We start from the raw sequence: 60,948 nt of genomic DNA, 5'->3' as shown, positions 1-60,948 counted from the left end.
GTTCCAGAATTTCCCATAAGTGTTCAGTTGGGTTGACATCTGGTGACTGAGATGGCCAGGGCATATGGTTTACATCATTTTCATGCTCATCAAATCATTCAGTGTCCACTTGTGCTCTGAAAATGGGGACATTGTCGTCCAGGAGGAGACAACTCCCATCAGGATAGAAATGCTTCACCGTAAGGATGAAGGTGAACACTCAGAATGGCTTTGCATTTATTGGAGTTTACCTTGCCCTCTAAGGGGTTGAGTGGACCTAAACCATTCCACAAGAATGCACCCCAGATCATAACAGAACCACCAGAACCGTTCACTGTGGGAAACAAGCACTCGGGGCTGTAGGTTTCTTTCGTGCGCCACACACACACTTGTTGAGAACACTTGGTGAGAACAATGTGAAAGATGACTCATCTGACCATATGCCTTTTTCCTCTGTTCAATGGACCACTGTTTGTGTTCATTGTACCACTTGCAAACACACATTTTTAGGCGTAATGAGAGATTTATGCACTGCAACCCAACCATGGCATCCCGCTCTGTGAAGATCTCAACAGACTTCTCTTGACGAAACTGCCTGCATACACCCTACATTAAGTAGTATACTTTGTATCGCTCATTTAATTAAGTGTTTCCTTTACTTTGGCATTTACCTGTGTATTTTAACAAATAGTAACAAATAGTAAAATAGTATATAGATTTTAATTTTGATCAAATTATTTTTGAAACATTTTATGAATATTCAAAATCTGATTGTCCCTCTAAAAACATACATATATATATATATATAATATCTTGTGATGATCATTATGTATAGTAAATGAAGTAAATAAGTAAATGAGTGATGGCTTTCATATCTATTGTACATGTTACTTTCAAAACCTGCATCACTGAGAGGTTTACCCAGCATGCAGCCTCCCACAAAGAAATGAAGAATCCGGCTTGCTTAATGTACATTAACTGAATATCCCTTAAGCTGCTCATATTTTATTAAATTATATTTTATATATGGGAAATTTGTTTGTCAGTGCAATGAAACTTGAGAATGTAGAATAACATAAGGAGATTTAATGTACTGTTGATTTATGGATTTTGTTCTGGACAAGTGCTCTTACATATGTACTTGATGTGCATATGTTACTTATTGTCACGTTTTGAACCATAGATCAAAATCACCAGAGGTATATTTCCAGACAGAAGCTTGTCATTGTCATTGGGTCCTGTATACAATTCACATCTTGTGGATAACAGCCTAATGGACTACCAGATTTACTTATGTAGTGAAAGAAAAAAATTACAAAAAATTCTTTACAAAATACAGAACATACTAAGATAGAAAATGCAGATAGCAGGCTTGAAACATTTGAGGCAAAGACAAATGAAGATATGATTAGATGCTTCATGAGGCTTAGAGCAGTGCTGTTTGATACAAGGGTGAAACAATTTTGCTCAAGATAAAATCCAAAGATTGCTGTAATGATCCTGTAAATGACAGGCTTCTGAGACAAAAGGAGCTCTCACGCCATTACCTCTGACAGTAACAGCACTCAAATCATGTAATGATGGAAATTAAAACATTGTAATAGTCCCAGACAATTACCATAGCTGTTTGATTACAAAAGCAAGGAATAAAATGCTACAGAGGTTAAAAAATATAAAATAACACTAAGTTTAAGCCCTGATTTATGGTGTTTTCGTTGGATTTAACCATCCCAGTAAGCTGTACTTAACTTTCAAAAAAGGTTTCGTGCCTTTCTGAGGAGTGATTACATCTAATATTAAACATTTGGAAGCCATTACCAGAGACTGGGTTAAGGAGCTGAAGTATTTATGACATAAGGCTATTTTTCCGTCTGATGTCTATCTACTTTATTTTCCCAAAGTAAAATGAAATTATTAAAATTGCAACCATGCACAACAAAAGTCATCTAGTTTTAATGAGTGGTAGATTGAGGACTACACAGTTTGCTTTGAAAAACATCTCCTGGGTTCTTTCTAGTTTTTCTGTCTTTTATGACCTGTAATGCTGTCTCAGTCACGAATACCATTTTACTCAAAATGACATGGGGTATGGTAGAATCTATGAAGTTTTTCCAAGGGCTGTTTTCTCAAATAAAGTCATCAGTTCGGTTACAATAGTTATCACTCACAATTAACAATTAACATGTATGTGATTTTGAAACTTGTAATAAATTTAAAATTTCAGGACCAGCAACAGCTAGTAACCAATGAAAAAAACAGCATATGTGTGATTATAGAGAGGCTGAATAATGTACTCCTGAAACTAAACTGAGTTAGCACAGATGGGTGAGGAAAAAACCGTAAGAGTACTTCATATGGCAACATGCACAAACAAGATGAAAGTAATGGGCCTCTTGTTCAGTGGAATCTGATTTTGACAGAGGTGTTTGTTTTGTGACCTTAAAAAGACTAATTCATAAATGTTTGCTGCGTCCAACCAAATACCTGCTTTAGTCCTCTGGTGTCAATGACAAGAATCTGGCCTTATACTCTTAATTAAAAACGCAGCATTACATTGCCTATTCAGTTCACGTGAGATTGGAATTATGGCAGATTTTTCTGCCAATGAATGCTGCAATGTTTTCCATTTGTGCCCTGGTTTGGATTGCCAGAATGACTTCACTGATGTAACACAAGATCCTTGGAGGCAAACTTACAACCTCATTTCCCACTTCACCATATTCATAAACAGAAGGGGACAAAGGACAAAGACTTCTTGTACGGCCCTGGTTGAATCAGACAGTGATAGTCAGCACCTCAGTGTATCTACAGGCAAAAGAGAAAATGGGTGGTTCACCTGATCCCTCCATGAGAAAAAGGGCAGGGCTTGTGAGACGTTGTGTGGTCCCTCAGTGGTGTTATGTGATCTGTTGGCCGCTGATGATGCGTGTTGTTTTTTTTGACTGACAGGTTAACACACCTGATCCTGTGAGTATGGAGCCAGATCAGCCAGCCTTTAGTGGTGCAAAGGTCATTAAGAAAATTGTAATGTTTGTTGCCAAATAGGGCCGGGGGAAATGAGAGACAGCGGGACTGTGGTGCCATGTTTGTTTTGCTTGGATTAGCCCATTTGCAGTGATATTCCTTGATTAAGTCAAATTAGTGTCGTGGCCACAGAGCTTGCGGACGACAGACAGGTTTTCTCAGGCATCCCATATCCCCTCGATCCCTCAACCAAATAAAGGAGTGGAGATCAGCATCATTTCCCTGAGCAAAACGAGCGCACAGCTGTTGAGTTTAGGACCTTGCAATGTGGTACCCATTCTCTGGAAACCCAGGAATTCAATGTAAACCTTAGATGCAGAAGATATACTGGAGTAACACAAATATAGCATTTTAGAAAATAAACACACTTCTGGGATCATTTGCCATGCATTGTGCAGTAAATAAACCGAAACCCTGGCTTGGCTTATTTTTTTTGGAATTACTCACAAGGTGGGCAACTATGGAGCAAATAAAGGCATTCTTCCCCTTCACTGGCATTCTCCTTTCAGGTTAAAGAGTATTTGTTTATGTCCCTCCCAAATCTTGTGTCTACACACAAACAGCAGAAATCCAACCCATGACATTGTTACATGGAGTCTACAGAAGGGTCGAGGCGGGAGGCTGAGGCAGGACCTGGCCCGTTCAACCATAACTGTTTACATCTCGCCGGTCGTGAGAAAGTGCAGCTGTTTAGATGAGGCGTCAAGTCATCCGTAGCTACATAAATGTCGGCGAGCAGGTCAGACGCTGCATGGGTACTGCTAAAAAAGCCTGGACCAGACCGCCAAAGCAGCGCAGATTTGCTTTGAGGGCGGGTGGACAAAAGGCTTGTTAAACGACGGTCTCTTGAGCGTCTCCTGAACACGGTGCCAGCAATGGAGAGGCGGAATCGGAGATGGGGGGGGTGTACTTCAGAACTGGGGTCTGCACACACAAATGCAACCTTTCGTCTCGAGCAACGGATTCAGGACCACCGGGTCACATTGTCATAATTCCCATTCCTCTTCAAACACAAGCGGGCTCGCTCTTCTCACAGCGGAGCCCTTGTGCCTTGGATCTTTGGGAGCCACTTTGTGATGCTAATGCCACATTATGGCTTGAGGGCCCTGCTTAGGACATCAAACACACTGGCTACTGTACCGATTCAGCACAGCACCCAGAGTGGGGGTCCTGGTTTAACACCATCCCCACTGCAACATACATATGGAAATATTTCTTCTTGTGTAACATCACCACATTTCCACTTAAAAGGAAGTTGAATCTTTACATATTATTCAAGTCTACAACTATTCCAGTAACTAGTGACAACCAGGAACAAATATGCACTCGTCGCTGTTATTATATATCATGAGGTTTATTGTTTTGGTTGCATGAATTCCTGCTACAGGACAGCATCTTTGGTGCTTCAATGGTAGCTGGGCTGCCACAAGATTCTAAAGATTCATTTTGTGAGGAGAAAATGTCCGTCCCTGACAGCGAAGTGCAACTAACACAACACTGAAGTGCAGATCCCACTGGGTCCTCTCTGTACCTCTGGGCCATCCAAGGTACACAGAGCGCCTGGTTTGCTTTGGGGGATGAGGGGCTGGATAGCAAGCTTCCTATTGATTCTGTCTCTCATTATTTTCAATTACAGCCATATGCAGGAAATGCGTGTTTTGGTACAGGAGGTGGAGAGAGAGAGGCCTTGTCTTAGACGAAGGCACGCTGGGCGTTTTGGCTGTCAGGCGCCAAGGCCTGAATGCAAACAGAGATCCTCTGTACGGCATCTGACTGGTGAGTCTCCGTAGTCTCACACACCTGATGAGGACATAGTGTGAGAACGATACTAACCATAGCAGACAGTCTCACTGAAACCAGTACAGTCTGTTTTATTTGATATTTTATGCTAGATTTGTGATTTCTGATTTTCTGATCACAAGTGTGCATAAAAGACTCTAATCTCAGCGGTGGGGACTCAGATCGAATGACATGTCACATGCCAATCACAAATGAATGAATAAATGAAACTGGACTGTATCTCCTTGTTTGCTCAGAGATTAATTCAAGCCGTGTGCCAGATTCCAGCAGAGGACAAAGTTAGGAGTAGGTGGAATGGGATTTCTTCTACATGCTGAAATATCCTCTCAGTCTGTTATTGTGCTGAGCGTCCAAATCTTTTCTACCTCCTTTTCAAGGGCTGTGCTTCTCCCATGATGTTTATGTAAAATGGAGAGGATCGAGACTTGGCACAGGCTAAATCAAAAATGTTAGCCAAATCGCCCGCTAATGAGTAACTGTATAGTTCTACAAGCGTTCCTGGTTTATCTCCCAAGGGAACCGAAAATCTCCACACTCGCTTTGTAATTTGTGTCTGATGGGTGGGTCGCATTTTTTATTTAATCCCCTCCTGTAGTTCATCTGGTTAACTACATTTTTTCCACCTTCACATGAAATGAAAACAGCACTTCCCGACACCAGAAAGCCCAACACTTTCTTTGTCATCTGTTATCTTTACGATCTTTCAACCTTATCTGGTTCACTTGCATTACATACTTGGAATGGGAATGTACATGTTACAGTTGTAGACCTTAGGATATTTTAATCCCTCCTTGAAAAGGGGAACATTTCAAGTACTAGATAACTAAATATCCAGTTTTGTTCTCTACATTATGAAGCATTAATGGAAACATCTTTTACATTATATCAACTGTCATTAAAACGTTTTGTTAGTTATTATGAAACAGTATATGCTTGTCTAAAGCAGGTTAGCTGATTTATGCCAGATGTAGAGATTGTTTCACTTGTCACTCATTATACGCTGTGCTTTTTTTCCAGTTATTTACTTTACTCATATTTACATCATTTGTATTTCTGTTTCAATATCTTATTTGTTTCTTCACGTCTTATTTGAAGCTTAAAAAAATGAACTTGACATTTGGACCGCTCTTGCTAGGTGCTGTCTCCATGCCGCTGTAAGATTACAGACACCTTGCCAGCCATCAAAAAATAATTTAAGAATCTAATAGCTCAGGACCAGCAGAGCTAAATGTAAGCGTTGCTACGATTACCTGACGTAATGACAGCCAATCAAAACAAAACCTGCAAACCATTAGAGGTTAAACAGTGGAGCGCATTATGTGTCGTGCCATCATGACTTGCGAAAGCAACATGAATCCCGGCCCCTCGGTCAGGGAGAGGGAAACGGCACCGCCCTATTGTTCTCCCCTATGCAAAGCGGAACCTGCTGCCAAGACCTGTTCCTCTGAAGGGCAACCAGGCTTAACCCCTTCTGCAGCAGAGAAGATGCTCCGCAAGTGGCGTTTCATTCCTCTGGAGCCATCAGCAGGTATGACAGATATTGGTGGAGGGAGAGCGTCAGTGTGCCAAGGTAATTATTTTAAACGCAGAGAGAAAAAGAGCGCTCTATACTTTGGCATACCTGACTTTCCAGCCTCTCCCCCCTATTAAGTAAATTGGAGGCAATTCAGGTCCAGGGGAAGGGATATTAAGTCAGGGATGTCAGTCCAGCGTAGGGGAAAATAAAATGTGATCTGGAGAGGTTTCTTTTCTTATTTTTACATTCTTGTCTGAGTCTTTTCATCCCCAGCTCGTAACGCTAGATCCCCTTCCCATCAGGTGAAGGGAGGGAGAAGGGTGATCTGTTGGCGTGGCCAGTCAAGCATCCAAAGCCTATCCGTCACCCTTCAGATTGCTATGGAGGCTGGATAACTAACATACAGCATCTCTCTAAGACACCCAAACCAGACCAACCCGGCCTTCACCTCCCCTTTTGCAGTTCAGGTTCAGAGCCTGAATATACATTCAGGTTTATAGGTTCACAGCACCCATTCTCTTTAAGCTAAAATCTAAAATACTACTCCAGGAATTTCTTTGGCCAGGGATGTTGGCAACATTGTTAGTGATTACTTCATGAAGAAATTTGCTTGTGGGTTGTAAGAAGATAGGCTAGCATGGAATATCCTGTCATAGTGGTCGTGCTCCAAATGTTGATCCTAATAGTTTTTCCCCCCTTCACTTCACGTCTCCCTCGGATGTGCCTGACAAAGAGCTGTCACTGAGACTCTGCAGGGAGGATCAGGGCCCAGACTGGTGTGGCGGCTGCATGGGTTAACTCTTCTCCTCCTGGACGTGGCGTTCCAGAGAGAAAAACAGAGAAAGAAGCTGCTTAATTATGCAGGTCTTGAGGCTGTTTATGCTCTCGCCACCATAACCACATCCTCACCCTCATTCCTGAGGCTGCTGGCTGAGCCGAGCATTCTCGGATCAGTGATTGATCGCACTCTCTTAAGCTGGGCTGTGTTTTCACTCAGGGAAATGCGGTACTGACCAGACACTGTAAAGTCAGCATACTGCTTAGCATTTACTCAAACTCCTGCGACATGCAAAGCCACCACAAACAAACAGACATAGCCGTTGCTGCTTGTGTGTTTGAACAGTAATGTTTAATTGATGTTGTATGTTTGCTTTATTTTCTCTTGCTGGATTTTATGTACAATGGTGCGGGGACTTTGGGGGAAATGACAACACCAGTGAAAAAAGGGATCTGGTGAGACTGTGATTGGGGCGTTTTGAGGACGTGGCCCAGCGCTGGAGGTAGGGCGGGGCGATCATGTGATCACAGTGGGGCCGGAACGGCCTGTCTTCTCGTGAAGCTGGGACACCTTCAGAGCAATCGTCACCAGAGGAGCCAACATGACCTGAATGAGGCACAACACAAACAAAACATCAGCTTTCCTCTCTAACTGACCTGAATTACAGGACTCATCAAAGTCTAAACTCTGTAGTAGTCACAGAATTATTTTCCATGGAGCATATTTTGTTAAAATAGCCTGGCTTTAAAATCCATCTAGAGACCGCTCAAGGCCAAACATTCACTAAGTACTGAAAAGCTGCTGGACTGAATGCTCTAAACAAAGGCCCCATTTCTGAGCCTTGCACCCTTGCGGCTCCATTGAGGGTGATCTTCTTAGACAATTTAATGAATCTTGGCCCACACTGAGCCCACAAAATATTTTACCCACAGAGTGCACAGCAGATCACCCACAATGTCTATCTCACATCCCTGACAGAGGGAATCACAGTGTAGCCGCAACTCAGCCTTCACCTGTGGGTCCTGGTATATTTTCTGGGGGTCCTTCTCGTAGCTGTCTATGTAGAGCCTGACAGTTGCCCCAGCGCTGCCTGTCCCACTGAGACGGAAAATGATGCGAGACCCATCTGAGAAAATGATTCTCAGTCCCTGGAAAAAAGAGAAAGGGGTATAAAAAATGAAATTCTGGGGAAAATTGAAAACTGCATATGAAAACCATGACACCCAAGATTTCAGAGGCATACTCGGTCTTTGGTTGATGCACATCCTATAACTCAGGAATTGGCAATTCACTAAAGGGGAGAGCTGTGATGAGATCACCATAACTGCTCTGCTCTGCAAAATGTGGTGTAACAACACAGTTTCTCAGCTCTTACCTGGTTCCTAGAGATGCTCCCATCCACTGGGTCACTGTACTCAAAGTTGTCAGCTTTCTCCACCTGGTAGGTCTTGTCTCCGACTGTGAACTTCTGCCCAATGAAGGCCTTATCAAACATCAGTGTCTCCAGATCCTTGATCATCTTGTTGGCGGCATCAGAGTCCACCTCCTCATAGTCGTACCTGTTAAGACATACAGAGGCCCGTCACAATGAAAAGTCTGATCACGGGCATTGCCTTGAATGTTCCCTGTTACACTGTTTCAGGCAGTTGCATGTTCACAAAAGCCCACTGCAGCATTAGTGTTTCTGTCCAATGGCATTCCTTTCACCCTAAATTAATCAACTTCTTTGCAGTTTTCAATTTGACCACAAGAGGGTGGAAGAGAGCTACACATTCACCTAGTGCCTAGAGCCAGGCACTCACCTAGTGAAGAAGTTCCTGCCATATTTCTGCCAGTGGTCTTTCATGATCTCCTCCACACTCTGCTTCCTTGTTGCAAGGATTGACAACCAGGCCAGGACTGCCCACAGCCCATCTTTCTCGCGGATGTGGTCGGAACCTAACAGACATATGGGAGGATAGCAGGTGAGGACAGCATTCACTCGTCAGCTGCTTTTCCTGACTGCAACCTGCAGGCAACACAATTTGCCTTTAAAATGTGTCTTTCTACACAAGCCTGATGTCCTATCTCAGCAACACTGGCCTCTATCAAAGTTGTCTATCGGCTACATTTCTGCTCTAAGGGTTAGTCTTTAAACACTGAAACACATGGTCAATCCCTGGGATTTTAAAAGTGCTCACATATTCTGGTCATGAGAGAGCACACTGTTTACAGTGTTAATGCTGTGTTACTGGACCACCATGCCATTTCTAATGACAACACACAGTGCTTGTGTGGCTTGCATCAGGAGGGCTGTTAAGATGTTCTTTCAGGGTTCCTGTGCTCCAGACTCCCTTACCAGTTCCGAAGCTCTCCTCTCCACACAGGGACAGCTTGCCTGCATCCATCAAGTTCCCGAAAAACTTCCACCCTGTTGGTGTCTCGTACAGCTGGATCTTGGTGGCTTTGGCCACACTGTGAGAAACAAACAAACCATAAAACTGACACGTTTGCAATGAAGATTGTAATTCTATTTACACACGTTTTTGAGAACAAACATACTGTACGTACTCTGTGTGCAACGTATGATATACAGTATGGAGATATCTTTTTATGATTTCTGAGTTAATATATCTTACGGTGTGCAAGTATTAGACCTTTTGCATTTTACACTCTGATGCACCTGTGCACATTTTAGCCTGTAGTTTTGCTCCTCTTTCGTAAAAGAGGTTTTCTTACTGCAATAGACTCGTCAAGTCCTGATTTCAAGAGTGACCTCTGCACTGCCAATAGATGGAAAATGACATTCGAGCCTTCTGACAGCTCTGTTGTAGATCCAAGGCTTGTTTTCCTTCTATTCCTTAAGGATATGATCTTACAGTATTGCTCATCCTTCGACAGCTTTTTGGATCTTCCAGTCCTGGGTTTGTCAGTTACAGATGTTTCCCTGTACTTGTTGATTACGCTTCAAATGCCACACCTCAAAAACTGAGCAACAAGAGCCTTTTCATTCCGCCCTCTTGCTGTATGTAACAGCTCAATTCTATAGTGATTTTCTTACACATGCAATATATACGTATCCTCGTATGAATTCCTGAATGTGTCTAGGGCTTTTGCCTAGTGCTCTGTGTGCTTGATATATTACCAACAAATCTGAAATTAAATAAGAATTAGAGAAGATGAAGATGACAACAGCCCCATTCTGAAACCACCACCAGACAAACAGCAATGGTTCCAAGTCTCCACGTTGTTCCATGTCTTTATAAAAGACTTTAATGACAGGGAGCAGATGAGTTTGAAAACACTATGTCCTCTTCTACTTCTACTGTCGTCACCAACAAAACCATAAAAGGAACACACAGCCCATTACTGCTAAATTGGTTTCTAAAGTATATGGTGGTGATAAAGTTGTGTTCCTCCTTTAACCATCCTCCACTGGGCAGTTTTTACAGTTTTCTACTACCTGTTTGACACGCATCATCTGGGTTGTCAGCTGCACTGAAACTGACACAGGCCTAGTCTATACGTTGTATTTACATGGGAACTAGACAGGATCACACAGGACCAGACAACTAATGATGTTTGTGACTAAGCAGTTTTTGCCTTTGTAACAGGTATGAAGTGGGTCAGCTAGCAAATTTCAAACCGATGCTCTCGCTACTCAGCTAAACCCTTACGGCCAGTGACATTAGTTGAGGTAAAGGACTTTTTCCCCCTCTTTCTATCAGAAACAACGCTAGCTAATCAAGTCTCAGGGAGTGACGTTACCACTGAAACTGCTCTGCTACCTGCTACCCTACTGGCTTTACACAGGACCCACACAAGCTACACTAATTTCAGCTCTGCTACACTCACCCCCTTTTGACTTCCTCTTACACTGCAGCAACCTCTGGCGGGCAAGCTGAGCTTTAGCCAGTGATCTGGGTCATGGCACCAATGTAATTAGTGTGTAGTAGACTGCGCTGTGTCTTTGAAAGGATGTTAAGTGGGTCAGCCTGTAAGCGGGTTTCAAACCGACGTTCTTGCTACGCACCTAAAGTGTTACGGCCAGCATCGTTACCAGTTGAGCTAAAGGCAATTTGCCGCTAGCTCTAACGGAAACAAGGCTAGCTAATCAAGTCTCAGGGAGTGACGTTACCACTGAAACTGCTCGGATACCTGCTACCCTACTGGCTTTACGCAGGACTCACACAAGCTACTAATTTCATCTCTGCTCCACATTGTTTGGTTGCTTCCATCCTGAATTTGCAGTTTAGTCTGTTTACTGAAGCAGCAAGGAAATATTGAAAGATACACACATGTTAAACTGACTTGTCCAGGGTGGTCCTGTACTTGTTTAGCTACCTACTTGATCCTGGAGTTACTATTTTCTGTCTTTAGATCTTGTCTTTTGCAAAGCTGTATCTGGCTATATTTCCAGAAATGTGTGGGGAAAAACGTTACCGTGTACCACCACAATGTAAAGATAATCTATGCTGCACGGGCCGTTACTCTCCGGAGTGTAGTGATGGGACAGAAAGGTGTTTTAGCTATTCATTTCTAAAGCAGGGGAGGGGAGGGCCCAACCATTGGACTTCTGGGAAGGTGCAATGTTGTCTTACCTGTCCAGGGCTCCACTTGTGGGCATGCTGCGGGCGAAGCCTTTGACCCCCGTCTGCTGGAAGTACGGGATGCTGAAGATGTTGGCTGCAATGACAGCGACGGAGTCCGAGGGGTTGACGAAGAAACCGTGCTTTCCCAGGACCATGTTACGATCCTGACAGGAGAGACACGGGAAACAAAACGCGTCTGTCACTCAGAGTCATCATGGCGGTCACAGACGGCTGTATCAAACGTTGATAGTCAACATGTCAATAATGGAGGTCTGTCTCAATCACTGACAATCACCATGTCAAACAGAGCGGTTTCCTTCTGTTACTGACAATCACTGTGTGATTTACAGTGGTCTGCTTCAATCACTGATAATCACCACGTCATAGTTCAGTCAACAGATCAGCACCACAAACAGTACTATCGTAAACCTTAAAACAACGGGTATAACCATACAAACTGACAAAGTAAATTTATAAAAAAATCAATTCATTAACTAATCATATTTTCAATAAGCATGAATTATGCAGAAATACTGCATATGGCCCTCCCTTCTGCACACATTTTAGATGATCTTTTGAGAAGAGTAACTGGAAAGCCGTGGGACACCTACGCCGTCACCATCAAAGGCAGCTCCGAAATCGTACTCGCCACCCTTCATGGTCTCCACCAGGTCAGCAGCGTAGGTCAGGTTGGGGTCGGGGTGGTGGCCCCCGAAGTCCTCCTTGGGAACGCAGTTCACGGCGGAGTTGGCGGGAGAGCCCAGCTCCTCACACAGGATCTTCTTCACATAGGGCCCCACCACTGTGGGAAAGCACAGAGGTGAACGGTCAGGGGTGGCAGCCCCAGACACAGAGGACGAGATCTATTACGCCCCGAGGTCAGAGTTCAGAGGTCAAATTCAGATTCTGAACTCACACGTTGTTCTATCACGCTTTCATTGTGTGGATGTGGATGTGTGTGAACTTGTGTGAAGTTGTGTGATATGTGCCAACTACGTGCCAATTGAGGAGGAAGAGCCTAGTTAAAATGCCCCTGCATTTTAATCTTACGGATCCCATTTCATATCACATTGTGGTCTCAAGGAGCTCCTGTTAGCCACGCCAAAAGCTTGACGTGAAAATGTTGATGCCTGATCATACACACATTACTGCAGGCAACACTTCAATTCCCGCCCCCAAACACTTGATACCTCTAGTATTCAATACTTATTTTACGTGTAGTATTGTGATGTATTTTGGATTCTGTGTTCCAGGGACTGCTGTATTATAGTATACTTGGCTATGGTCAGATTGCACAAGTTAACTTGTGGTCAGGCTCGAATAGTGTTATGCTCACACTCACTGGTCTGGCAGTGTTGTTAGCCTGGTCTGACACTGTTGCTCATTTAAATTGAATGGATACACTTATGTTTTATTATGCTGGAAGTTGCTCTGGATAAGAGTGTCTGCTAAATGCATGTAATGTAATGGGTCTGAAGCTACAGTAGATATCTGCAGAGGACCTTCTCTGCTCTCCCTTCACTCCTATTAAACACACATTCACCCCACAGCTGCTTCTGAGAGGCAGCCATGGAAATATTTACAGGCATGTAAATACAGTCTTGGCTTTTCCCTCCATCAAGTGTGTAAGATTCCAGGCGCCTCAAAACACTGGCTGTACTGTGAGATTGAGAGGGGGGCTGTGAAAATGGGCTGTGGAGCACTGCAATGGTTTGTGCTGATGCTACAGAAATGTAGCATGCAGAGACAGACAGATTCTTAAAGGCTGAGGAGCCCTGTATGAGTAAATCGCCGTGATGCCAATGAGCGTGAGCTTCTCCTTCACTGGCAACCAAATGGGAATGGAAGTCCTGTCCTTACCTCCATGCATGGCGTCTAAGCGGACCTTTATGTGGTTGGGACCAGACAGCAGCTCTTTCAGGGCAGCAAAGTCGAAGATGTTCCTCAGCATGTTGGCATACGATTCCACAGAATCCACAATCTCCACTGTGGAGGACAGACAGAGTATAACATTTTTTTACATTATTATTGTCTTTTGCAGAACAATTTACATATGTTACAAGTTTTACATGATATCCTTTTATACAGCTGGATATTTACTGAGGAAATCGTGGGTTAAGTACCTTGCCCAATAGTACAGCAGCAGTTCCGCAGCAGGGAATCTAACTGGCAACCTTTTGATTTCAAGCCCTGCATCTTACCTCTATGCAACACAGCCTTTGATAATACGCAGCAAGGGTCCACATCAAATCAGTGCACTCTGCACGTTGTCTGCCCAACTGACTGCTGCGTCCCCCACCCGCTGCGTTACCTGTGAAAGGCTTGAATTTGTTCTCCAGGTCAAAGGTCTGCTTGCCGATGGTGGACAGGTCCACTTTGAGGTCAGGGCAGATGGCGTACTCTTCGATACTTTTGCTGATCTGGAAGATTTTGTCTGTGATGGCTTCGGGGGCCGGACCTGCGGCAGATCACAGGGACAGAGAGGAACCTCCCATATCAACCGTCACCGGGCAGACCGAGTCACAGCATCACATCGATGCAAAGTCTATGAGCTGGTGGGTAAGAGCTCTACCCTGCAATCTGCAGCAGCAAGGATCCAAAGAGCTGGGCCTGTGTAGGCCTGTGGATGGCTGCCATCCTTCACATACGGTCCAGTTTAAATTTAGACCTGGCCGTTGCATTGATAAAGTGTTGTAGGGAATTCCAGCTGTGCGCCAGCCTCCGTATACAATGTTCCAGTCTAGAGTGCTGCATTATTGTTATGCTTACCGCTAGCACACAGAGACATTTCAAAAATGGGGCTTGTTTGACTTAATTCATTCAAACAGGCCATAAAAACTGTCAGGAATATTTTTATACCTGAACAAAATGGCAAAGAACATTGAAAAGTGCAGCAAACAATAAAACAGACACAGCTAACACAGATCTCAGCTCGCCTTCCCGTTAGAGGGCTCAATCAAAATGTCACATGCTTTAATTCCCCAGATGTCAAATATTTCAACCTGCTGCCAAGCTTAACCAATCAGATCACCATGTCAACAGCAAATGACTCACTGTGACATTTCCATGGTCACAGCAGTGACATTAGAGACCTTATGGAGCTGAGCTGACAATTGTATTTAATGCGCAAACTGCAATGCATAGTGTGAACACAGGTGTGTGTTAAAGTGGGGCTTTTAGGCAGTTTAATGGTAAAACTTTAATCGGGAAACAGACATAATTGATGAATCTGCATAAGAAAAAGATCGGAAGCTTGTCTTTCATTCTCAGGTGGAAAAGAGGTGAAAAAATGGCTGCTGCCGTTCCCTTAGCTGACCTCCGCTGGAAATGTTGAACTTGATTCCAAAGTCTCCACTGGGTCCACCCGGGTTGTGGCTGGCGGTGAGGATGATGCCCCCGATGGCTTTGATCTTCCTGATCACACAGGACACGGCAGGGGTGGACATGATCCCATTCTGACCAATCACCAGGCGGCCGATCTGCAGAGAAACACAGGGAAGGGGGTCAGCTCGAACACCGCGGAATGTAAGCAACCATCCTTTATCCGCCAAAATAAAGGCAGGAGACAACATTGTTTCTAACATATGAAAATGCACGTCTGATATTACAAATAACGGTGCTTTGCAATATATGCTACATAAAACGTCCACGCATTAGACACAAAACTGTTAATTATCCCTCCCTAAAATCTGAGCAGGCCCTAGGTCATGATGTGTCACTGACTCCTCATCCTGCTCAAATGGGATATAAAGCCTAGATAAGACATGAAAAGGCACCGTCAGCGGAGACCACCACCTGTTTGGCCCCAGCTCCAGTGGTTGAATGGATATGAAGCTGAGGGCGTTGGCGGACAGCTGCAGGACGAGCTACATTATCCAGGACCTAAATCCCAGCTGGGCGGGGAAGGGAGGACGCCAGACATATCTCTGCTGCTAAGTGTGTCAGGCCTTCCCAAGAGTGATCAGGATCTCTGTCTTGGACAGCAATAATGCCACTTCCTTGCTATGCAATGCATTTGGCATTCACAGCCACTGCTGTTGTTTCACACGCCCCTTCAGTTTCCAGGCAAATGCTGAAGAGAAACGCTTTTAACAAACTCGTTTCCACCTTTCCATCATCCTAAACAGTGCACTGGAAACTATATTCCCTCAAAAAACTCCATTCTAGGAGAGACAACAAGAATTGGCTGAACTCAGCCATGGTGGTTGCCTTGCTAGATCCGCAATCCTGATAAGCATTTCATTAATTGAGAACCATATTAGGTCATTTTAATGCCAGTGTCATCATGTACTACACCTCCATTTAATCCCCTAAAAATACACCCCAGGCTCAGAGAAGCAATGCAACTCTTATTTCAGATCAAATCATTGAGGGTGCTTATGTTAGTCTCTGCAGTGAGAACAGGACCGGGTAGACTAATTGTGTAAAATGAGCCTTTCTTGTTCTTGCAGTTAATGTAAACCTGAATCTTAACATTACAGGAATCCTTATGATTTTCTTCCCAAAAATAAATGCAGTAACACATTTTTCTACTTTTTCAACTTTTCTGTGGAACCATACAGAGAAACTAACTTGGATGCATTTGTGAGGCTGCTAAATCTACTTCAGATAATGAATTAGTGAAAGCCAGCATGCCCTCATATGTGAGCAGTCACACAGGTGATACTGACCCCATTTGCAGCTGCCATTTGCACAATAACTTCTATAGCGGCTTTATTGAAATAGCGGCCATCTCCTCCCACGACCAGAGTGGACCCCTGACGGTCTCTGAGATCAATGGAGGTGAATATACTCTGGACGAAGTTCTGCAGGTAGTCCTGCTTGGTCTCAAACACATGCACTTTCTTCCTGAGTCCACTCGTTCCTGGCTTCTGGTCAGGATAGGGAACGGTTGGCAGAGTCAAAAGCTGCAGAGGACTATCATCCATTGTTGTGTGAAAACCATGAAAAAAGGAAAGGTTTCTCAGAATCCCTGGACGAAGGAGGCTGAATACAGGAACGCTAATGGCTGATTTGGTATTCAGGGTTCATGTGAAGTAGTTTAGTGCCCAAAAATAACTCCCTGGACCTCTCGCGAAGGCAGTGCCTGTAACTGAAGACGCTTCCTTGCACTTGTCCAGGGGGATCACTGTCAGAGCCATCGGCTGAACTACGTCAAGCAGAAAACAGGAGGTCCTGTGCTCCTCTAAAACAATGTTCGCCCACGACAAAGGAGGAAAAGGAGCTCGGGTGCTTTTGGTGCCCTGTACTGGAGTTTGTGTGACGGGGGCTCCTTCTGGGGTTAGCTTCGCCCCCCTTGCTGCCTGCCAGGCTGTTGAAAAGGGCTGATTTATGGGGCAGCCGAAATGCCAACTGAGGCATGCCGGGGAATTGTGGGGCAAAGCCACAGCCCGCAAACCAGGACCGAGGAGAAAATGGTCACCGGTGACCAAGTCGGGATTGCCCACCCACTGCACCAGTGCTCTCACAAACAGAGGGGAGAGAACCACAGGCGTGTATGGATATAGTCCTGGCATCACCGAGATGGTGAGTTAGCTCCATGGGTCCACGTCTAAGGGACTGCACAACTTGGGATATTTCCAAGCATGTGGTTAATAGGGCTTCTAAAAGTAGCCTGCTGCTCAGCCCTGTCCTTTAAATCACAATTTTATTGTGTTTACACAAGAAATGTTATAATATGAAAACGCTGGAAGTACTGCACTTTATTTTGGTCTAGTAAGAAATTCCCGGTCTACATATTCACCTACACTACAGAGAACACGATTTTAAAAAAAACAAAACAAAAAAAAAACAACTTCAAGAGCATGCCTGAACTAATGACTTTTTGGGGGAAACATATTAAACCTGGTCATACAACTAAAATGCTACATGTCTGGAACAGTAACTTATGCATAACCGCCATTTGTCTTCCACAAATACCATGTCACACTGAAAAGTGAGCTGAAGTGTTACCACCACTGAGTGATGTGACGAAGCACCCCTCTCACACACACTCCTGCCCACACAGTTCTATTTGGCATACAAGATTACGCTTCAACAAAGACTATGATGCTAATGATAATATTTTATCTTTTCTTCATGGCATACAGTATCACGGTTTCCTAAATTAAATCCACACAGCTATTGAAAATACCCAATTTATTGATACTACATTATAATTATTCTTATTATTCTATTATTATAATTATTCTATACCCAATAGGTATAGAGTGTTAACACACAGCTGTTTTTGGATGTGTTTTTTGGATGTTTTTTACTTGTGTTGTAGAATGACAGTGCCGCTGTCATCTGTGTGCTTTGAGACCTTTGGATCAACATCATCACAAAAAAAGCAAGTCTTTATTAAATGAACTTTATTAGGATACTAATTGCCTGATATCCATGATTTATTTACAAGACACGTTTGGATGTAATGTAACGCATTATGTCACATCGCCACCTGGTGGCTACTACAGGAATCTCCACAAATTTCCCAGCCAGTGTCGCAAGCGTTCTGTATCGGCGCATTCTGCTAATGAATATTCAGTAGCCTTACCTCGATTGCATTTACTCATAATCATCTGCAAAAGTATGTCCTGTCACAAATATGATTTATAACTGAAAACAAAATTGATCAAAGTGATTATAAATATTTCATTGATTCAGATGCTAAGTTCATAAATGTTTTGTAGTGAATATCCTTTCAATGATGTAATCATTAAAACAGACCAACAATGCTCGGTGGACACGTTTTATAAAGACATGTATTTGCCTGTGAAAGCATGTACAATGTTAACCCTGTAGGCAAGGTAGTGGATTGCCAAGTATTGCTATTATTCATAAGGTGTTCAGACAGAAGTTACTGAACAGGTAGTCACAGGTGAGTACCACTGACAACCCAAAAATCCCAGTCTGACAGACGTTTGGAAAGAAGAGAAAACCATTCACGTTTAAATGGGTGATTTTTATTTCTGTATCATATTGCAATGCTTCTGCATCCCATGGCATACTAGTTACATACGCCTTTGTTGCACTCTGATAAAATTATGCAAATGTATATATTAAATGTACAAAATGTAACCCAGACTGGTTTGATCTATTTATTCTGGTTTGTACTTGTAAACAGCATCTGAGCCCTGGCATATTCGTACTTGACCCTCCTACCCACAAGCTGGAATGAACATCAAAATAGCATGGAGAAAAAGTCAGAGTTCATTGTTTTCAGGATGACAAGAGAAGTAGGCTTTGTAATATAGGATAAGAGGAGAAAACATGGCGAATCACTCTCCAGAAATAATAACAATGAAGGTCAAGAATGCACGATGTTCTCGTGTTTTTGCGGTAAAGTACTCCTTGCAAATAAGCAAAATTCATCGGTATCCATATTACACGATATGTCTGTCTACTCTTCCGTTCCTTTTAAAGCAATTTCCTTCTGTGTGTCAGCTTCCCTGCCTCGATGCGCGTCTTTGACCTTCATTCGAGACGTGCGTTGCAGTGAGCCAGCACACAGTTACGCCCCCTTCTCTGCTGTCACCGAGGCAACAGGGCCCAGTCATAGCTCCGCATAGGCTCACCCAATCAGCTGATCCCGGATCCGTTCGACCAGCCCAAATTTCAACTCCACCCATCTTGTGTAAAGGATTGATGGTGATCCCGGGTCAGCTCCAGCAACAATCTACACATTTCTTACTCAATCGCTATACTACCAGTCCTAAGAAACGTTTACACGTGGTCCTGTGTCTGCGTTGGAATGTATCTTTCCATGTGATTTTCTAAAGTTAGACAGTGCATTCTGTTGCATGTGAAAAAAATCACAAGGCAAAACACATACGGTAAACTGGAAACTATTTGGGGTGAAACATTGTTTTAAAAACAGCAAGTTATTATAGCTTGTTCGTATCGTCAGCGGTTAAGGAAATGCCAAAGGTTTTGGAACCTTCGCTCAACTTCACTTAAAGATCACACAGGTCATTTGGCAAGAACCAATGTCTAGGAACTCAATACCTGTCAAATTTGGACGCACGAACACTCACATCTCTCTCGCACCTTTAGAAACATTTCACAGATACATACTGCTGCCGGTCTTTCTGAAATCTGCAACCCTGGAGTACTCCAATAATTCTGTTCTATTTGACATCTCTAGGCTACATCCGAATCAGATGCGTGTTAGGAATCTGGTTTGTTAGGAATTGCTATGTTAAGAATCTGCTTTCCTGTATATTAAGCTTCTTATTGGCATCTACAACGAATCGAGACATAGCGAAAAGCTGATTTAAGAGTTACATTGAGTGTCACAGACCTACACCTAAATGTCATAATCGGGTAAAATGGTATGAAGCTAATGTTAAGGACCTTTGGAAAAAAAAAAAACCTTGCACGTCACTGCTACTGGATAGTATAGTACACGTTCCGTGGGACTCAAAAGAAAGTACTTACGAAAATAAACAAATACACTACTCACCCCGTTTGCAGCGGCAATTTGGATGATCAACTGAATAGCGTCTTTCATGAAAAACCTTCCATCTCCTCCGACTACGAGTGTACCTTCCTGTCTCTCGGAGGGGTCGATGGTTGATATAATGCTCTGGATGAAATTTTCAGCATAGTGCTGGCTGTTCTGAAATACAGTCACCCTTTTCCTCAGACCGCTGGTTCCAGGCTTCTGGTCGGTGTAAGCCTTGGTTTTAACAGTAATTATTTTCGTCATTTTCCCCCAATTTCGCCCGTGTGTTCCGCGTTTTCAGTGATGGGATCTGCACAGACAAACTGCCCCACGTACACACTCCACGACTGTTCCGTCCCACACGGTAACTCCCCCTTAAGTATTTAAAGGGACAGTGCACCAATTTCCCTTTTTGATACTGAATTCATGTTAGAAGACTGTGATGTTCAGATGACGAAATCCACGGGATCAAAGGTTTCTGTAAGCGTAGCCACTTTATTGGCACAATCATCGCCATTAGTACCACAAAATGAACGAACCAAAACCTGTCGCTTCCATTTTCATAGCCAAGTCATAACATTAAGTGGATCATCCTTTGTAAGCCATACAGAAAAACGTATCTAAAGTTTCTAAACAAATACTCAGTCCCAACAACTTTACTATCACGGACCATGTTTCACAACTATTTATTTAACTATTTACAGTTTTGACCTTAAAGAATACAGGTGTTAAATTAATTCAACTCTGTCAAATAACAAACAAAATATTATGACATGAGAAGTGACAATAAAAACTGATAATAATGTAATGAGAACGTTTGGTTCATTAATAGCAACAAAACCAAACAGGCCTTAGTTACTATAGGTGGGCTATGGTATATTTTTACTAAAAATATAGTGATTCAATGATGACACTAAAGTCAACGACATAAACTGTTTGGAGGCTGCTAAAGTGGTTCAACAGGATTCAAACAGAATCCAGAACTGGGTAGACACCTGGACATCAGGCATAAGACGAAATACTGTAGTATCACATTTCGTGAAATCAGAAAAAATATTTTGTGGCCCTAAGAACATAGCACCTGACTTAGATTAAAACTGTCTACAAGCTGTTATTCATATCCCCGAAAAATCGTGTCAGTGGAATTTTTACTTGCTACACTTGTTCTGTCCATTAGTCCTCTTGAATGTTGTCTTACTAATAACTTACTATTACCTGGATACTATTATCAGAATTATTTCTCACAGGAATATTGTTTTGTGCTAATTTTGTGGCGTGAGGTGGATGTATCGTTTCATGCCTACTGGAAATTAAATTTTGAATTTCCAAATGTGAAGGTCTACATGTAGGCAGGAACAATGTACTGCAGGGTTATTTTATGGGAAGTGGCAAATTAGAGTGTGAAGTATGTCAGACCACATTTATAATACTGTGTCCAGTTTTGGGCACCACGATATAAGAAGGACAGATGCTCATGAAACACAGAGGGAGAAGGGCAACAAGTCTGGTTGCAGGTATCAAACATATAAGCTATCAACAGACTCAAGACACTTAAGGACACCGAGTGGGACTGATGTTTTTAAATTTCTAAAAGGGATTAATACAGTAAACTACAGGAACTGCTTCAACCTGAGTTCTGCCAGGAGGACAAGGGACATGGGGAAAAATTAGTTACCAGGTGAATTTCATACTGAATCTCGGTAGTATTTTTTTACTCAGAGATGAATCAAAGCATTCAATAGCTCAAAAGGATTTGTAGTGAAAGTGGAGACCCTCATTTAAGAGACAGAGACAGGCGTGATACTGTGCAAGATACACTCAATAGGCAAAATGACAAGCCTTGTTCGACTGAATGGCTTGTTCTTGTCATTAAAATGGCCTTATGGCATATGTGCCAATTTACCCCTTACGTTACTGGTGCAGTTGTGTGATAGTGTCAGACTTTTATGATGGACTGCATTTAAAAAAAATAAAACAGGAGAAAGTACTCTCATGAAAAGCTAGTCACATAACATAATGTATGGCTCTCAAGGCCCAACTTTATACTGTTAAAAAACAAATAATATGTAGCTAAGAACAAAGTGAATTAAACTGGTAATTGTGCAAGCAGCATAAATTCTGCCTCATTCGACAGAAGAGGCTAATTTGTTTTACTCTCTCTTGCTGTGGTTGAAATGCTATCCTAATGCTATGCTATGCTTCTATTAAATGATTGTTCTGAAAACTGTAAAAACATTAACTTTATAACAAGCTGTCATGTTGTACCTAATTTGTATTTATTATTTTCTATAAATTCCCAAAGAAAGAGTTTGTGCTAAAAAGTATGTCAAAATAACACACCGCATCTGAAAAATGTCTGCTATTGTCCTTCAGCATGCAAGACAACCATGGAACTTACTCTCCATTTCAGAAATTAGTTAATATCTTTTTCAAGCTCCTGCACACAGGATGCACACAAAAAACAGGGCCTTTATTTTCTGTACACATTTTATTATTAGGCACTGAGACAAAATCAATACCCCCAGAATGCAAAGGTCCCAAAGCTGCCGCAAATCTGAGGAAATGTTTTACAATCAGACCAACAATGGAAGCATCTGGTAATTCTGTTGTGAAAGTTGAAGTATTTGGTCAAAGCTTTATTTGACTATTGCAGCATGAGTTGTTTGATCACTGTCCAAAGCAGCACAGAGTTGATCTATGGGATGTAGAGAAAAGGTTTGCTCATGCGTGAGATATTTAGAGTTTTAAAAACAGTGTTTAACAGGGAATATTGTAAGTTAGATTGTAACAACACTGTAAACTGGCCACTGAATATATTCACAGAACACTTGTGACCCAATGTGACCCAATAATACTATTGGGATGGTAGATATGCCATCTGCCAAGTTATGGGTTGGCAGGGCATACCCCTTTCCTATGTAGCACTGAGAGTTAGGTTTGCTACATAACTAACTTGCCAGGTAGGTTGTTTGGTCAGTTAACTGTTAGCTACCTAACATGTTTATTCAGCAGCTAAGTCATTGGCTAGCTGAGTAGGTTAGCTAGCAAAATCGGCAGGTCACTTGGTTGAGTACAATGTATGCTTTTAAATGGCAAATTAAGCTGTACCTATCACTCAAGGTAGTACTTAGTTGTCAAAGCATCTAGAGAAGGGGTTTAATAGAATACACTCATTTAAAACAATGTCCTTTGGTGCAGAAATTCTTTCCATTTTCAAGAGCCTCTTGGGATTTTGAGAGACAAAACCATTTCTCAAGTGTGTCTGAATTTATGAAAGCAAAGAGTTCTAAAGGTGGGAGGTGATCACAGTAAAAATAGCGACTTTAATTAATTCGTTTGGATTTTATTTCCGAATAATGACAGATTTCTGACCAACCCATAGAGACATCAGAATGAGACCTAGCAGGTTAACCCCTGAGGTCTTGCTCTCACTGGCTTTGGTTATAATTAACAGTACAAAAAGGGACAGATGAAAACCGTTACCACAAACACACTTGCTGTGAATCACATAAAAGTCAGCAACTTATTCATTGACAAAAATGCAAAAACATTTGATAGTATTATATTTTTGAAGCGCAGTAGCTAGTTATCTCATGATATTTTTTGTGTAACCTTGTCATGTTTTTTTCATCTTACCATCTGAAATGAATGAGGCCTTTAAAACTTTGTGTCATATACAAGTGTAAGGACTATATACCATATGTTCCACAATGGTCTTACTGTATTTATGTGCAATCAAAAGCTTGCAGTTTTGATATTTTGATTTCTTTTTAGTAATATAAGGGATACAACTGTTTGTTTTACGGTCTGGAAACTTAACCAATAATACAAAAACTGTGAGTTCACAGGTTGGTGTTAGAAAATGAAGTAACATTTGTGGTGAAAAAGAGAAAGAGGCACAGCAGAAGAGGAAGGGCTACTTCTCACTTACCATGTGACATTTAGAGGCCTGTTCTACAGTTACAGTAGAGAAAGTCAAAGTGCAAAATAATTGCCCGAATGATATAAATAGCAGGTCAAGCTTGCCCTCAGCATTAAAGGCCAAGGGTGTATAATCTTTGGACCTGCGTGTAATGCAGGAATGTGCTTTACTGCCAACAGCCCTGCTGTGGGACTAAGAATATGGAGCCAGTCAGCAGGGGTCAACAGGTATGGATGTGGGTCACTATGAGTATATTACATTTGCTTAGCAGCTTTCAATGAGCACATGCTAACTCAGATACGGAATAAATTACATCTAAATGCAGAGTCTTGTTTTGAGTAATGTACCAAACAGACATCATGCCGAATATTTCCGTATGGTTGATGCCCCTGTAAATGTAACCAGGAAAAAATGTGGAGAGGCCAGTACCATCACAAATACCATTTGGAAATGATCTTGATATTTTCCTGTCATAGCCCTGGCTAGGCTTTTGACAATGATGTGGAAAAAACCATGAATGTTTATCAGCAAGCAATCAGGATGTAAAAACTTTCCATTTAGCAAAGAGACTGAGAAACTAATGGAAAGATACTGTTAACGAGTCTGAACCTGTATGCAGAGGCCTGCCAGGCCAGAAACTATCAAGTCTGAATTCTACATTCCAACACAGAGTTTAATACATGAGCATGAAGGTGAGCTAAACATTTACACTCTTTTAAGACAGGTATTATACATAAATGTATTAAAATATCAAATTACCACAGTCCAAATTATATTAAATGAACAATTAAAAGGTTGCTAATAGCATGGTGACCAATTTTCATAGATATCAAAACAAGTAAGGCACTGTAACTGTTACACTTATTACATATTGCAGGACGACAAATTATGAAGTCTTCAGTGGATGTTTGGTGAACTACTTTTGATCTGGATATCTGAAAGTCTGTCGTATTTAGAAGAAACTATTAAACTGGTACACTGTCCCAGGCTAAATGTACCTTGTTTGTGTGAATGTTGTCAGTACAGTTTTTGTGGTTTATTACAGGATGCTTTCAACACAGTGGTATGTCCACTCCTGTCTGTCATTGATGGGCACAACATGTTGGCAAACCTAAAAGAGAAACAGATAATGCAATTAAATGCCACAATTTCATTTGCTATGGTTGCATTCAAACATACACTGAAGGAGGGAGAAAAGTAGATAAATACTGATAAAATAAATAAATAAAATAAATACTGATTTCTGCATATTTACTTTCAGTAAAAAAGCATACAAAAGGGAGAGAAAAGTTAAATATACCAGATAATGGGTAACTGTGCACTAACACATGAACCACTCTGGAGTTGTACACCACACACAATGTAAATACACTTCTCAGGCGTGAGGAGATTCTTAAGTGTGTGAGCCACATTCAACCTCCCAGTCACTTATGTCTTTTCTAAGAAGGAGGGATTAATAGTGAGAGGTGTGGTTTTTCTCCTTTCTTTCAGGGTTGGCACAAGAGTTCTCTCTCAGGGGAAACAGAGCATGAAATTCAGCTTCCAGCCTGGTTACCCCAACAAGCTGCCAAACCCAGCTGAAGCTCTCTGCTAATACAATAACACAACTTGTTCAGCTGCATTAGCATACGTTTGTCAGTGAAAACTGAGGAGAACTTTTTCATTGGTCTGAAACTGCACGTGCTAGACAAAATTCTCCAAAACCTTCAGATGAAATACTATGTGAAGTGAAGTGGCACATTAAAAAAAGAAAAATTATCCACTAAGCCAAAAAATGATGATGCATTAGCTGAGTAACAGCAACAAATCCAGTTTGGGGTGAGCCCAGCTGCCAGTATATTATTAGTCAAGGTACTGAAATGGCCTTACCCTGGGGTCACAGGACTGTTTGCTTCATAGCTTTGTGTATATATTCCAACAAAGTGATCTCACCTCAACACTATATTAATCTAGATTACATTACATCAAACAACAACCTCAAATATCGGAATTCCAACATTGTGACAACATTTAGCATACACATCACAATGGGCCATTAATTTAAATGACAGAAGTACCCCTGTGTTTGTCGCAAGCACTCTTGATGATTCACGTGCATTCATGAAGTTATTGATTATTTACTTCTATAAAATATTTGTTTGTAGGTTTGGCCTTTTCTGGTCACAGGAGTGGGTTACACATAGAAATCTGGAGAAAAGTTTAAGTTTGGGCTTGAAGAGTTCCGTTCATATACACATGGGGTGTTCTTACAAATGTAGAGCATTTTGCTTCCATGTTCCATCTGCAGAAATTACATAGAAGTATTTAATAATGGATTCCTATCCCAAGTCAATGTGATAGGTGTGGTAGGGACCTTACCATTTTGGTTCTAGCCGGGACTTCCACAGCAAACACACTCATGCCTCTGCTGCTAACGCAGTTCTTACTTAGTTCATTGTTGACATGGACTGTCACTTTGTGGTTGGACTGCAACAGGAAGGAGAGAAAATAGGAAACCTCAGTATGTCAAAACTTGTTAAGATGCCAAGAACAGTTGAAAAGGATTTCAATGTCCGATTGCAACATTGCACATTACAGTTCAGATTACATTACGGGTATGGTCCCTTTTTATCAGTATTAGCCTTTCACTACCGTGACTGGACAAAAGTGGCATTTTGCATTATTGGACTCTCTCTTCCCCTCTGTGTAAGCCAGTTTTGGAATACCCAGTTTTACACCAAGCCAAGTTGTACTAAGTTGTACATTTCAACAATCTCTGCACTCATGCAGCTGAGGCAAATGCAACCCTCCAATACACGTGAATGCAGCCAACACCTATTATTACGAAGACAAGTCACACACCGGAGTGGGCACTCATTGGAGATTAGGCACCACTCCTATGACATCATCAAAGCCTTTCATCTCAACCTCTCAATTTTTCGTCTACATTTGTCTTTATCCCTCCCTGCCAACTTCTCTGATTAACCGGAGTCACTTTTTCCCCCCTTCCTTTCTCTCAAAAAACCCTTAATACAACCTCCCCATCTTTCTCTCAGCGTAACGCGTCTTTGGTGCACGATTGCAGCATTTTTAAATGCAATACTTGAGAGCGGATTTTGCCCCCTCCTAACGTTTGTTTCAACACTCCTTGCCATGGCTTTGGTCATGACTAAACTTGATCACGGTTGTTTTCCGTTTGCTGGTCTTCAGTCTTATACTGCTCTGAAAATCACCATTGATTTTTTCACCTCTCTCATGCTACACAACCTCTCAGTTTATTAACTTCAGCTCCTCTTAACACCTGTTTTTCCATTCTACTCCTCTTGATCTTTTAGTATCTATTGTTTTCTATCTCAGCAGTTCAGCATATTGCTGTTACTTCCTGGGCTCCTCCTGATGAGACTACAATTATACCAAGTGTTTGGCTATACCCTGTCCCTCAGCCTTCAGTCTCCCGGTTTATGGAGAGACCGCTCTTGCGTAGTGTCTCCTTTTGTGTGATTAGCTTGGTAGGGATATGGTGCTTGGTTTTCAGTTTTGGTTTTCAGAACAATTTTCATTGAGCTATACCTACACCTATAACTACAATAACTGTCTGTTACTACTGGTGAACTACAGTATTTGCAAGTGCAATTTGCTTTCAATTCCTGCTGGTACAATGAACATGATTAAAGGCCCTGTGTTAAGCTATTTGTGGTGATTTTCTATAAAACTGGACCTGAATTGTTTTCGGAAAAGCAAAAATCAACATCTATCAATGTTGGTTGATCTATATAAGACTCAATATTTTCATTGGTCTGATGGCCCGATGGTGTTTTTTGTCCTTGTTGACCCACCACAGAGCTCCAAATCCTGTATTTTATTGGCCTGAATGGCTCTGGGCATGTTCCTCTAGTGTGTAACCTTCAGATTCTACATATTGCTGGACCACTGATTCAAATACATAATGATCAGTGACAGTTAGCACTATCAGCCAACAGAATTTGACCTAGAGCATACTACAGTACTCTGTTGGAGAATGATATTTAATTTTTCAATGATACATGAATGACCCATGATGCATTTTGCCTTGGAGGAATATTATCTTGCCAAGTAGTCTGACATGTAACTATTTTCAATGGAGGCACTACAGGAGAAATTCCACCATAAAAAGTGTTATACTAATCCACTGTCTTAATCTTAGCAACTTAACTCAGAACATGAGTTAAAGATGCAAAGTAAAAACGAGAATATATTTGACTGTCACATTGCCTCTGCCACCCTCTTAAACGCCTGTTTTTTGAATATTAATGGCAAAGCCAAAAATCTGGCTTATCTTCTCCTACATCAGTAATTGTACCAATTTTGTGCACCATTAATGCCCCTGTTTTATTCATTTTGGTATGATAAAGCCATTTTTCATTCTGCTTTAGTTTTTTATTTATTATATTTCCAACTTTGGCAAACATCTCCAGGCGTGAATCAGCAAGCAAGCATTTTAAACAGCACAGTACTTCTGCTTTTGCCATGCCCATTTCCGGCTGGCTGAGCAAGCTGTGTAAAATTATTAATATTACACCAACAAGAACAGATGACATTATGAATGTGAGCCAGAGCTCTTCTGCACACCGCTACCAATTCATTCTAACTGCACGTCCGTGTCACCTAATGTCATCATTTCTGGGTATTAATGAACTTACTGAATCATTTTCCACTTAGTGAGAGTCTGGATTGTTCTTTTAGGTGGGGCAGCAAGTGATTAGTGAGTACCTTGTTGGTGATGATGGAGGAGATTCTCGCCTCGCTTCTGTAGGTGTGGATAATGACGTTGTCATGGCCCTTGATTGCCTTGGCCTCCCCTTTAGCGATGACCGATCTGTGCAGGGCTGTGTTAAGGATCTTGCTGCTGGATTCCAGGTCCACTGGCTGGATGGAAGGCCTGAAATCCTCTGAGTAGACATCGATGATGAAAGGACAGGCCTGGCATAAAACACAGTTACACACACAACACACACCACAGTTACTGTACAGCTTCCACATCCTATGTTAAATATTCTGCTTTTGGACACTAGCACAAATGCATAGTGCTGCTTGCAGAAGTAACAGAATACCATTATAATGACCTTGTATAAAAAGCACTCAGCATTCATGATTACCTGACACAAGATTAGAGTGTTAACCCTGGATGCGTCCAGCGCTTTCTGTTTACTGTATAAGCAGAGCCGTGTTTTACCTACCTCCACCATCTCCAGGGCCCTGTTGTAGCCCATGGACTCCAGGGTGACCCACAGATCGCTGGGGTCCCCCTCGCGATCATTGGCCTCCATAAGGTTCAGCTCCATGAAGCCCCTTCTCGTCAGCTCATTCTTCTTGGTGTCAAAGTTTTCTGCAATACAACACATAAAGTTTGAGTGTAATATTCCATAGTAATAAATAATGTCCCCGGGACAAATCTCTCACATCCGCTTTCGGTCAGAAGGCTCTGTACCACTGCTGACAGGCCTCCATCCATCTCACTGGCAAACAATGGCTTTACAGTTAAATCAGCATGCAGGTAATGCGCGTGATGTAATAATGTAAACAGTAGTCTCAGTTAAAAACAACACTGCCCTAAAGTCAATAACAAAGAAAAGCAACACTGTCTGAAAGTTATGTCAGCGGTTCTTTCCATTCTGCCCTCACACACGCGCACGCTCACACAAACACACACACACACACACTGCTTGTCTGTCTGTATTTTGGCTGCTGTGACCGCAGCGCACATGGATGAGGACTTAGATGCACCTCTGCAGACGGCCCAGGCGTCCTCGTCACACTTCTCCCCGCTTGTCCTCTGCTCAAAGAAATTATACTCCTCCAGGCTGAGCAGCCCATTGCCGTCCAGGTCAATGATCTCAAATATGTCAGACAGCACTGCCCTGTGATGTAACAGAATAGCCGCAGCTCAAACCTCACAGCAGTGTCAAACATCTCGTACCAGCCACCTCCCTCCCGAACACATGCACGACAAACGCAAACTGATGAGAAAAAAGTCAGCGTCACTGTATTAGCTCACAGATGGTATTTTCTCTCCAGTGTAGATGGAGTCCTCTCAAGTGAGGGACACACCACGAGGCCCACCTGAACTCCTTGGTAAGAGCCAGCTCCCCTGTGTCTGTCCTGTAGACCAGCTGGGCGGCCTTCACCACTGGCTTTCTCTTCTTCTTCAGTCTACAGCCGGTGGTGAAGGGCATTAGATAGTATGTGCCAGCGCTCAGCTCCCCCTTCCAGCCAAACTTCTGTCAATCAAAAGGAGGGGTCAGCACTGGCCACCGGAGGGCAGCACTTGCATGAGAACCTCATGCAATGTGACAGTACAGTGCTAAATAAAGCCATAGATGCAGAGCGGCTTTGATGTGGTATTGCCTATGGGATTAGTCTAGACAGAGACATACACATTCCAGGAACCTAGCCTTGTTAGGTTTTCATACTGTTACTGACTGCATTACTCATTGTTGTCTTTAGTCCCTTACAAACATATCTGGTGGCATACTGCGTTCAATGAGTCAAGTGGATCTGACTGGCAGATTGCTTAGTAATGAATTGAGCCTGCACTGCAGTAATGAATTTTCTACTGCACCATTCACAGGCAACCTTCACCTCACATTTGATAACAGTGAACAACATTATTGCTAAATGAGTGGCTATTGTTGTTTGCAGAAATGGATTAATCTCACCAATATGTCAGTTTGATTATGAGGTTTGAAATAATTTGTATCTGTACACAACTGTGTATACAGTGCAACAAAGAAATTAAATAACAATGAAATGTATGCCTGAATGATCAGGCATACAAACACTGAAAGAAAAATCAAAGAAAAAAAAACAAAATAAAATCTGTAAATAAGCACCATATTTTAACTCATTAACATGAGAAAAATGCACAGCAATAATAATCTCTGACCAGTATTAATCTCACTTTTGGTATTTATCTATCTGAATAATCTGCACTTCTTTATTGCACCACATACACAAAACCTCCAGTTTAGCACATTGTTTTGACCCAGAAAGAGGTAAGCGACATTGATTTGTTTTCCGACCTTGTTTTAATTGTGAGCATGAGGGGGTGGACTGAATTCCAGAAGAGGCATTCTCTTCATGCTGTCAGAATGTACGAGGAACTGTTCTTCATACATGGCTTACAGTCAAATGGGCAATCGCCTATTCAACAGACCTCAGTTCAGCAAGTCACAGCAAAGCTGGGAAATCCAAACTGACCTCTTTGTCTCGCAGCTCTGTAAAACACACCAGGCTGGGGTCTTCCTTTGTTCTGTTCCCCGTCACCACAAAAAGCGCTGTGTCTACCGACATCCAAGAAGAGGGTTTCTCTAAAAAAACATTGAAAGCACAAGCAGGTAAAGAAGTAGTCCAGCACCCACTCTGACAGACTTTTAATATTCCATATTTAAAGATTGAATATATATGAATATATATTTCCTTGAAAAAAGGCATTGTTCACAAAGCCTGATCTTAACTGCGCTGTCCCGGCCGAGGCCTGTAAGATGCACAATGTGGGCTGTCATTTACCATCCTCCAGACTGAGGTTCAAAGGCCGGATGGTGAGGTAAACAGTGGCGGTCTGGGGAACTGTAAGCTGGTACTGCAGAGACACGATCCCTCCATCCTCCTCCACAAAGAAGCAACCTTTTGTACTTAAGTGATGCCAAGCCTACAACAAGGGGAAGGGATTTCAGACATTAACATCAAGTAAACCTCATACAGCCAACAGAGTCAAATACAGTTTTTAAAGAGAGTAATTACATTATTGTCGTTTAGCAGATGCTCTTATCCAGAGTGAACTACATAGGTTACAACTTTTACATTTTATCCATTTATACAGATAGATATTTACTGAGGCAATTCTGGGTTAAGTACCTTGCCCACGGGTACAGCAGCAGTGCCCCTGCAAGGAACTGAACTAGCAACCTTTTGGTTACGAGCTCTGCTCCTACCACTATGCTATTCTGCAGCCAAAACAAACTGGTAATGCATTTGGAGAGAGTCATACATTCCTTGAAACACAATCACGCTCACAGGACAGTTACTCTATTAGTTATGTGTTTTTTATCACGGAAACAACAGTGCCAAGACTATTAATTTTGGGTACATAAAACATGAGTAGAAACAGACCAATAAACAAATTTTGTCCATACAATAGTATAGCAGATATGCAGTATTTTAAATGGCATGAAATAATATGTACATCCCCTTATCCTTAGCCTAAAATACAGCCTAATTCACAATAGTGGTACAATTTAAACACAACATTCAGCACTCACTGACAAATTTGTTCCTTGTTTCTGCATGACATGTGCACAACATGGCCACAAGATGGCACTATGGTAAAGCAAAGTTCCAAACAAAGAAAGGCCTGCAATAGCAAAGAGTGACAAGGTGAACTCTGCAGAGCGCACAAAATTTGGAATATTAAGCATGAAAAAATATTTCCATGTTTCTGAGGAACAAAGAAACATATGGTGTAAGACTGAAAGGTGAAAAATTACAGTGTTTTAATATTGTTCAAGACCATATTCAATTATGTCAATTTCCATGCATCTCAAACAAGTCCAAAAATCCTTTGTTTCATATAAATGTGACTCTTTCATGAAATAAATGACTAAAGCACATTTACTAATCGTTAGTGGAAATTGGCTAAAAATGTGTATTTCACTGCACATACAACAAAAGGGAATCAATTTTCATTTTAATTTTTCCAATAAACATCGTTGGAAAACTGACTTGTTTCAAAATAATGCAAAATGTAATAAAATTTGACACACCATTTAAATTTTGAGAGATCTTTTATTTAACCCATTGGAGACTCTTTTCTGTTAATGTAGCCTTGGTCCACTATGAGAAATCTGAGGCCCTCATTGCCTGGAATGGCTTTATATGTGTTTTCTGATATCCAATAAATTATCAAGTTAAACAAAGACATAAAATAAATGTGGAAGGAAATGACATTTCTTTAAAAAAGCTATTTACTCAGAGTATTTATGTTAGGTTGTGAAATATCTAAAGGATCAAACCATAACACTTCAGTGCTTTGTACACCAAATATCAAATGAAGCAAACTGCCCAAGGCACAAGGCCACTTTAAGGACTCTGAAATAGTGTCCCTCAGAGATGGGTCAGCCAGACGCCTCATACAGAGCCATGTCACCTCCACCATTCTCCTCTCTGATTTACTGTGCCTTTAAAGCCACGGTGCGCCTTCCCTCAAAAACATAACCCACCCATTCCCTACTCCCAATTATCAGTTTAGCCTCCTGCAATGCAGACAGCGGTAAAAGAACTTTCAAAAGTAATCTCAGAGCACACATTCTTTACACCTCGTCTGGCCTTTTCCAATTTCTGCGCTTTGACATGTTCGGCCATTATTTTCTGTTGTAAGAAAACCAGTAGAGGTTAAGTCAAAAAGAGTGAAAACAAAGAGAAAAAGATCAATATCAACACTCTATACATATCGACTTGGAGTAAATTTGCTCCAACATGCCTTGTAACCTCAGTGCTACAAGGCCTGAACAATATACAAGTTGGGGGCAGTCTTAATAGTAAACCACAGTCAACAAACAGTAAAGCATAATATTTATTGAGAACTCGTATTAACACATGGTACTTAGCATAGCATTACCTCCTCCTACAGTATATGTGCAGCAGAATGTCAGATTGAGTGTGTAGTACCTGAAGGGACTCTGGTTCACACAGTCTACCGGTCTTGGTGTTGCTGGCCCCCATGGTGATGGCAGTGGACACCGAAGACCGCCGACTGCGGGCGGAAGAGGGGCGCGAGGACGACCTGCTCTCTGCTGGAGCACACCAGGTAAACACACACACAGACGCGCGCACACACACACACACACACACACACACACACACACACACACACACACAAACAAACACTGACCATCAATTCTGGATCACTGGCAAGATGTGAGGTTTAGTGGAAACACTGAGAAGAGGCAGAACTCCAGTGCAACACTGTGATTGATGAAGCATGCTAAATTACAAAGGAACAATCACAGTCCTTCCTATTCATTATAATCCACGCCTTTCTCACTATACCTAATTGAAATGAGAAAAGATCAATTCAATAATGAATTGGCTGATTGTTAAACAGGACTTGAGGCTGCAAAAAGGGAGCCTTGAGTGAGACAATATGGAAAACAGTGCAATGTGTGGCAGCATATTCATTTATCATACAAAATATGATAATTCAACTGTGCCACTGTGCAAGGCTGAATAGCTTGTGTTTGGGTAAGGATTGGTTGGCTACACTACACTTACAATGTGGATTTTAAGGTGAGCATTGTCGTTCTGAAAGCAGACTGACACATACATGTGTTCTTTCCACATACTGTATCTCCGGACACAGGAATTTTGACACTGCAGTCAGCATAACTGGTGCAAACAATCAAGAAACGACAAAAGCATATGTACAACAAAAGTGCGTGCAAGCCTGGGTCAGTGGTAAAACGTGAAATGAATCAATCAATACTTCAAATAGGAACTATAATGTGATAATCCAGACACTATCTAAAAACTCATTTGTTTTTCCAAGCCTCATTTTGAGAGTGCTCCTACTCATGGCTCTGTAATCCCTCTTGGTGCCCTGAGCCACGACAAGGATCAACCAATCAATGACAGGGATTCAGACTGACCAGTACAATCACAACCTATTCATTTCATGTTCTCAGTGCAACCTGTCTGCGGGGCTCTCCTGTCAACAACACCACATCACCCAGCTCCCACGGCCTTCTCTTCATTCATTCACTCATAGTGACAGAATTGGTGTATTTCCTTTATCAAAAGCAAAGCTTTTAAATGGGCTTTGATTGTGTTAGGACTACCAACTATGGAGTTTTACTCTACATAAAGAAACAGATGATAACTTATGAACTTCAGTACAATAGTCTATCCTCTTGGAGAACTCTAGAGTGTGAATCAGTGGACGTATAGGGATATAAAGAAATTTTGCAGAAGGCTGTACCTTCCTCCATATAAAATAACACCTGATTACTTATCAGTATCACCAACATTGTTCATCCCACTCGAGAAAAGTAACAGTCACTCTAAAGTGAGCATGAGTGGACGTGCATGGGAATAAAGCATATTTGAAGAGGACTATACCTTTTCTTGGTGTGGTGTCCAGCTCCGTTTTCTGGGGCGTCTCGGGCGAAGGAGTGACACCCTGTGACAAAGGGCTCTTTGGAGAGCTCTCTGACTGATTGCCAAAATTCTGCCGCTTCAGTTTGGTGTCAGCCTCCAGCTTTTCCATGGCAACGGTCTGACACTGCTCTGCAGTGGACACCAGCAATCTGCAGAACTGAGCACCACTCAATATGGTCAGTGTGCTGTACCATATGCTGTACAGTGTGAAGTAGTTTTGAATAACCAAGGTCATGCAGATTTCCATCCTAATCTATGGTCCCTTTAATCAGTTGTTGTTGCTGGCAGACATTAACACGTTCCCTTGTGTCTTCCTGTAGTAATTAATTAAAAGCATGGCTTGCGACACCAACACCTTACAAAACAAGTAAAGACAGCAATCTCACCTCCCTGTAGTCGAATTTCCCATCCTTGTTTGAGTCTGCTAATGAAAAAATCTCATTTACCTCTTCAGGACTCATCTTCTCACCTCTCTGTGAAATAAATGCAATAAAAGAAAATATGTAATATTTAAAGAGACATTAATGACACCAGACCAGCATTTGACTAAGCCATGACTGCTGAATGTATTTAAAGACATGAGCACCTACAGTATACAAAATGCCTTAATAAAACACTACATGTTTCAGGATGGAAAATCAAAAATATTAATAATTACTAGAGCTGAAATGAATTATCCACAGCATATTCTATCTCTACAAAGATTATGTTGGATTTTACTAACCGAAGTGAGCACTTTGTAAAGTTCACTGTGTGAAATATATCCATGCCCATTTAAGTCTAATTTTTTGAAGGCCTTCATCAGCTCATTTTCCTCAGTTGATTTCTCTTTTCTAAGAATTTCACAGAAGTCATCAAAGTTCAGTTTTGTGGTTCTCTGTGTCCAGTACTTTTTCAGGGTCTTCTGAGATGGATTTCTTCCAGCCTGCTGCAAAACTGAGCCAAAATGATACACATTAACAGATTAAATACGTGTAAAGACAGATTATGGGTGAAGGTTTTGAGATTTTTTTAACCAAGAAAACTCAAGATAAAAAGAATCCAACAGCACTGTGTTTAAACAGACCATTATTTGCCCCGATTACTGTTCCTAATGTAGCTACTACACGACATGGGCCTAAATACCCAGTAAAATAATTTACAGAATTCTGTATACACAGGGTCCAACAGGTATTCATTTAGGCACATTCACTGCACATGACACCAACCTCACACCCGTGCCCTGGATCTCATTCCCTCACCTTTCCTACAGACCATCATTCCCAGCCTCCCACCATTCCCGCTACCATTCTACCATGTCCGCTCTGATGAATTTGTCACTCTCCACAGGCTGTGTGCCTGCAGCCTTCCCACTCCTCAGCCTTAATTCTTCTGGACCTTTGTGTAACCACTGATACAGTGGACCACACCCTACTTCTCTCTACCCCGAAAATGTTGGGGATCGCTGACACTGCTCTTCTTTGGCTTCAGTCCTACCTCTCTGGATGCTTTTTCAGGGTGTCCAGGAACAGTGATTTTTCTAGACCCCACAGCCTGCCTACAGGTGTCCCTCAAGGCTCTGTACTCAGCCCCTCCTCTTCTTTCTTTACATACGTCATCTCCTCCCATTGTTCTTCATACCACTTCTATGCTGACAACGCTCAGCTTTTCCTGTCATTTCGGCTGAGACACACAAGTCTCTGTGTGCACCTCAGCTTGCCTGAAGGATACTTCATAGTGGAGGGTGGACCACCGCCTAAAGCTTAACCTGGCTAAGACTGAGATGCTTTACATCCCTTCCAGGTCCACCCCATTTCAAGACCCCTCCCTCAGCCTAGACTCTACAAACTTTCTCACCAATAGCACTGCTACGGTCAAAAGCCTTAGGGTAATGTTTGAAAACAAACTGTCCTTCTCCTCCCAGGTTGCACTGATGAGTCAGGTGTGCAGATTCTTTTCGTGTAACATCTGAAGGATCCGCTCCTACTTCACTGTGTATTCTACCCAGCTCCTTGTTCAGGCCCTGGGTTCACTCACCCCTGGACTACAGTAACTCCCTCTTTGCTTGTCTTCCTGCCTGTGCCATAAAACCCCTGCAACTACTCCAGAATACAGCTGCACGACTTGTCTACAGCCTAAACATAGTCAAGTCACACCCCTCCTAACCTCACTTCACTGGCTTCCTGTTATTGCTCGCCTCAAGTTCAAAACCTTCATGCTGGCATACAGGACAGCGAATGGGACAGGCCCCTCATGCCTACAATCAGTCTTCAAATGGTATGTACTGCTCAGATCACTATGCTGTGCAACCACGGTGAAACTGACTGTCCTATCCTGATGAGGTTGCTCCTCTCAGACATGATGTCTGTCTGTACTGGTCCCCCCAGTAGTGGAATGAACTTCCCACAGGGGTCAGGACAGTAGAATCACCCACTGTCTTCCACCGCAGACTGAAAACCCACCTCTTCAGACTGCATCTTGGTTCTACCTCAATCCACACCCCTTAACACCTGCTATTTGTATTACTTGATGTTCATTTTACGTGTAGAATCGCAGTGTTATGGAGTCTGTGATGTAATGACTGCAATGTATGGTGGTATGTGTACATGGCTTCCCTTAGTTTATAGACTGTCTAGTCAGGTTAACACAAGGTAACTTCTGGTAGGGCTTTAATGGTGTTTGCTCACACTCACTGGTCACACTTCAGTTCTCTAGTGCTGGAAGTCGGTCTGCATGAGAGTGTCTGCTCAATGAATGTAATTTAATATAGCTATGACGCTGAGTTAAATTAGCCTTGTGCTGAATCTAGGAAATTCGCTAAGAAAATTTCCAATAAAGTTCAGATTTCTGAAGACTTCGGTTAGGAGATCACCGCCAATCTGTATTTTACCTTAATCAACGGGCTGATTCCTTAAAACTTACTAAACTGGAGTTTCATAACTTTACAACCGAGACATACAGTATGTGCATTTCAATGGATGCAGTATCAGTATGTGCAAATACAAAGTGTTTTTTTTTTCTTACCCAGACATAGCTGTTCCTTGGAAGTAATATTCGATAAACTCGATCTTAACACCGCCAAGTACGCTGCCCTGCAGCTCATATAAAAAATCTCATCTTCGGTGCACTGAGATTTTTGCATCCCGACTGCATGGGAGGAAACCGCATCCAAAATTATCCTGAAAAAGACAAATGTTTCCAGCAAAGCAACCCTTTTTGACAGATTACTAGCTAGCAATTCAACTTCTGGCTAGGAACATTAAGCATTAGTTTTCCAAAAGTGTTACAATGGAGCTGCTGTGAATCTAACTAGCAAATGTAACATTAGCTAAAAACTTGAATAACGTTACTAGTAAATAATCCAGCAGCACATTTTGACATACTTTGTCAGGCTACACGGAGCGTTCAAATCTGTTTGACGTTCGTTCGTTGAATTATCCCCTAGCTAGCATTGGTGCCAAAATAGCAAACATATTGTTATTGATAGACAACTACCTAGCTACTTAGTTGTAACGCCCCGTCCCCTGTGCCCGTTGCTGTGTAAACTACCGCAGCCAGTGCACACTTAATTCTGACTGTGGAGGAAGAAACACAGAAAATTTCAATTTTCGTTCCTCTTTGATGAAAAATAGGTACACTAGAATTCTGTCTGAACAACATTGAAAAAATTCGCATGTATTTCTTGCTGTAATGTCTGTGTTATTTGAAATATTTTTTAAAATAACCAATTCATTCGAATCTAGATTAACACTACAGAGGTTGATGTTTCCAGTGGAATACATTAATCGCCGTACCGCGCCAATTTACGAAACGCTTCAAGTTGTCACGAATACAACTCACAGCCAACATTAACGTGTGGAATTCACAGTTAACGCCAAAGTTAAAAGAAAATGCCGTACGTATCCTTTCTTTGCGTTTAAATAATTAAATGTTTTCGTGGGTTGGCTGGCTTGCTTACATTATGCAATTTACTTGCCAGCGGGTTAACGTCATATTTTTCTTCTTACAGCGTTAAAAGAAACCTCCGTTTAGAAGAAAAGGAAAACGTGAGTTAACTGACTGTTGAAAAGTTTGTCTGTTAATCTAACGTTATACAATGTTAGTTTAAAACGTATTAGTTAATAGAAGTCAAATGTCGCTAGCTAGCTGAACATGCTACAGATTTTATGTACAGTATGAATTACGATGCTTCTTTACATGGAGTTGTTTTGTGTGCCTTACGGTGAAACATCCCACCCTTTAGAAAACCTACTTTTCGGATGGAGATAATTAAAGCCTGAGACGTTTTAAAATGACAGCTCGCCTTTCTTGTGTACATATGGACAAAGCAACAAAGTAAAGTTATTTTAAAGCTTTATGCCACTCGTGTGAAGACTCACCCGCGTTAGTGTAAAGTGTTACCATTCTTTTTCTTGAACGGGTGGCAATCCAACTGAAGCCACATGTACCCATGGTAAACATTTCTGGAAATTTGATTAAAAAAAAGCTAATCTGGGAGTAGATTTGATATGAAATGTCACGTGAAGGCCATAAATATTATGTTCTAGGTGGTTCACATAAATTTGTGTCAGGCTTCATAAATACAACAAGAACCGACTCGAGTGTGTTCATAAAACATGGACGTAGCTGTTGCGGGTTATATTCTGTATATTCTGCAGACCCCAGCGAAGAGGCATGCGCCTGAGACAACGTTTTCCCCAGTGACCGGCACTCGCCTTATGAGCCCCGTTCACACTCCAAAAGGTAGCATCATCCACAGTACAAAGTTAAGGCTTCTGTGATTTTCTCTGACTTGGCAGACCTGCATTTACAGAATTTATCTTTTTGTATACTTTAATACCGTCAGGAACAGCAGGCGGGAGGGAGGTTATATTTTAGGGAATAATATACAAGTATATGGGAAAATATATTTATTGGTGTGAGGCCTCATAAAGTATGTATACCATTTCTGCTTTATTGCTTTGGTGTGTCATAAGTTCTGGGAGTCCCAGGAAGTCTCCTGCTTGAGATTAAGCAGCAATATTTCATATTCTTTATTATCAATAATATCTGTGCTCAGCTTGATTTTACAGTCCACTGACATTCCATACTTTATCAACAGATCATTTTAAAGCCAAGGGAAAGACTGATAATCCCTCTAAAAAACAGAGGCCTCTGACAGATGCAGAAAAGTGAGTATTTCTATACTGGTGTATTAGTAATTGATCATGGCTTTAGTGGAGTGTGTTAAACTTTGGAAAATATTTAAGTTAAGCACAAGGAATTTAAGTTGAAATCTCCAGAAATGCTGAGAAAAGATATTTCTCTATTAGTGAATTTTTTGAATCTCTTCAGTTGCCTGATAGACATTATGAGTGATCAGTATTTAATGACAGGAGACATGGAATGAGAGATATTAATCACTAGGGAAATCTAGAGTGATTTACATTGCTCTAAAAATAGTTGGATAAGATTTGGTAAAGAAAAAGTCCATTTTCCTCTCCAAAGCATACTCATAAGGGCTTTATTCAATTCATCATCGGGCCGTATAGGGACTTTTTGTAAAGATGGATAGTCATTTTATTTCAAAGAAATTAATTTGAATTTTCATATAAAGAAATAATAGACCTAGTTAATTTATTGCAAAACACCAACATTGAAGAAAAGGTAATAGCAGCTACAGTATTAGTGAATTTATGGACACATAATATCAGTTTTATTTTGAGATGCTCTTTTTTTTTCAGACTGCATGCGTTACGGTCTGAAATTGAAGGATCAGTGACAGTGTTTAAAAAGACAAAGCAAAAACTGGAAAAAATACTGGTATGTATGTCTTTTCACTAATACTCTGTCTATGGTAGTACATTGATGTTTGTTATTTTTCCCATTGATGGACTAATCTGATTTTTAGTTGAGTTGCACTGTACGCCTTAAAAGCAATCTTTCTAGCGCGCTGTCCTCAACTGCAATAATTGTCTTCCAACCCACATAATAATATGGCAGTAAAGGCTTTTTGTTTTCATTGGCTCAAGGCTAAACTACTTTTTCATATTTGTTTATTGTAAGAGAGTTGCTATCTATGTCAATTAGCCAAGAATTTTTAGCATTCTGTTGTTTTCCTGCATTCACTTCCACAACCAATGTGATAAATTAAAAAGTTAGACTTAACCAGTTACTGAAATATGAATGTAGCATTTGATTTTATTTGATTTTCGTCACAATGCTTACAATCTAGGACTGGGCCAAAATGCCATCTATTGCTGAAATTATACATCAGCCTGCCTAATTAACGGGTCTTTCAATTTGGCAGTTTAACCCCAAGGACTATCCTGATGAGAGAGGATACACAGCCCATGGTAGCAAACTAAGATTTCATGACATCATGGTCAAGGGCACATGTTTTGCAGTTACTATGTGTTTTTTCCAGTTAGTAAACATTGTCACCAAGCATGTTCTTGTCTTATCACTGTTACTGGTTACTGTTGCTTGGCAGCCAGTGGTCGGTTACCGATCACCTGTTGTTTTATAGCTAGATAGCTGGTCTGAAAAAATAGAACATTTGTGGCATAAAGAATAATTATCCATCATGAAACAGTTGTCTGTTTAAACTATCTTGATGTCGTTTTGTAGCTGACCAATTAGCTTTAGCCAATTTCAAGTGTTCGTAGCTAGAAAGGTACAAAAATCTTTTAGCTAGTGAGAGACATGTTATAAGTGGTCTTACTGATTTTGACTCTGTCAATGCCTCTGATCAAATAGCATATAGAATATCCATACATACATATGCAGGAACACATCCAAGTGTAAGAAACATTCAGTTAATGTGCAGGTCTGGTTGGAAAAATACATTTTTTAAATCAAGTGACGGCTCTAATATACAATATATTTTTGGAATGTTTTGACATCTACTGGTAAATACAAATAAAAATTTCAAATGTTGTCAAACTATTACATTAAACATATATTATGTGAAAGCATTCATGGGTAAAATCACCAAATGTAAAGGAGGCAATATCAACGTATTGTTGTGGTAAAGACGGTCGTTGTCATCCTGTGGCACGAGAATAGTGACGATTGCCTCATAATTCAGTCTACAGAGGGCAGCAGCGAGCTGAAGACTTTCTTCTCCAGAGGCTCTGCGGACCTGCAGACTGAACTGTGCAGACACAGGGAGCTGGGTGAGTGACACTTCCCTCACAGTGCACTAATTCAAAAGACTATTTAGGATATGGGCATCTGCATGTCCAGCTAACTGTACCCAAAAAAGAAAGTGATGAAAGGCGAAAGGTGGTAAGAGGTAAGTATTTGTGTGTCCTGCACTGTGCTTACAAAATTCACTGCCAGGCACTTATTGCCCTTATTATTGTGGAAAATAAGCATTGTAAAATAGTTTAAATTGGTCTTACTGGAAAACATCTTTTCAGTTGCCAAAGTGGAAGCTCACCTCACTGGGAATGATGCTCGCCAGTACTGTTTTCAAGGTATGTAATATGTAAGTTATATCGCATGTGATCTGTAAGCATAAAAATGAAACTTTCTGTTGAAAAAAAAAATATAGTATTTGTCCCCAAAATGCACAGAAATGTTGTAAAGAAATGACTGTTAAAATGTTTTATAATGATCAGATTACACATATTATAATAATCATATTATCTTACAATAACATCATTGTTCTAATATCATACAGATAAATAATGTCTTGTATTGAATTGCTTCAAATTAGATTGTTTTGATTGTGACCTTTTCTCATTTCCTGAAAAGAGGGAACAGAAAGAAAACATTTTTTGTTCCACTTGTTATGTAAGTTGATTGATTTCAAGGTCCTGGGGACTTGGAGGCTATTGTCACATGGGAAAGCTAAAGAGTTCAGTTTGTTTGTGATTTAAGAAATCAAGCCATGCTCACTTTATTTTCTGTGATTGTTGGTGTGTGTGTGTGTGTCTGTAAAAATAAGATCTTGAGGAAGAACAACATTTAGTTTATTTATACAAATGCCCAGTTGCATGACTGGTTCAGGCAGAATTAATTTGATTATTTCAGGCACACATTGCGCCCAAAGCAAAATGATACTTGTGATTCAACCTCACAATGGAGATCTGTGGAAACTGAAAGGATGAATTGTAGCAATTTCAGCATGTTTTTTCGATAGGGTCGTCCAAAATTGTTTTAATTAGTTACAGTCAAGAGGCTTAAAATATATGTAGTTTGTGGCTAGGCCCAGATGGAATGTCACATTTTTTATCACATGGTGGAGCATGAAATTTATCTATTTTACATAAACCTACTTACAACAACAAAGTGCAAAACATTTTCAAGTCAATAGCGGAAAGGAGAATGAAGCTATTGTTGCCTTGCGACTTGCATTTAGTGTACACAAATTGTTATTCAAGGCTGTGTAAGAAAACACTACAGTGTTTGTTAAAGCGTGAAATTTGGACAGATAGTCGTAATCCAAACCTATCATGTCATGGAGACATTGGCTCACACAGTGGAAAGCATTTGTTTAGAATTGGCGGGTACAGCTTAAAGTTCATGCGCTAAATAAATGGAGAAGGGGAACGGTTTCTGTGTAAGCACTGATCCAGTGAGGGGCCTCTGTGCTGTGCTTGTCCTCCAGGACTGAACACGTTGTGAAAGGCGGAGATCTTGTGTGGAACACTCTGGAGTTCCAAGAGAAAAGGGTCTCATAATTAACAAATTTGAGAGAAGCCATTTTACATTTTTTTTTTAAATTGACAAATTGGAAGTTGGTCCATCCTTGAGAATTTTAAAGTAGATGGGGGAACTTTTATTTCATTCTTTGAAATAAGAGAGAATTCCTGGAAAGACTAGTTCAGACAGATTTTTTTTTTCCTAATTAACTGACATTTAAGTTTGGCATTCAAGTATGAGATGATGAATTGGTGTACAATAAAATGTCACACAAATCTGATTTGAAAATTGAATTATTCCAAATAACTGTTCAAATCTAAGCTGACTGTAAGCTGTGGGGTTTCATTAAATACAAATATTTCCCAGAGAAAAGCTCAATTAAAGTAGTTTTTATAGATGCGGCACGTGTAGATAAAAAATGCATCTCAGTGGTGTGCTGTAAAATTGTATTAAACACTTAATGACATGGGGTTTGAAACAAGAATGTAGGTATAACAGCGAAACATTTCCTTTGTCTGTAGATTTTTAAATGACCAAATTCAGCAGCTGAATGTGACCAAAACTACCTCATAGTTCCCTGAGCAAGTTAGAAATGACATCAGTTCTGTGACTGGAAGCATGGTTTGTTTCGGAGGCCATTGAGAGCTCCTGGCTCTGTGATACTGCCTAGACAGCTGAGTAAATTGAGAAGGATATTTTAACTTTGTCAGGCAAACCTCTGAGACACCTCCTGCCCCCGCCCCTCCCCCTCCCCCAGCCCAGGTCCAGTCATCTGCCCCATCTTAAAGTATGGCCACCGTGTTAAGAAGAGCTTAGAGCCATTCTTTTAGGTTAACAAAAGTTTCGGTAAGCATTCTTGAGAAGTCACTTTTCATGAGCAATCAGGCTTTGGGTAGATATAAATTCCCAAGGTTGTCCAGGCATTACAAATACCCAGGTTCCCAGTATGTGCTGATGACAACAAAATTGAAACGAAAGACTGTAATAATTCTGAGCAAGTTTCTCAGCAGAAGGTATTGATTATTTGTGTGTGGTGAGAGATTTGGAAAATTCAATTAAAGGAGTTGTGCAAAGGTTTCATAAATTTTCCACCTCCAGCCTGTACAGAGACATTGTTATGTTCTAAATCAATGTAGCACTTCACAATATATTTTCTTAGGAGCATAAAAATAAATAACATTTAAACAGTTCTGCTTACTACAGAAACAAATTTTATTTTCTGTGAAGCATTTAGTCATGTGTAGGTACTGACTCACTCACATCTGCTGGGCAGTAACAAATTTTATTGCGATTTTTCCATAAGAAAATCCTATATAATATGAATTTTTAGATGACAAAATGAGAAGAAAGGGAATGGATCAGCAGTATAAAAATTGATCAGCTAATAGATAAGAGCATGTAGTGAGAGATTTGTATGGCAGCCTTAATAGGCTGTATTAAAGAAGGATTCCTTAAAAATGTAATAAAACCGATGGGATTTTTTTCGCACAACAGAGATGGGCAGAGTATATACCTGGCACATCAATTGTGCAGGGTTGACAGACGAATGATACTTGATTGATATGAATTCATGCTTTTATGATTAAACACACAATTGCAATTAAATAAGGGCGCTAGAAATACGGCGCTGTTTTGGTGAGCTGACAGCTCTTGATTTTGACCATGTCTGTGGGTTTTCTTTTCACAAGAGCTTATGTCCCAGTTTGTATCCACTTATCCTTTATCTGTGTATTTAAGGTTCTAATTATTTCATGGGAATAGTTTTTGGATCTTTTGCACAGGAGGTATTATTCAAGCTAAAATCAGTTATTTCAAAAATCCAATTGATTTATATTTGATAATCAGGTATTTATGGGTGGATCATTTCACTCATTGAATTATACTTAAATTACATTCATTAAGTAATACATTCTGATTAGCAACCTTATGGCAGACTCATTTTATTAAATAGAATTTGATTGAGTGGGATATTTAATTCATTATTGACTTTGCAGGTTTTGTGAAGCCCAGCAGCTCCTACGAATTCCTTAAGTCAATCCTGAAATAAGGTATTCTGCTTTCATCGTTATCTCAAGCGACAGCAAAAAATAAAATGTACCATAGCATTCTCACATCCCAGCTTCCTAATTATGCCCCAGTTGTAATGCATTATTATGTTATTATATAATGATTTTTAATAATTCTCACATCTCTGTAAGCCACAACATAAAAGGAGAAGTGAAAGCAGGATTTGTGCATTGTGATGTTGTATGTAATATGCAGTCACTGAATGCAGGCATTTTCTCTGGTTTCAGGGAGAGAGGAGCGAGGATGGGGCTGGAGTATATAGCTGTGCTGTGTCAGGGGGGGTTCCCCTCATGTTGTTCTTTTCTTTCCTATTCCCAGGTTTGTGCAAAGCACATTACATGACGGCAGATGGAATAGTACTTTTTTTTTTTTTTCAACAGCTTGGTTGCAGCCTCTGACATATGATGAGTTGAGAATTCGAGTGTCTGGTCTCTGGCTGGGACGTCGAAGAGACTGTCAGTCATCTCATTCAGTGTCAAAATGAAAATGAGCTTTAGACACATTTACATTGAGCTTGTTTGCGAAAGAAGTCTTTGCCAACCGTCTGACAAATGTTGGTTCTACAATACAAACTGCATGCACTGCTGTGAAAATAATGTTCTTTTAGCAGGCACCCGCTCCCATTTGACTGATGCACAATGAAATCTCACCAAAACAGGCACGCAGAGTAGCTGAGTCTCAGCAAAGCGCAGGAGCTGGGGCTCTTTATTTGGTAGCACTTGGGAGGGCTGCGGCCGCCGACCTATGCAACAGCTGGTGTCGCGCAGAAAACATTTCCTATTTCTGCCCAAGGTGGATCATATAACTCTCACTTTATCACCCTTGGAGGCCATCTGAAGGACAAAGCGCATACACCCATAAACAAAACTAATGTTTTTATATGGCCCCTCCGGAGGTGGGAGAAGGGCCCTCGCCAGTTCCACACAGAACCCCCCCCCCCCCCCCCCCCCCCCCACTTCGCTATATGATACGCGAGAGAGCAGAGTCACCAGGGACCGGGGTCCTTTGCGGAGGGGTCAGACCGCGGCCCACGACGGCCACTCGCTGGCCAGGCGTGATTGACATGGAAGGCCATCCATTCCTCTTCCCCTGCAGGCTGGCTCTGTCCTGCCCTGCCAGCTCTGTCATTTACTCCCAGTCCCCCTAAAAGCCCCCTGCCCCTGCCGCCCAGGCCGCGGAGCCTGCAGGCCGTGCTGGTGTCCTGCCTGTGCTTACACTCTGGGGAATGGCTGCCGGCCTGCCGAGCACTGCCTCATCGCCCCCTCAGTGACCTGATAACATTTATAGTTGTAATGGATTTTTTTAATGCCTGTCATTAACTCGCCCAAAGAGAGGGAAAAAGAGATTGCTTGTACCTTTTTTTTCTGTGGTATTTCAGCTTTATGACATTATGGTCAGATATGTCATCTTACATCATTTTTGTTTTAGAGCCCATCAATGTCTTTGTTTTAATGCACAGCCTTTGTGTGGTCTTGTATTTAGCGATTGTAATGAATGTTTCATGATATTAAATTAATGGTTTGAAGACATAGTTTAATTATTGCCCATGACACTGCAAACTATAACAAATGATTCTGCTGTGGACTTGCTGGATGGAGAGTTTATTTGATCAGATCAGATTCTGTCTTTGTTTATTCCAAGTTGAGCCAGATGAAGGTACAAAAAATGGACACAGTTTATACAAATGTATTTTAATGACGTCATCTGCAGATTCTGAATTACATATTTCAAAAAATACACAGCAGCCTGTGTCACTGACAGAGGGAAAATCCATTCTGGAGATCTTGCTGGTCTTTACTTTGTAAAGAGACGAAACAAATATTTTCAGTTTATTTTCTTTTGATCACCTTTGTTGGACGGCTCCATCAGCTGAACGATGTTGAAATATACCAGGCAGCCCAGAAGCTGAAAATAGGCGCACAGAGACACCAGGACAGGAAACAAATCAGGCAGTTTTGCTGGAGGGTCCAGTGCCACGCTTGTAAAACTCAAGCCGGCCATGGCGAGAATGAAGAAGGCAAACTGTAAAGAAAGCAGGAGAATGCGTTACACAGTGAGCCCCCCCCTCCATTACCAACATTTATTTTTGCTCCAGTAGGAAAGGCAAACAGTTCGGCAGAGCAGGATCAACATTAACATGTCTATTTAGGACCAGTGGACCAAGGGATCAGTGAAATCAGTGTCGCAAGCCTCCGAAACACTATCCCCATCGCTGCCTCTCTGTATTTATGCCTCTTATGTAAATAAATATATGCAGACAAACCTGTGTTAATGACTGGCACTATATAAAGACTACCTCTCCTTGTCTCTCTAACCCCGCGTTAGGGTCCAATGACAAGTATAAAGACATCAGGTCTGTGTATGTAAGCACTGTCCCAGTGCTGGTCCTTACTTTCCACTTGACGATTAAGGGGAGGTTCAGTCTGGGGAAGCAGGGCCGGAAGAGCCGGGAGTACGGTTCGATCCTTAAGGTGTCCACAGTGGTTCGCTCCAGTGCTGAGAGGAGGTACATGCTGGTGAAGAGGAAGGCCAGGGATGTGATCACGTAGGGCAGGAGCAGGCCATCCTTCAGCAGGAGGGGGAGCATGCTGGGAGAAAGTGGGAGGAAAAAAAAAAACATCCTGATATTTAACAGAAAAACATTTGTGTCTCAAACTCAATTGTGGAAAAAATTCAATCCATACAGCTTTCTCACAGTAATGGCACTTCACAGGCACCAGCTTCATGACTGGCCTGAACAGAATATGTATGTATTTCAACAGAGGGTTAACTAATAATGCATAATGCAGAATGAGTTCACTTAAATTGTACGTTAAGAAATAGCCAGATGTAATTTGTACAGAATAACTGGCTGTTCTGATACAAAGACAGCACAGTGAAGAGGTATGTTAACTATGCTGCATAATCTACCAGTACCCTTACACTAACCACGCGCAGAGCCATTAGACATAGTGAAACAATTTACCGACAGCTGGCAGAAGTTAGCCACCTTTTGTCTCATGCCCTCACCATAAACGCATGCAAAATGACTATTGTAAAAAAACTGACAGATGATGTCCCAAAGCACTTCACGCTATTAAAAGCAAGTTTTAGCATTATGAGTAAATACTAGTGCCAATGCTAATACTGTTACCCATGGAATGTGGTATTTACAATCCTCAACATCACCTTTTCTGTGAGGGTAAATGGATTGACCAGAAAAAAAAATGTTCAGTGTCCTGACTACATTGTCATTGTGCTCATCTACAACCTATTCAATAAGACAATCACTGCAGACTAAAGATAAAGACACTAACACTTCCCATGCCTTACCTGAAGGTGGAGACAAGTAAAAACCAGATTGACATCAATGGAAGCTCATTGATCAGGAGGCAAACTGGTCTAAAAACAAAATGAAGAAATATTAAAATAAAAGTATTTACATGCTGTGCATTAATACAGTTTCCATGCAACACATTTTATGTAAACCACCTTCCATGTTCTCAGTGAAGTACATGAATTCACTGAAAAGCACAATTAGAAATTCTGTAATTTGCCATTCTGATTATAAGCCATCTGAGGTATGTATCTAAAATAAAGACTAAATATTTTCTGACAGATTGGATATAGATGTAGATTTGATGGTTACAAGAAATTCTCAAATTTGTGTTTGTTTTCTAAATTATGTCATCCTGGCCAACACTACATATTTAATTAAACATTGCTGAGATAACAAGAGGTCTACTAGGGCTACAACAATAGACAGCTACATAGCATCACCTAGACGTACTCGGTTCAGACAAACAACATTCTGAGTTGCAGCAGCAAATCTCTGAAAACTGTTGACAAAAGAAACTGCAGCTGTTTAGCAGTTTTTTTAACAAAGCCCAAAACATGACCACGGATCAATTTTGTGACAATTAACAATATGAGACCCACCTCCCTTTTCATCATCACTACTGCTGCTCTGACATTTTTGTGATGCTATAACACCATTTACATGCGGTTGCTGGGTAGTTCAGTTTGACCATGCTTGCCCACTATTTAAGAATGTGCAATGTGTTCATGTCTATACATTTTTTGTATTGTCTTTTTATTCTGTAACCAGCCCAAGAACCTCAGGTGAAAATGAGCTGTTTGGCAAATTGTGGTTCAATGCATTAACAGTACCAGCAGTCATTCTACCCATCACATAAATGCATTGATTATGATAAAATACAATGGGCTGAATCTGCTCGGCTCAATCCTGCGCTGGCCCAGTGATTACAGGTTTTGCTGTGGCGATCTTGTTACAGCCATTCCACCAGCTTTATAATTGATCCTCAGCAAACGCCACCCACTGCTGCAGGACAGGATTCTTTCCTAATCCTGGAACACACATTACTGATTGATTCGGGGACAGGTGCAAGATATAACTCAATAGTTAATAAAGCAGCAATCTGGATAATCTAGATTAATAGATCAGGGAAATCTGTAACCAAATCCACACAGTAAAATCTTGAGCGTGCAGCTGCCTGCTCTTTTTATACACACCGCGGTGCTGTAAATGATTATGACCACCACTCTGAACACAGAGAAGGTACAGTGTCAAATGTGGCTCCTGTTTTCGCATAGCTGGGGGAGTCAACGTCTGGCAGGCGCCGAGTAGGTGACATTGGGCAAGATCAGCTTCCGAATGCAGTAAAAGAACAAGATCAAGGAAAGTCCATGTTTTGTGATGTGAAGGATGGGGGGGAAGGGGTTCCATCCTGGATGACCTAATAGGGACTGCTACATCACCACTGGTCTCTCCGTGGGCTGACCTGCCTTCTGGTTGCCTATATTACTTAGTCACAGTGAAAAAAGCATTGTGTTCTGGAGAACAGAGAATGTTCACACACTGAGAACATACTCCTCTCAGTTTAAATATGATAGTAACTGGGCTCAACTTCAAGTTCACACATAACTAGAAGCTGTATTACAATTTATAAAAAACAGAGTGTTGAGAAAAGGCATTCAACTTACAAGGCAGCCAAGAGAATGGACTTCTCATGAACCTGAAAGGAAAAGAGGAAAAAGGCCAGCGAGGAATTCACCTAAAAGGGCAGAAGAGGAGGGTGAATACCTCTGTTCGTCTCTTCGAAAAGCAAAAAAAAAAACATGCTGATAATAAACTACAAAGGACACTCACCAGGGCAAGTTTGAATTGCCAGAACGTGGGTTTCATCAGCAGTTTAACTGATGAAGGTAAGACAGCAAGAAGTGTGGCAACTAAACTAAAAATAAGTGAGAAAAATGTCATCAAGGGGAACACAGTAATACAAACACACTATGAGAGGCATGAACTGTCAATTCATTCCAATCCATTGACATTAATGTCAATCGAATCCAACCTACAAACCCTGATCATGTGGCTGCCCGCCTCTTTTCTAGGCAGTATTATCGCAGGTAAAACCTCATCGCGTGAGGTCATGTCACACACAGCGTCTGCGTAGCACATCGATGAACTAGGTTAACCCTTCAACTGTCACTCCAAGTGAAGGAACCTCCAGTTGCTGGCATGTCAGCAAGTGAAAGGTGTGAGAATAGCCATTCTACTGTTTCCATTAGAAGGTAATAGCCCCCTGTGGCAGAGGCATCCGGACCCCCAGGGAGGGGGAAACAGCTGAGGGTAAGGGGGGATGTAGGCACGGGGCACAGTGCAGAGGCCTGGTCCCCCAGTGATCTACTCCAGCATGGCACCTCTCTAATGCAATTACAGACCCTCCGACCAAAAAGCTAATGTTTTTGTATTTTTTATATATGTGGCAGTCAACTGAGCCCATTAAATCCTGGGTATTATCTGTCTTAGCAAAACGTCTCTATCGCGGACGCAGAGGATCTCTAAATATAGACCGCCGAGCTATTTAAACATTTAAACATGATGGGTCCTTCCACTGCAGCCTCAGCTCACTCACTCTGGTTGTGAAGAAAAAACTGACACAACCAACCCCCCCCTCCCCAATTCAAGAAAATAACTTTTCTGTTTCCAGCACAAATGCTTGGAATCTGGAAATTAGATTTGAAATAGCTGTCCCCTGTTAAACTGGCCCTAGCAGCAGCTCTTTTGAGATGTCATTACTCTGGATAATCTTATTTTCACTACTCCATAATATGCTCATTCCCCAAAGTTGGCTTTCCAACTTCCCCTGGCAGGAAGTTGTGTTAGGAAGAGACACAGGATTACCTGAGGTACAGCTGTGTTTCAGCAGACAGATGGGTTTTGATCTTTATAAGGACGTTCATGCTGCACCATGTGTTGGCCACTTTATCCTAAACATGAATATAAAAAGAGCAAGTACATTTGATGCAGTTTTTCTGAATTTAAATAACAAAAACAAATAAACTTGTTGACTGTGGAACATTCCCTTATCTTGCACATCTGCAGACAGAAAAACTATTCAGCTTAATCGTCTGAACTGTAATAAAGTAATATGCACTTGCATAGCACAGCATCATCAAAATAAAGTTAACTTGTTTTCCTTCAACATGGCTAAATAACATTACAAACACCACAATTACAGACTCTACAAATATGGCTTGTAGCTTTAAAAAGCAACTTTGAAGAGAAAGCAAATAAGTAGCATTACTCTAAGTAATCATTTCCCAACTGAAAGTGCAATAAAAATTCCTCATGCATTCCATGGTACAGTTGTATCGGAGGGCCCGGTGAAGAATTTCTCCACTCATAAATTATGCTGTCAAGCTCCTGGGATGTCAAAAAAGCTATATACGTATTTGTAAGCTTAAGCACCGCAATGTTAAGTGTATCAAGCTAATTCAATACACTGCATTCTGCACAACAGACATACAATAGTGTTTCATATAAGATAAACAATAATGGTAAACAGTATTACTGTTGGTTCAAACCCTGTTTATGTGCTTCCAAAATGTGAGTTTTCATCTTTTTTGTGATGGTGACCAGAGGAGTACAGTGTGATATATAAAAGGATTTAAGACTTTAGCAGTTGTGCTTGGATCAAATTTGATATTAAAGTGGCAGCCCTGGGCAGACTGTGATATTGTACACTCGTCTTAAACACAGCTGTTCAAACCACAGCTGTGTGGACATTACAGCCGCTCAGCCAGCAGGCGGACGGCTCAGCCATCTTCCCCTACCAGCCTGCTCCAAATAACACCAAGAATGCTCGCTCGGACTGCTGAAGGCAACACATGAAGACTTGGGTTTGGCCCCCATCGGCAAATGTGGGAGCTGCCTCACCTATAAGCAAGGGAGGAATTTCACAGCCAGCAGCATTTGGTGCCATTTTTGTAAGTGCAACCAGAAACCTGGGGGGGGGGTGTTGTGCTGCGTATTAACTTACCCGGTTCCCTGGCCTCTGCTTTGCGTGCACAATTTCACAATTAGTTCAGTTAGGCATCCCCTGAAGCCTCTCGCACTTCAGCCCGGGGGATAAAGTCTCTCGCACCCTGTGTATTATGTTTGCATCATTTCAGAAACAAACACGGCACGCATACTGCCACCCGCCTAGTATTCGCAATTACTTCTCATGTACCGACACCTTGCAGTCTCCTTTATGGAGGGCGAAGTCTCGAACGCATGCCGCAAGCCTCAAACTCCATGGAACGCTTCTTATTGTTACACTTTACCTCAGACCTTATGAGTGCCACTTGACAATATTACCACACCGTTGGGTTTGCGTTACGTTTGCCACGCGCGCAAATCGTTCGGCGCTGCGATTCGTAACGGCAAGCGAAATGCTGTATGCGGTTTTCAAGGACACGTGTTCGTGCCAGCGTATTCAAATGCTTTTTTGTCAGACACGCAGAGCGCAGTCCTGGCAGCAAACAGCACCGCTAATACATGCCTCCCAACGACGTGCTGAAAACATCCTGGCAATAAATTAGGCAGAATTACCTACCCCGGAGATGAAGTGAAACGGATCTACTGACCTTTATCCCTTTTATCTATCTGATTTCTTTCATCCTGCAGGGTTTTTTTTAAAACTAGCTAAGGGCAGAAGGGCACAAGCGATAAAGCTATGCACATTGAAGTGGAGACCGAGGTAGCTTTTTAGCCCAGAGCGGCACGGTGTCTGGGGTGGCCTGTGGCGTGCGATTCGGGGCGTACGCACAGAGGTCCACTTCCCTCAATGGGCAAGCTCACCTCAAACAGCCCGCGCCCCACGGGGAACAGCCGGCGTAGCACTTGCAGGGACTGCTGGGGGTCGGACAGGAAGGGCAGCCAGCACACAGCGAAGGACACCACAACCGTCGCTGCGATCTTCACCAGCAGGATCAACCTACGCAACGTGCGCGAAAGCATGCACACACACATACAGGGAGCATACAGAAAACACAATACTCAGACAACAGAGACGCACATGAAATACATACAGTTGTATAAAGACAACACACACTATCCATTTCTTTTCGTCTAACATTCTACAAGTATACTCTTGGCTCAATATAATATCCTTGGTATCGCTCGATTTTTCACTGTGAAAATGTCTTTACACTTTTCACTGTGAAAATGTCTTTTGAAAATAAATGCTTTGCAAAACAGGAAAACATTAACACTATTTTCAACAACGCCATTAAGCAACATAATTTGCAAAGAGCAACGTGTTTCACCATATTACAGTCAACCTGAATCTCCATTAGGCACGTTCACAATTATACTGAGATTAGTTTTCCCACAGTGGAGGCTGCTCTGCTGGAGCGATCTGCTTGTGTTCGTGTGTAGCTGTACAAACAGGAATAGCTGAGGAACTTGAACATCGCCATGGTGTCATCTGGACATTTCTGCTCCCAGCAATCTAATCCAGCGATACATTTGCCCACCAAATGCCCTTGGTACATTGTTACTAAATCAACAAATGTGAGGACACTTATAACAGTGTTCAGTTTTAACACTCCAAATAATACTCCAACACAGTGTCTGCGCCATGTGCAGTAATACACTCCCTCTTTCAAAGGTCATTTACTACTCTCCTAAAATACAGGTGTTTTAGGTGCATTGAGAGTTGTTAGGTAATTAAGAATCTTTCCTCTCAAATTCAAAAATTACTATATCAACATTTTTGCACTACTTTCTGCTGAAGGTCCTGTGTAAATTAAACTGTAAAGGTAAGCCATAAAAATTTATGTATTAATAATTATTATTTCTTGGGGTAACATTCTTTTGAAAGTGGGTCTCATGGGACTGATGGGAGTAGACTATTTGTATTATCTGCCTGAAATGTTACAAACATTGCCATCATTTACAAACTTTTACATACTTGGTGCCTGTGTATAAATGCTGTATGCTATCACATTATGTTGAAATTACAACCAACACAATTCCTGCATAACCCAGAGGAATTACCACCTGGCAAAGGGTAAATCACTGCAATTCTATTAATCTGAAAGCTCAATGAAAAAATTATTCAGACCTTATTCAGACACAACATTCACTTTCATTTTACCTAGGGAAGGCACACATTCTGTATAACTGCAAACATCTCTTTTCCTTGAGTTCATCGGGAAAACAGTGTGTCCTCACCCTTTCCCTGTCAGGCCCTGCTTGGCACACTTCCCCAGCAGGTAACAGAAGAAGGGCAGAGAATGGTAGAGCTCCATCTGTTTGTAATTGAGGGCCAGGGTGAAGGCCAGGGAGCCCAGCAGGTCCCAGCCAAGGCCCAGGCCCAACACTCCCCACAGTGCCAGACCCAGGCTCATATTGTTGTATCTGCAGCCTGGTCAAGGGCTTCACGCGCAGTGAACCAAGTTAACCAAGAGGTGCTCCTCTGTACTTCACTGAAGTCTTCACTACTGCCGTCACTACTGTGCTATGAGGTCTGTTACGTAAAGATTTGATCTAAATTATGCTATCTCGTTTTCAAAATGACAAGTTCAGCATTCTAAATGCTATCACATTGTACACATAGGTGTTGTTCTAGAACTAAAGGCCTACAGTTAAATGTTACACACAGCTGGTGTTCAATACAAAATGAATTAACCTTCACAGTTATAATGATCTCAAAATATACTGCAGTTCTTTCTGTCAGAACCGAAAGTGTTTGTTTTCCCTCCATTTTCCACAAGGATACTGAAAGTGCCCGTTGTCAATGAGAATCAGTCCTGGGTACAGCAAGACACAGAGCATTGTTGCAACCTACAGTACACAGAAAACATGGCCAGCTGTCAGTATTTATTTTCAAATCTGAATTCACAGAAAAAAGCTGAAAAGTACTCCAAAAAAGAACCTGAATTCTTTTGAAAGAAACATACCCTACCTTCCTTCTTGAAGATCCATCACTCAGATATAAGCAGTAGAGCACAACTGCTGGAATGTATACTATAATGTCTGCAATAATAACTGAAACAAATAAAAAAACAAGTACGTGTTTCACACTGGTCCTAAGCAGTTCTTACAATGAGAAAAATCCTTACAATACAAAAACACAAAAAACAATATCAAGCAGAATTAACCATTAAATATCCATACAGAGCCTCAACGTTCTTGTCTGATTACTTTCGTGTACTGCCAAATGTTTATTACCAATAATATTCTCTTGCAATCCAAAAACTGAGGAATGTGTTTGGGCAGTTCAAAGACAAGAACAGTAAATTACCTTACACTATGATTTAGCTTATCTCTATCATATCTTATTGTGGTGCGAATCTTTAGTGAACACACTTTTTACTGACTTACTCTCTCAGTTCTCTTTCTTACCAGTGGCCCTCATGAAAAGCTTGTGGGCAGGACTCTCATAGCCACGAGACTTATGCAGCTCTATCCATTCAGGATTTATCATTTGAGCTCTGCAAGACAGATACAAACAAGCTTTAAACAGACACCCAGAGCAAAATCCAACACACATTACTGATAAATGCCAATATAAACGTAATTCATAACAGGTTTTTTCAATAGGCATTTTTTTGTGGTAATTATCACAAATCAGAGGACAGAGAGGTAAAGAAAAATACTTACAATTTATAATCATTGCATGGGATAAACAAAACAAAGCTCTAAAAAAGCATGCTCTTACTGTGGGATGTCAGAAATGGAAAAACAAAAGGGGAGAAGCCAGTCTAAAGTGCATCATATCTATGCATACAGAAAGAAACATATAATGACCTGTCCAGTAGAAACAATGATTAGAAAAGTAGCCAAACTCACACATGTGCACACAGAAGGCTGTGGTAAGCTGTAAGAGGAGGATAATCTAGACCCCAGTAGTTCAAGTCGTTGTCAGAGGTATTGAAGTACCTGCATTTAAAATGGAATTCACTCAAGTGAACAATATTTCCCCACCATCAACTGAATGTTTGAAAACATTTACCTACAGAATCATACCCATTTTTGAACAGATCTTCCCCATGTTAAAAGGGGACTGGCTAAGAAACAATGGAAGCAATATAAAGGAAGAAAAGACTGGAACTATTGTCACAGTCACACTCATGGTCAATATGAGACCATAACATTGTGTAATGTTTATAGTGACAACTTTAATCACCCTGTTTAGCAAAAAAGAGTACAGTACTGTATATAATACAGTATCCAAATTCTCAAGCTTTATTAATGTGGATAATGTATTGAATGTTGAAGCATTAATCAAATGTGTTGAAAAAGGTTGGTGCTGGACACAGGGGCTAAAAATGGGAAAAACTGCGAGGAAGGGCTACAAATTCATGGGCATACGTCACCACAGGCCTGCCATTACAGAAAAAAATGGGTTCAGGAGAGGGTCAGATTTATTGTGAAAACAGCTCCAGTCAACATGGATATTTATGCTGATGTTTTGTATCAACTCAATAATTTTTTAATTGGGTAAAAATACTACCCTGTTGAGAGTGTAGGAAAAAGTGATTCTTCCAACAGAAAACAGTGGGCCACAAGACCTCACTGCAGACCTCATGCGTGGATTTCATTATCTTGTTTTTGTTGTTGCAGGCATTCTAGACCGGTGACAGAGCCATTGGACCCTATATGAAGCAAAGAAAAAGGGAGCACCCCGAACTACTTTTAAATGTTGGTCGGAGTCTGGGTGGGTGTGTATGTGGAAAGAGTGTGAAAACAGACAAGATGAGCTTCCCAGAAGCAAAGTTCGTGGTGAGCAATGCTCATTAAGCGACATTATGCTTCCCAGGACTTGAGTTTTGCAAAAAATATCAACTGGACCTATTCTATAATCTGTGATTATGGAAAACGTTAAAACCTCAACCACAAACCCCACTTAAATGCCTTACAGGCTTGGACAATAACAGTTCTGACAAGGATTCAATACATTCCGCGAATCACATGGGTTAACTGTCAGACCAGAAAGCACATCCGTATGCACTCTGCAGCGATTGAGTAAAACTGACAGAACGCGCTGTTTTAATTTATTTATCTCAATAACCAACCATTGCTGAACAGGGAGATTATAGGTCACTTCTTGCCAGTGTCTCTGTGCTTCATAATCCCCAAACATCGGCGGTTTCTTTGCACCTAGAAGCAAAGGAAATAATTTGTCAAAATAGTTAGCTGGCTCGCACAACAACTACATGCTGGATATAAACAGATCGCAAACTATGTCCAGTTTCGTAAAAAAGTTAGCAAAGGGATGAGGATGTGAAACAGATCCCGGTTATACCCACATAGCTATGAAGCTAAAACAATGTGTGGGTTTGTGTTTCTGTTTAGGCTAGCTGTTTGTGTGAAAGGCAATATGTTATTACAATTATCCAGCCGAATGCTATAAGGCGATTTTATGAAGACGATGATAAGCATTTGATAGCACAGTTAGCCAGCTACATGAACTCTTGCTAACCACCGTTAGCTAGGATAGCCGGCAGTCCATGCTGTGTTGTTTGCTGTGCCAACCTGAGTACGAATTAAGGGACACTGTCCATCTCATCACCAGACCAAGCAAAACGCTCAGCGATACAAGGCTCCAATTTTCCATATCTGGCTACAGAAATAGCCACTGATATAGCAAGCTAATGAGGCTACAGTGTCTCGCTTGCTCTCTGCTATTGTTACCATACGCTTCCTTGAAAAACACGTCAGCATGAAGAACTCTACAAAACGCGCCATCTTCGACGTCGCTGAATGATGACGTAGTATCTGATTATTTGCGTTGTTTTACCTGATAAGGTGAGCCTAAAGCGATATGAATTCTATCAAGAAAATTGTTTGTTTTACCTTCGTCCACCTCTGGCGTAATGTACTTGTAGGAAATTTTGCACAACGGTCTGTCTCCTTTGGATTTCAGTGTTATAGACAGAACACAAATGATGATGCAAAGCAAATAAACCGATGATGGTCAATATTGTGGCCAATATTTTTGACGGTCACAAGAACCATTAAACGATGTGTATACGATGTTGTATTCGATATATGTGAATCTGTTTTTAAGTTCTGAAAGATGCATTTAGTGTTACAAAAATACATTATTATATGGATGTACAGAATACCAAATGCAAGTTCGAGAAAATCATTCAGTTCTGTTTAACAGACGGTATATGGGGACTTTCTTACAGTAAGATGATAATCTGTTTGAAGAAAACTTTGAAGAATCAATGAAGAATTTATAGCTCACATCCTTGTGGTTCTTACTTTTCAGTATAGAGTGTGTTTGGCAAGACTATACTTTGCTGATAAATACATTACAAATAGACTGTTCTATCAGACACTGGCGTTTGGCATGTGCTACTATCCCTTTACGCCACGAATTATGATACACAATAAACTTGCCATTTGTGAATGTAAGTACTGATATATATCAATGTTGTATAGTGATTGGGGACTAGTATCTTAAATTGCTTCTTTAAACCTATATGGATCATATTACCTGTAAACCATGACAATCTCTAAATACTGTGTAAATACATAATTCTTGCAGTGAAACTTTGTGGTGGTATGGATTATGGTGAGAATTATGTGGGCTCATCCACTTTGAATGTGGCAAAAATAACACAGAGGACATTTCCCATCCAGTGCTTTAATTTGCCCTATATATTTCTACCAGTTCATAGTTTTGCACTACAGGCTAGTCTAAAAGTATTTTATTACATGTGCTTATCCAGAGCAACTTACATAGGTTACCATTTTAAGTTAAGTACCTTGCCCAAGGGTACAACAGCAGTGCCCCAGCAGGGAATCAAACCTGTCTCCTTTTGGTTACGAGTCCTGCTCCATGAATGAAATTTGATGATGATGATGACAACATTTGTCATTAGTATTGCTTTTCTTCATTTTATTTATTTAATTGTCTCAATTGTTTATTTGTTGTCTAGGGATTGTCAGACTGTATAGAACCAAATATTGGTAAGTATCTGTCTTTTAGAAAATGAACCATAACACACAAACATACCCTCTCTCATTGCTATATACATATTATTAACAATGTGGCTGAGTTTGTAGCGTTCAAATGCAAAAAATAATATTACATATGAACATTTCACAAAATCATTTGCCATAGATAATAAATAATATTTTATTTAAATAATTTAAATAAAATCTGTTAATTTCATAACATCGTTAATGCCACCAATGTCTTCCAAAGCAGTAGGGACACAGTGCTAACAAGGTTCATCTGTTTGTTCATTTCTCTGGTCAGAAGGTCAAAAGTTGTTGGATAAGATATGCTTCTTTGTAGTTAATACATCAAATATTTATAAATAATAATAACCTTGGACAACTGCTGATTTGCAGTGACACTTTCATTACAATGGGAACCCTATTAGTCATTGGTGCCCATTAGTTATTAATGCTCAATGTGCCAGCTTTACTTTGTCATTTATTGCTTCATTTCTTCACCTTTTTAATATTCAATAACTGCTGTATGTACATTCACTGTCTGTGATGTATTCTAGCAGATGGTTTGGCTTGTCACTGGTGTTTAACCATATTGAGGTTGTTGGATTTTGCTTTGCTGTTTGAAAGTGTACCCCTGGCTTTTCATACTGAACTGTATGGTGCTGTTGGAACAGCATATTGGTCACAATTATAGAATTGTGGTAATTGAATCACTTGACCGTTACGGTTGTATCTTGTTCTGCTTAATATTCTGTTTTACCTTTATACGCACAACCATACAGAGAGAATAAAACTAGACACAAAACAAACCCCCATCAAATTCACAAAGTTTTTTTTATATGAAA

General features: G+C 41.1%; 4 protein-coding genes across 6 annotated transcripts; 1 reads left to right on the top strand and 3 right to left on the bottom strand.

Moving 5' to 3' along the window:
• Positions 1-7,423: 7,423 nt before the first annotated feature.
• On the bottom strand, positions 7,424-20,456 carry pgm1 (phosphoglucomutase 1). Of its 2 annotated transcripts, none has more exons than XM_036521333.1 (11): positions 20,112-20,456; positions 14,985-15,147; positions 13,980-14,126; positions 13,529-13,654; positions 12,280-12,470; positions 11,678-11,832; positions 9,436-9,551; positions 8,900-9,035; positions 8,473-8,656; positions 8,111-8,245; positions 7,424-7,703 (listed from the first exon to the last, which is right to left on the bottom strand). In XM_036521333.1, exons 1-11 carry the CDS (start codon positions 20,355-20,357, stop codon positions 7,614-7,616), a joined length of 1,689 nt encoding a protein of 562 aa, XP_036377226.1. In that variant the 5' UTR covers positions 20,358-20,456; the 3' UTR covers positions 7,424-7,613. The 2 variants fall into 2 exon arrangements, with proteins under 2 accessions (XP_036377226.1, XP_036377228.1); XM_036521335.1 differs by lacking the exon at positions 20,112-20,456 and adding an exon at positions 16,339-16,756.
• A 4,462-nt stretch (positions 20,457-24,918) lies between these two features.
• On the bottom strand, positions 24,919-39,153 carry efcab7 (EF-hand calcium binding domain 7). The gene is made up of 14 exons (XM_036519808.1): positions 39,137-39,153; positions 38,185-38,339; positions 35,906-36,117; positions 35,568-35,654; positions 35,143-35,338; positions 33,697-33,818; positions 31,540-31,681; positions 31,231-31,340; positions 30,094-30,251; positions 29,758-29,891; positions 29,211-29,359; positions 28,744-28,953; positions 26,374-26,481; positions 24,919-25,126 (listed from the first exon to the last, which is right to left on the bottom strand). The coding sequence occupies exons 1-14, from the start codon at positions 39,151-39,153 to the stop codon at positions 25,055-25,057; spliced, it is 1,872 nt and encodes a 623-aa protein (XP_036375701.1). The 3' UTR covers positions 24,919-25,054.
• Positions 39,154-39,776: 623 nt separating this feature from the next.
• On the top strand, positions 39,777-47,133 carry si:dkey-148h10.5 (uncharacterized protein LOC107988039 homolog). The gene is made up of 5 exons (XM_036519795.1): positions 39,777-39,903; positions 40,262-40,331; positions 40,884-40,962; positions 42,230-42,317; positions 47,030-47,133. Exons 1-5 carry the CDS (start codon positions 39,777-39,779, stop codon positions 47,131-47,133), a joined length of 468 nt encoding a protein of 155 aa, XP_036375688.1.
• A 318-nt stretch (positions 47,134-47,451) lies between these two features.
• Positions 47,452-58,859, bottom strand: alg6 (ALG6 alpha-1,3-glucosyltransferase). Of its 2 annotated transcripts, XM_036521540.1 has the most exons (14): positions 58,667-58,859; positions 58,207-58,291; positions 56,981-57,070; positions 56,534-56,622; positions 56,094-56,176; positions 55,908-55,972; positions 55,361-55,546; positions 53,984-54,119; positions 52,043-52,128; positions 51,008-51,092; positions 50,842-50,912; positions 49,171-49,239; positions 48,251-48,446; positions 47,452-47,880 (listed from the first exon to the last, which is right to left on the bottom strand). In XM_036521540.1, exons 1-14 carry the CDS (start codon positions 58,746-58,748, stop codon positions 47,683-47,685), a joined length of 1,521 nt encoding a protein of 506 aa, XP_036377433.1. In that variant the 5' UTR covers positions 58,749-58,859; the 3' UTR covers positions 47,452-47,682. The 2 variants fall into 2 exon arrangements, with proteins under 2 accessions (XP_036377433.1, XP_036377434.1); XM_036521541.1 differs by lacking the exon at positions 58,207-58,291 and having other exon boundaries at positions 58,667-58,734.
• Between the last annotated feature and the right edge of the window lie 2,089 nt (positions 58,860-60,948).

This window comes from Megalops cyprinoides, chromosome 2 (assembly GCF_013368585.1).
Source record: "Megalops cyprinoides isolate fMegCyp1 chromosome 2, fMegCyp1.pri, whole genome shotgun sequence".
Taxonomy (NCBI): Eukaryota; Metazoa; Chordata; class Actinopteri; order Elopiformes; family Megalopidae; genus Megalops; species Megalops cyprinoides.
This window is presented reverse-complemented; position numbering and strand designations above follow the sequence as displayed.

What these genes read in the sequence shown, in the direction of transcription:
- pgm1 (XM_036521335.1), bottom strand. Translation starts at nt 16,596, where the DNA reads ATGGATGATAGTCCTCTGCAGCTTTTGACTCTGCCAACCGTTCCCTAT. An exon ending in GTTCAACATTTCCAGCGGAG is followed by an intron (nt 14,127 to 14,984) that starts GTCAGCTAAGGG and finishes GATCTGCCGCAG; the next exon opens with GTCCGGCCCCCGAAGCCATC. An exon ending in GGAGCATCTCTAGGAACCAG is followed by an intron (nt 8,246 to 8,472) that starts GTAAGAGCTGAG and finishes TCTTTTTTCCAG; the next exon opens with GGACTGAGAATCATTTTCTC.
- efcab7 (XM_036519808.1), bottom strand. An exon ending in CGCCTGGGCCGTCTGCAGAG is followed by an intron (nt 29,360 to 29,757) that starts GTGCATCTAAGT and finishes GTTGTATTGCAG; the next exon opens with AAAACTTTGACACCAAGAAG. An exon ending in GGGCCCTGGAGATGGTGGAG is followed by an intron (nt 28,954 to 29,210) that starts GTAGGTAAAACA and finishes GTTTTATGCCAG; the next exon opens with GCCTGTCCTTTCATCATCGA.
- si:dkey-148h10.5 (XM_036519795.1), top strand. Translation starts at nt 39,777, where the DNA reads ATGGACGTAGCTGTTGCGGGTTATATTCTGTATATTCTGCAGACCCCA. An exon ending in AAAAACTGGAAAAAATACTG is followed by an intron (nt 40,963 to 42,229) that starts GTATGTATGTCT and finishes CTCATAATTCAG; the next exon opens with TCTACAGAGGGCAGCAGCGA. An exon ending in GTGCAGACACAGGGAGCTGG is followed by an intron (nt 42,318 to 47,029) that starts GTGAGTGACACT and finishes CCTGCCGCCCAG; the next exon opens with GCCGCGGAGCCTGCAGGCCG.
- alg6 (XM_036521540.1), bottom strand. Translation starts at nt 58,748, where the DNA reads ATGGAAAATTGGAGCCTTGTATCGCTGAGCGTTTTGCTTGGTCTGGTG. An exon ending in GCTTTTCATGAGGGCCACTG is followed by an intron (nt 56,177 to 56,533) that starts GTAAGAAAGAGA and finishes TATTTGTTTCAG; the next exon opens with TTATTATTGCAGACATTATA. An exon ending in GGCAATTCAAACTTGCCCTG is followed by an intron (nt 50,913 to 51,007) that starts GTGAGTGTCCTT and finishes CTGCCCTTTTAG; the next exon opens with GTGAATTCCTCGCTGGCCTT.